The sequence below is a fragment of the Dipodomys spectabilis genome, unplaced genomic scaffold (assembly GCF_019054845.1).
Source record: "Dipodomys spectabilis isolate Male_0828 unplaced genomic scaffold, ASM1905484v1 ptg000611l, whole genome shotgun sequence".
Classification (NCBI taxonomy): Eukaryota; Metazoa; Chordata; class Mammalia; order Rodentia; family Heteromyidae; genus Dipodomys; species Dipodomys spectabilis.
The window spans coordinates 1,413,733-1,482,500 of NW_024871288.1; the positions used below are offsets into that span (position 1 = coordinate 1,413,733).

The 68,768-nt window shown below is 48.1% G+C and overlaps 2 protein-coding genes across 2 annotated transcripts; one reads left to right on the forward strand and one right to left on the reverse strand.

Moving 5' to 3' along the window:
- The first annotated feature begins 3,503 nt into the window (after nucleotides 1–3,503).
- Smim32 (small integral membrane protein 32) lies at nucleotides 3,504–3,811 on the forward strand. Its single transcript, XM_042671342.1, has one exon. It carries the CDS (start codon nucleotides 3,504–3,506, stop codon nucleotides 3,801–3,803), a length of 300 nt encoding a protein of 99 aa, XP_042527276.1. The 3' UTR covers nucleotides 3,804–3,811.
- A 7,631-nt stretch (nucleotides 3,812–11,442) lies between these two features.
- Smad5 (SMAD family member 5) lies at nucleotides 11,443–49,781 on the reverse strand. The gene is made up of 7 exons (XM_042671313.1): nucleotides 49,751–49,781; nucleotides 31,065–31,634; nucleotides 23,731–23,982; nucleotides 22,632–22,751; nucleotides 20,635–20,856; nucleotides 18,134–18,390; nucleotides 11,443–16,107 (listed from the first exon to the last, which is right to left on the reverse strand). Exons 2-7 carry the CDS (start codon nucleotides 31,465–31,467, stop codon nucleotides 15,964–15,966), a joined length of 1,398 nt encoding a protein of 465 aa, XP_042527247.1. The 5' UTR covers nucleotides 31,468–31,634; nucleotides 49,751–49,781; the 3' UTR covers nucleotides 11,443–15,963.
- Between the last annotated feature and the right edge of the window lie 18,987 nt (nucleotides 49,782–68,768).

A 68,768-nucleotide genomic window follows, 5' to 3' on the forward strand; every position in this document is an offset into this window, starting at 1 on the left:
GGAGGAAACCGCTTCACCAAGCACCGCAGGCTGCTGGGGCGCAGTTTACAGAAGCCCGGCTGCAGCGGTGCCGGTCTCCCGAGCTTCTGCTCCAGCTGCCCAAATGGCTCTGCCGGGGGAGCAAGAGGCCCCCGGGCCCTCGCCTCAATTCTGCACAGAGAGGCTGGCGTGGAAAGCGCACACACACACACGTGTCACTCAAGAAGCAGGAACTGGGAAAGAGGTCCCACCGAGGCCCCGGCCCTGCGCCCCCTGCCTGTCAAAGCTGACCTCTGCGCCCCCTTTTATCATCTTTCCAGAGACTTCAATGCGTGAGTACACAGAGCTGGCTTAATGGAAGGCCGCTCGCGCTGCTCTAAAAGGCTGTGTAAACTTCAGCTGTGCATCTGCTGGGCTCCAGCCTTGGTTCATTTCCTACCCCGAGGACGGGTGCGGAACGTGACTGCTCCCGGCCCTGGGAACAGCTTTCAAAAAAGGAAAAGTGTACCCTCCCCACCCAGGGACCGAAGAACCCCCTAAAAAGGAAGGAAAAGCAGTTGCAGCACACATTCCTTGTGGGGTTTCGTGGACAAGGCCGGCCTGGCCAGCTGCGTGTGACCTTGGAAAGTAACACACACACATATACACACCCCTGTCCTGGGGTCCCCTCCTGAGTGAAGTGGGGTGCTCATGGGTTGCCATGGGCAGGGGTTGAGGTGGGGGACGTAGGATCCCTGGAGCCAGGGCTAGCTCTGCTCAGCCCTGAACAGTAGCTACAGCACTGCTCTACCATGGAGCCGGTGGCTCACGCCTGTCATCTGAGCTACTCGGGAGGCTGAGATCTGAGGATCACGGTTCGATGCCAGCCCCAGGGGAAGAAAAGGCCAGGAGACTTCCATCTGCAACAAACTACTCAGAAAAAGCCAGGCATGGCGCTGTGGCTCAGGTGGTACAGGGCGAGCCTTGAGCAAAAAGAAGTTCAGGGGCAGCGGCCAGGACCTGAGTTCAAGCCCCGGGACCGGCACAAACACAGAAAATAAAAGCAGCAATGGGACAGGAGGGACCTCCCCACCCCCAGACCCAGAAAGCCCTGTACCCCCCCGACACCATGATGGATGAATGGAGATGCAAGACCCCTCCACTCACAGGACCCTGTGCTTAGAAAAAGTCATTGACCCATCACCCCCTTGTCCCCAACCCCAGAAGGGTATCACCAGGGAAGATATCCCAACCAAGCTGCCCACAACCTGGGCAGATCAAACATCCAACCAGGTCCCTCAAGCCCCGAGACCCAGGAAGTTACTGACCACAGAGGCCTCTCCAAACAGGCCACCCTTCGCCACGGATGACACAACCGCACGTCCTGCCGGCCCAGGAAAACACTGTCCACAAAATAGGTCAGGTCTGCAGAGAAAGGGACTCGTGCCCACTGCCGCCGCTGCCATGGTAGCAGACAAGGCCCGGCCCTGGCACCTCGGAGGGGCAGCTTTCTTGTCTGGTAAATAGTGTGGGTCCGAGGGAAAGCAAGGAGCCTAGCATCCCCGTACCCCTGAAGCGCAGCTCCCCGGGGCCAGGGCAGACTGTCTCTGGGGTGGCCACTAAGCAGGTGGCAGGCACGAGCCATTCCGGGCCTCTGCCTTCTCTCTACAGCCCCCTCCTAGCCCAGGGAGCTCCTGGGAGCCCCGTGCCGGGACTGAACCCCCAAAGGCTGCAGAGGTCTCTGGGAGCCCTGGTGTCCCTCGGTCCGGGCAGGGAGTTGATCAAAGCCAGTGGCAGGGCTCGGGCTGCGTGGTGGGCTGAGCAGGGTCAGCTTGCAGGGTGCACTGGGTGGTGGAAGGGTTCACCAGGCTCTGGCGGGCCCGGGCCCTTCTCAGGGGCTTGGTCTGCACCAGGGAAGGAGAGACACACACCCGACCTGGGCTGACTCTCTCAGAGGCTCTTTGGGGGAGGTCTCTGACAAGAGGCTGGGACCAAGATAAGGGCAGAGGCACCGACCCAGCCCTGGCAGGACCCCACGAGCCAGTCCCTCCTTCATTCCCTGCTGCCCACTGGTGTTGGGGAGAGAGAGGGTCAGGCTGGGCAATGGCTTGGGGGGGGGGGTGTTGGAGCTCTTGTTGAGAAGTACAGGGGCTGGGGGGGGGGTGTTTGGAAGACCTCTCAGGGGGAGGGGAGGGAGGAGAGGAGAGATAAGGGAGGGGAGGGGAGACAGGGGAGGGGAGGGGAGGGGAGGACAGGGGAGGACAGGGGAGGGGAGGGGAAGAGGGGAGGGGAGAGGAAGAGAGGGGAGGGGAGGGGAAGAGAGGGGAGGGGAGAGGAAGAGAGGGGAGGGGAGGGGAAGAGAGGGGAGGGGAGGGGAGAGAGGGGAGGGGAAGAGAGGGGAGGGGAGAGAGGGGAGGGGAAGAGAGGGGGAGGGGAGGGGAGAGGGGAGGGGAAGGAAGGGGAGGGAAGGGGAGGACAGGGAGACAGGGGAGGGGAGGACAGGGGAGGGGAGGACAGGGAGACAGGGGAGGGGAGGACAGGGGAGGAGAGGAGAGGAGAGGGGAGGGGAGGAAAGGAGAGGGGAGGAGAGGGGAGGAGAGGAGAGGGGAGGGGAGGAAAGGAGAGGGGAGGAGAGGAGAGGGGAGGAGAGGGGAGGGGAGGAAAGGAGAGGGGAGGAGAGGGGAGGAGAGGAGAGGGGAGGAGAGGAGAGGGGAGAAGAGGAGAGGGGAGGAGAGGGGAGGAGAGGAGAGGGGAGGAGAGGGGAGGAGAGGAGAGGGGAGGAGAGGGGAGGGGAGGAGAGGGGAGGAGAGGGGAGGGGAGGAGAGGAGAGGAGAGGAGAGGGGAGGGGAGGAGAGGGGAGGAGAGGGGAGGGGAGGAGAGGAGAGGAGAGGAGAGGGGAGGGGAGGAGAGGGGAGGGGAGGGGAGGACAGGGGAGGTCAGGGGAGGGGAGGGGAGGACAGGGGAGGTCAGGGGAGGGGAGGGGGGGCAGGGGAGGTCAGGGGAGGGGAGGGGGGCAGGGGAGGGGAGGGGAGGGGAGGACAGGGGAGGTCAGGGGAGGGGAGGGGAGGTCAGGGGAGGGGAGGGGAGGTCAGGGGAGGGGAGGACAGGGGAGGTCAGGGGAGGGGAGGACAGGGGAGGTCAGGGGAGGGGAGGGGGACGGGGGAGGGTGTTCAGGACCTTGGCCACCCTCCCTGGTGGGCCTGTGTTACCTGTGACTCTGTCCCTCGGTCTGTCACCGTGTCCGTCCCTCTGGGCGCCGCCCCTCTCCCTCCCCCCCCTCCCTCCCCGCCCCTTTCGGGATCCTCGGTCCTCATTGGTCGGCCGCGGCCCGGGCCGCCCGCTGGGGGCAGAGCTGCCCGCCGGGCTCGGGCTCGGGCTCCGACGGGGGCGCTCAGCCAGCCGCGGGCTGGGGACGGCCGAGGACGGGCGGCCGCGCTCCGAGCGTCTGGTGGAGATCGGGACCGGCGGCGGCGGCGGCTCCGGGCACCGGCGGGACCCCGGGCCGGCCGGAGGGCGCGCGCCATGGGGGCGCGGTGAAGGCGGCCATGTACGGGGACGTGTTCAACGCCACGGGCGGCCCCGAGCCCGCGGGCGGCGCGGCGGCCACGGGGAAGGCGGAGGGCGCGCTGCCGCTGGAGCTGGCCACGGCGCGCGGGGAGCGCGACGGCGCGGCGCCGCGGCCCGACCTGCCCACCTACCTGCTGCTCTTCTTCCTGCTGCTGCTGTCCGTGGCGCTGGTCGTGCTCTTCATCGGCTGCCAGCTGCGCCACTCGGCCTTCGCCGCGCTGCCCCACGACCGCTCGCTGCGCGACGCCCGCGCGCCCTGGAGGACGCGGCCGGCCTAGCCGCGGGGGCCGGCCGGGGAGGAGGACCGAGGCGCCCCGCGGGAGGCTGGTGACCCCGGCAGCGAGACCCCGGGCCGCGGGGTCCCCCGAAACCCGCCGCGGAGCCGCGCCCGACTTCCCCGGCCCCGTGCGCCCCGGGCGCGGGGTCCCCCGCAGCGCCCGCCCGCCCGCCCGCGGACGCACGCAGCCGCTTCCCGCGACGGAGGTGGTGGTGTGGGGAGGAGGGAAGACGCTGCGTCCGCACCACCGGGGACCCAGAGGAGGACAAGGGGTCCGGGTGGGGAGGGCGGAGGGGGGCCGCCCCCCTCCCCGGCCCGCGCCCCCCCACCCCACCCCGCGCTGCTGCAATAAGAACCCACGGAGCTGAGACGCGGCCCGGCCGACGCCACTCATTGCGGGACGAGGAGGTGGGTGGATGCGAACCTGCGCGTGGGGGGGAAGGAGGCGGCCTCCACCCCGGCCCGGGCCGGCGCTGGGGGGGCTCAGGTCAGTCTGGGGGGGGCACCTCTCCTTGGGGTCCAGAGGTCAACCCAGCCTTACCTGCTCCGGGAAGGTGGGGTTTTTTTGGGTGGGTGAACTGCCAAGTGCGCTCCTGGTGGAGAGCCTCTCTGCAGACATGGCCTCCGCTGGGGGTGGGGGTGGGGGTGGCCCCGGAGAACCTGCAGGAAAAGAAGGGATGACCAGTGGGCCCGGCTCCAGCGGAGTCTTCAAAGTGACCCCCTCCAGGTTAGCTCAGACACCCGGCCTCCGGGAGCTGAGCATCCTCCTGAGAGTCACCTGTCTTAACGTGGACGCGGCCCCTGAGCATCCAGAGTAAATGGGATGTGACCCATGATCCCACCCAGTGACTCACAGTGGGGTCACCCGGGGCTGGGAGACGCAAGAGAAAATGGAGGGGCTAGTCCCTGGCCAAATGTCCACAGACCAGTCAGAGCTAGTGACCGCTCTCCTCCCACCAGCTCCCCATGCTCTGCAGCACCCAGGGGCTCTCCTGGCCCCTTTGTAGGAAGCAGTGGAGATGAGCAACTGGGTTTCCTTCCAGAAGCCACACGGGCCAGGCTAATGGTGCCAATTCTATCCGACCTCCTCCACCCCGGGGATAAGGGCTCACAATGGGAGGGGGTCTGGCTGTCCACAGGCTGCTGGGATGGGGTCCCCCCAGCCTCGAGCTGGGGACAAGGAAGGGCAAGGGAGGAGGGCAGGTGCAGGTCATGCCTTTGCACAGAAGATGGCCACACCTGAAGGCACCACAGTGGTCATGGGCAGAGCACGTCTCTAGGTCTAATTGTTTGGCTTTAAATTGTCCAGCTCCGCCCCTCAATAGCTAAGGGACCCGGTGTCAAGTACTTGACCTGGACCTGTTTCCTCTTCCATGCAGCGGGCCCTACATCACCTAGTTCTATGGAGGCTGAGTGTTAAAAGAACACAACCAATGTAACACGGAGGCACGAAGCAAAGGCTCCCTCCAGGAAACACGGATGGACGGCTGGAAGTCCCAAGTAGTTCCCAAGGTGTCAGACGGAGACCAGTGACCCAAGACTTACAAGTTATTAGTGCGCCATCCCAAGGGGTTAACCAAGGGCTGTTAAGATGGGACAGGGTGTGGCCAAGTTCACGGCCGATTTCTAATCGGGCTCTGCGTGGGCTGCAGGGAGAGCTTACACATGCAGATGTTGGGCTGAATAAATACATCATGTTCCCCCACGACTCATCTACTTCCAGAATGGCTGTTTGGAGTGAGGAACTGGGGTTGAATCCTGAGGCGACGCCCGGATGCTGTAGGTTAGTGTCCTTAGGAACATTCTCCGAAAGCTCTCACATGCATGCTCTCCCTCCCTCTCCCTCCCTCTCCGTAAGACGAGGTGGGCACTAGTGGCTTCTTGCCCATTGCGACACCACAGGATGAGAGGTCTCACCTTGCCCAACAGTGAGGAAATTAATTTCTGTCACTGGATGGTTATGATGGCGGCCCAAGCAAAGACAGGAAGCTATGTGGCAAGATCTGTGTACGTACCAACCCCAACACGTGCTGGGAGACAGCACTGCAGACGAACATTAGACCTAGAGCCCACATGCTGTGCGCACTCCTCTGCTAGAAGCAGCCACAGAGTAGGTGAGCGGGAACACGTTGCAGATAGAGGTGAGGCGGCCGGGGAAGGGGGAAGAGAGGAGTGGGCAGTGGGGCCTAGATACGAGGAACCAGAGCCTGAGTTCTAGACGGATTCCTGACGCTCGGGTAGACTGGAGGCTCAGTGTGGAGTACAGGAGGCCTCCCAGGTGGAGTTGGCGCGTGTTGGATACACCGGAAGTGGGTGGTCTGAGCACGAGCTGCCATTGTTAACCAGGGTGCTTACCCCCAAAGGGATTCCTGGCAGTTGGGACTCAGCCCTGGGGCTGTCACTGCGAGCAGGTGTGCCTGGTGGAGTGGAGCTATTCTAGATCTTTCCACTCTCCAGGCTTCAGGCCCTTTTCAGACGATCCCTTCCTCACCACACTGAAGTTCAATCAATACCACCTATATTTGGTTGTCTCCCAGGAAACGTCAATGTCAAGTCTGAGCCTCGTCTTTCTGTCTAAATTAGAGGCTCATCCAGTATCTCAGTTCCAATACATTGACGGGTATGGGCCACACGGGCAAGTCACTCGATTGCAAACTCTTCCTCTCCCTCCCATACACAATCTAGCATCTCCGGGACCCCACCCTTCTCCATCAAAACCCTCCTCCGCCAGCCAGCACGGCTGAAGCCCTCCCTTTCCAATCCCTAATCGAAGCACATCGAATCCCAGCATCAGGTGACGTCCTGACAGCTTCTCCTTCCTCTCCTGATGAAAAACAAAGCCCTAGCCTTGGCTTCCGTGGAGTCCAGCATCATCAGCTCCACTGCCCATTCCCAGTGGTGGCGAGTGGCTTTTAATCCCTGTACCTATGCTGTTTCCTCTCTCTTCCTGTAGCTAATGGCTCATCTTTTCTCAAGAGACTGACCTGTGTCTTCAGTTAAGATCAAGTATACTTCACCCTCCCAAATCATCTCCCTGATCACAGCTATGAAGACGAGAGGAGGGAGACGTCATATTCATGGCTTTTTCTCCCTGCCCAGCATAGTTCTGAATATGTCAAATACTCTGTGTTTGTTAAATGAAATATGGTGGGAAATTGGGTCTTGAACTCAGGGCCCGGGGCATTGTCCCTTAAGTTTTTTTGTTTTGTTTTTCCCAAAGCTATTGCTCTACCATTTCAGCCACAGCTCCACTTCCAGCTCCTCGCATAATTGAAGTGTCCCACGGACTGTCCTGCTAGAGCTGATCTCCTGAATAGCTAGGATTGCAGGCGTGAGCCACAGGCTCCTGGATAAACACGTCTTTTGATTCCCCACCTTCAACTATACCGGGATCAGGTGACATACTGAGTTCAACTCTCCCTTATCGATGGATCTTTCAAACCACCAATTTTCTGGGGGTGCTGCCAAGCTGTTAGCATCTAACGTCTCCTATCTCCATCTTCGTAACACCTCTCTGATTACTGTCATCTCCTGCAGGGACTAAAGAACATTCTGGCTGTGTCCTGCCGGAAAGCTCGGATCTCAACAGTAGCATTCCTAGGTCTTCACACATACCTTGTAAGAAGCTGTGCAGCCTGTGTGGCACGCTCACTCCATCTTTCCCGGGAGTTTACATTCAGACACAGTGGCCAGGTTTATCTTTCAGTCTCACCCAGACTCTCTTCCTCTTTTCCCCTTCCAGAAGGGACAGGAATAGGACTTCATTTCTACTCCTTAGCACCAAGCGTAATTAGTAGGTGCTCCATGAAGATCTGGTGAGTATCTGAATAAACAAGCATTAGTTAGTAGTTGTAACAAAAGACTCCTCCCCTGCCTCTCCCCAACAGGTTTTCTCCCGACCCCTCCAGCGGGTGGCAGAGCTCTGAGATCACGGCCTTGGCAATCATGTTCACATCAAGGTGGTCAGCAGCAAGGGAAAGCATCAAGAACAGTCTCTTCGGGCATAATGCAGAGGGGCACATAGCGTTTTTGCCTATATGGGACGGGTCAGATTTAGCCACACGATCATACCTGGCTGAGAAGCTGGAAAGCATCCAGCTAATCATGGTGTTCTGTTATTAAAGGGGTGAACAGGGACCTAGAAACCCCCAGCAGTTTATTAAACAGACAATAATAAAAAGGACCTTTTCGTGTGAACACTGTCTCTGCAGGCTCTCTGTTTATCTATTATTAGATTGTGCTCGCATTTATTCTCTTCACGGACACCGACATCCCTAACTTGGCCTAAACAATTCCAAGTTAATGAAAAGCACGTTTCTCAGAAGTTTATGTAACGAAAAGGGAATGTTTACCATTCATTATGCTTCTGAACTAACCCTGGCAAAACTAGACACTCAGCAAGGTGTGCCAACACACTGTACCCCCCCCCCCACGCTCTTCTTTAAACTGAAATTTCTCCCCCTTCATCGCCTCCGCAAGCTCCTCAGCAAAATTAATCTCTTACTCCCAAGTGCACAATGTGGGTCACATTTTGTTCTGTCTCCCACTACAGTGGCCCATCCGAGGGCCAGAGAGGCCTTCCCACCGGTGGCTCACGCCCATCATCCTAGCTACTCAGGAGGCTGAGATCTAAGGATCGAGGTTCAAAGCCAGCCTGGGCAGGAAGTCTGTGAGACTTATCTCCAATGAACCACCAAAAAACTGGAAGTGGCGCCGTGGCTCAAGCGGTAGAGCGCTAGACTTGAGTAAAAGAAGCTGAGGGATAGCACCCAAGCCCAGAGTTCAAGCCCCAAGACCAGCCAAAAAAAAGCTGTGGGCTCTTGACACTCTCACCTCTCTAAACTCTAAGACAAATTGTATGTTCTTTGTGTTTATTTTCTGTTGCCAAATACACACCTGTCAAGCAAACTACATAGGAAGCTGAGATTGAAGATCAAGGCTTCAGGCCAGCCTGGACAAGGTTCATGACCCCAGCTCAATGGTAGATGCTGGGCGTGATGGTAGACATCTGTCATTCCAACTACCACAGGAAGCATAAAATAGGCAAGTCACCTTCCAGTCAGGGGCAGGGGTAAACGTGAGACCCTCTATTTCTAAAAAGATAACTGGAGATGTGTCTTAGCAGTACAGCACCTGCCTCGCAGGCACAAGGCCCTGAGTTCAAGTCCCAATATGACTAAAACTAAAAACAGGTTCATCTGTGCACTTGCCACTATTTCTGGGGAAAACAGCTCCAACCTAACTCGTAATTTTGTAGATTCCTAAGCAATACCAGGGAACTTGATTACTTCGAAGGCCAACGGCTCCAAGGGAAAGCATAAAGTGCTGCAATTGCTTATTTGAAATTCACTGTCTCTACCAAGACAATTTACAAAGTTGACCCATCTCCTCAGTCAACAGATTGCTGAGGACAGCCAACAAGCTAGGTGGTAAAGAAACACACTGTATATCTACTACGTGACACAGTTTGCTATGCAGAATGTGAAACTTTCTCGGGCCTACAAAGAAATGCTTTTGCACCAAACCAATCTCTCTGAGAACCCTTTCCAAAAAAACATTGGGAGCTCCACCCCTAAAGAGCTACAGGATTCCTGGAAGGACAGAGGCAGAATGAATACTCATAACAAGTTACAAGGTTACACAATGTCCAATGGTTAGCTACTGGCTCAGGAGTCTCAATCTCTGCCTTTCTAGAATGGTCAAATTCTTAGCATTTATCCCAGATAAAAGTAGTCTTTAAATTGAAATCATCGATGTGATTTCTTGGACAGGAAGGAGGTAAGAGATAAAGACAAGGTATAAGAAGCTTTCCAGATCTCAAGCACAAGCTCCCTGGGAGAGACACACAAGTATAGTGCAGGTGACAAATCTTAACCACCTAAAACCCCTTTCCCACTTCCCCCCTAGCGTGCATGGACAGAGACGGTAAAGCACCCTGCCACAGCAGCTCTTAAACTTTTCATATAGTTCCACTACCCTCATCTTGAAAACATAACAGATTGAAAAAACACTGCAGAGGTTTTGTTTTGGAGAAGAAAAAGTCTTATAAAGGATAAAATTACAAATCCAACAAAATACTAACATTTCAAATGGTAAATGGGGAAAGAACTTTTGAAAAAAAAGAAAACCACCTTTCTTTCACTTCATAGAAATGTTTATCAACACCGCCTGTGGAGAGGCACTGCCCGGTCCAGCCTCCTCTGCAGCTGTTTGGGCTGCAGCAATCTGAAAGCTAATCTGAAGACTGAAAGAGGCCAACGTCTCTCCGTGCTCAGCGAACTTCTTTGCCAGGAAAAGTCTTTTCCAAATAACAAGCTCCTGAGGAAGGAAGGGACAGTAGGTAGGGGAAAAATGAAGGAGGGGGTAACAATGCTCAATAGGAAATGTACTCATTACCTTGCTTGTGTAACTAACCCCTCTGTACAGTATCTTTACAATAAAAAATACATATTAAAAAAAAACAAGCTCCTGGAATTGCTAGACAAGTTACTATAACTCAGCAAATAACCTTCGAATACAACACCAGGGACTATTTGGAGAAACGGATTCTTTTGAGAAAGTCTTTTCACTAAAGGAAAGTGTGAAAACTGTTCAATTTCTTTCCCATTAAAATCCTTAATTTGGGGTTTGCCACTTCTCCATCCTGGATAAAGGACATTCTTGCCTAATGAGAATGGATTTCCATCTGCGGCTGGAAGCATCCATCAATGAGGGTACCAAACTCCGTGATTTCACAAAAAAAAGACCAAAAGAAATTAAAACTAAAGAACAGCAGAGGTCATTCACAGAGTGGATAATCAAGGTCTATCAACCAAGCACCAGAAATAGCACCAGAAATGATTGCTCTGAATCAGACAGTACAAAATGTAAAAGGGAAGTTTAAAATAAATTGTAGCTGGGATTAACAGGGGTGAGCCACCAGCACCCAACAAAAACAGTTCCACTGGAGAGAAGATTCTCATGGACTTTCCTTCCTGGGCTAGCTTTGAACCGTGATCCTAGGAGAACATGAGGCTCTTCTCTACAATTAATCAGCAGAAAGGCAGAAGTGGAGCTGTGACTCAAGGGACAGCACCCAGGTCCTGAGTTCAAGTCCCAAGACCAACACACACACACACACACACACATTGTTTTTGTCAGGTACTGTTTTTAAGTATTAAAACTAAATTGTATTATTGTACACCACACACTGTATTACTTGAATTTCTCTATGCAACAGACATTATATAGATGAGGGAAACCGAGACAGAATGATTAAGCAACCCGCACAAGGGCACACAGCTATGAGGCTAATTCTCAACCTCAGATAGACAGGCAAGTCTGCTAAGAGCCACCAGTCTGTTCTGCCCACCTAATCAAGCCCCTCACTCATAGACCAAGATCTAGAGAAGTCAAGTCAGTGGCTAAATTCAATCCCCAGATTATGGCCTGCTTCAAAACCCTTATAACACCCTTACAAACAGAAGGGACTGGGCACGCGTCATACGCAAGGGAAGGCCGCCACATTCCCATTTTCCATCTGTAGCACACAGGCAGACAATTCCGCAGGTGACAACAGCCGGTAATCCTAATGAAGCATAAATCTCATAAACTCAGTGAAGCATAAATCAGATCACAGTTCTAAGAAAAGACACATTAAATAGGTTTTGAAGTTTATTAAAATAAAGTATTAGCAAACAATACGCAAAAACAAGTTTCTTAAGAGTTATGGCTTTGATAAGCACATGAGAGTAAAACCTAATTAACACATTTTTATAAGTATCAAAAAAGATGAACAGGATCGAGGCATGGAGCTAGAATTGCATTTTCCACAGCATAACCTGAAGCGAAGCATGAGTCAGAGGCGGACAGGCCCACAGTACAGCCGTCAGGTTGGTCTTCAACGTGTGTAACGATTCCTTTCGAGAGAACAGGGCCAGGGGTGTGGGAACCATGTCTCCCACGGAGGCAACCCTAGCCGAACTTAAGTCCACTTCTCACTGCAGCTTGCAGCAGCCAGACTCGAAAGATCGCCACATGCCCAACCACTGCCCGGAGCCCCCACGGTGAAACCACTTCCAGAGTAAATCAAAGTGCCAGCATTCCGACGGCACTGCATGGGAAATCTGACACTAAACGCCTTCTTCATCTACAATGAGGCTGGCATTCTTGGGCCTAAGTGGGGTTTTGCTCTAGCTAATGCCAGCTAGTGTTAAGAAGGCATTACCTATTAAATGGGGGAGGGGTGTGTGCAGGGGATCTACCCCTACACAAAATTCTGAACTTTCTACAAACAGCAACTTCAAATGTACCCTTTTAGGATAATGGCTCGTGATAATTAAAAACAATTTAAGAACTGAGTTATTTAGACACAAAGCTTTTCCACTCCACCATGAATGATGAAAGAATTCTGTTCTAGATCTTTCTGACCAAAACACTAAGACTTAATGTACAGTAGTAGAAATTGCTACTAGCAAATATTATCACGTTTTTCTTTTAAAACAACAAAATGAATGCATAAAATCTCCTCCACTGCATCTAATTTTGGAGTGCTATGTAATAATGATCATACAGTTTTATTTGGGGAGAAAAGCTCTGTGTGTGTGTGTGCACGCGTGCGTGCTTCAAGCGTGGCAGGGCAAGTATTCTACACACAGTTTCAGCCACAGCTAAGGAGATGAGTTTCTTTCATGAATAATCCAATCAAATAAAGGCTTGATAAATACTGTTACCTTCTGTAAGGAGGTAAAACATCCACCTCAGAACATGCTAAACTACAACTTTTGTTTATGTAGAACAAATGGCTTGAATGCTTACTTTCCATACATGCACTTTTGTGGTAAGGAAAACATCCAAGAATCTCACTTTCATCCATGAATACTGTTGCTTTGGGAATGAGAGATACCCTCCAAAAAACCCACCCCTTTGAAAGTGACCACTTTGGAAGATTCTTGCATAAAAACCACGCAACACTTCTAAAACCACCAAGCCTAAAAGCTCATCTAGCCAATAGGTGTACTGAGGACATACTTTATGGTCAAATGCCAAACATCAAGAGATGATCCAACCAGTAAGACAGAGAAGGACTCAGCTCTTCAAAGCTAACGGGTTCACAATTTAAGTCATCATGAGAGGTTGCATTCAATAATTATCAAGATTCTGCCTTTCTCAGGAAGCAAGAAGGATATATGTGAGAAAAGTGACAATAACCTAGAATACTAGGAAGCAAATTACTAGAAGCAGAATTGCACTGCAACAGAAACTACCAAACTTTGTCTCTGCTACAGGTAGGGTATCATTTTTTCTAGAATCTTTCTCCTCCAAAAGGATACTGCGTGTAGGGAAGAAACTTCCCCCTCGGGTATTACAGGGTTTTTTTGTTTGTATTTTTTTTTTTAAGGCAAGCCTAATTGTTAACTTAAGGGTTGAATACTTACCAGTCATACCCAAATGGACGTTTTACTCTTCAAAGACACAAAGAGTATGAAACGGTACTCCCTGTCTGGACTAGCAGGTGTGGCATGCTGAATTGTCTATCTAGTGATCATTCCTGGAATACCCTCAGCCACCTGCTACCACCACCACCACCACCACTGTTGTCATGAAAGGGGAGGGGGGATATGCATAGACTTGATATATTTGACATGCTTACTGGTTATTTTCCCTTACATTTCCTAGAAAGTGCCCATTTTACTCATATGCTTTAGCTTGTATTCAATAGCTCCTCCCAACTCAGCCTCACACTCTCACTCAGCTTTTTTTGCCCACAGTTTGTATGCTACCACTTTGGATCACAATCCTCCTATCTGAGCCCGTGGAGCTAGGATTACGGGTATGAGCCATGAGCTCCCAGCGACGCTCCATCATGCTCGCCAGACGGTCTCAAGCGGACCAAGCGCTCTATAATGTAGAGCTGTACGTCCAATGCACCTCAAGTGCAATCAACATCACCTTGTTTGCTTCAGCTTGTTACTGAGATGCATTTTGAGTCTATTCTGCTTTCTGCATTTACCAAACTAGTTTCGAGTTTCTTATTCAGATACTTTTTGCTGGCACACATTAATTTCTATGCTGTAAAATATCCTTAGGGATTGCAAGAGCAGCTGAGTGAAGAACGTTTTGCATTAAAAGCCACAGGATGAAGCTGACAGCGCTCAGGAAGCAAAAACAGGCTTGTACTTCTCCACAAAACTCTTGGCAGTTAAAACTCCTTAGAGAAAACAGAAAAGGGCAATCACATAAAGCCCATCAGCCAACTCAACTTTACAGGCTGTAATATGGCAATGACAAGTAGAACAATTCTTAACGCAATGCTAAACCATCAATGAAGCAAGGTGGGAGATTGTACAGCTAGCCAGAGCCCACTAAAGTAGATTATATGCATCTGTAATTGGACTTGAGTGAATTTTTCCTACAAATCCGTTCCAAAGATGGTGCCGTGAGTCTGTTAAGTGAAGGATGATACAAAAACTAAATATAAAAATATGTAGGCTTGATCACTAAGTAAATAATTCTGTTTCATGTAGACGGCAGAAAGCTCTGGCGATCTAAGAATACTTGCCATGTAACCCTGACGTTTAAGGCTGTGATGCTGGCAAAGTTTTCCTTCTACTCAGCAAAGGACTGCGAGCTGAAACCCGAATGTACCTGTGGCCGCATTGGGAAACAGCAACACATAACGACACAGACAACAAAAGGAGTCCCGTAACCCTTGCCTGAAAAACAAACCTTTTTGTTTTTTTCCTTAAAGCAGGAAGGGCAAGTAGAAAGTCACACCAAAATTACATTTTCAACACAAGACGGTCATGGCTCCATATACTTTGAAAAGGCATCAGAAAAGAAAGTTTCTCCTGATTGGTGAAGTAGGTGGGCCGTGTTCCCATGTCTTGGCTAGGCGCCCACCTGATGCTCTCCAGAATAAGTGGTTAAAATGCCTAGACTCAAAGGCAAAGGCACAATTGGTTAAATGGGTATTTCAGACTTCCCTTAGCTTTCAGGAGGCTGCGTTGGGGGACACTGGCATGGGTATAGGTAGTAAGAGGCCAGGAAAAAACAAGACCACGCAAAGTCAGAGTCCATCTGCATTCTCTGCTTTGTGAATGTGTTCACAGCAGCTAGCCCAACCGTCCCTGCTAATTTATCTCATTCCTGGGGCCTAACCAGGGTCTCCCATGACACAGGAGGCTGATGTAAGGTGGTATGAAGTTAATAACATCCAAAACTAGGCACCTTAGCTGGAACTGTATGATAACGATTTTATAACCTAGGCTGAAAAGTTACTAGAAAAAGCAGAACTTCCTACAACTGCCGTGTAGGTCACTTGAGTGTATCTGAGCAAAGGTTACACTGAAAACTGTTGCCCATAAAAGTGCAAAATAAAAGGTTAATGCATGTCACAAGTAGAGTTCTTCCCACACAGGCCAAGAGCAGCAAACGCGGCTGCCAGCCGTGTACTGTCGCTTGCTACAAAGCAGTGTACTCAGGACAGACTGAGTACGTGGCATATATTACACATCAATTACTTGCAGGATTTTCTTTTTAAAAAAAAACAAACGAAATGCTTTACAAAAGATACATAGCATGAATCACAATACAGACCAACATTCAGTTAGGTTAGATGTATGATGCCACCTAGAAAACTATCACTTGGCTTTTACTGGACACTACTTGTTAGAAGCAGTGCATAGTGTTCCTTCAAATAAGATTTTTTTTTATATATATAGTTTCTTTTAAGCCCCTACCATACTCTTTTGCAAAACAAAGTACAATGTATTTTTATGAAGTTGGTGGGATACATTGTTAGAAGCACACAGGTTCCCGGAGACGGAGAGAAAAGGGAGGACAAATACACTTTTCCCCATGTATATACCCTCTTACACTATAATTTTTTTGTTACATTAAAAAAAAATTAGGAAATAAAAAACTGTTGGGACAATAAGCAAAAGCCTGTTCCAGTTCATGTTCAGAGTGGGCAGGACGCTTGCTCCATGTCTCCCCCACGCCTTCCAGTCCATTACGTGAACAGTGATACAAACAAATGCAGGATCGTCACAAAGTACAAATGTGTTGGTCACAAGTTTGTAGAAAAAAAATAAGCTGTAATATCTGTTTTTCCATGTCAGCTCACAGTATCTCTAAAATTAAAGTCCACAAGGAACCTAATTGAAAAGAAGGCTTCTGCACTATGAGACAGAGGATATGGGGTTCAGAGGGGAGCCCATCTGCGTGAGGACTTTATCCAGCCACTGAAGAGGCCCGTGAAGGTGGATCTCGATCCAACACGGAGTGCTGGTAACGTCCTGCCGGTGGTACTCGGCGCCCCAGCCCTGTGAAGAGGAAAGACACCACATTGCCAACTGGTCTGAACTAACTTGGACAATGCAAAGACAGTGCAACCATAATAAGATGCAGAACACAGGTAGATAGAGTAACTCTCACAACACTCAGCATTTACTATGCAATCAAAATCAAGACAAGCCCGGCCTGAGCGGTCCACGCCTGCCATCCTAGCTACTCAGGAGGATAAGAATTGAGGATCCTGGTTCAAAGCCAGCCTGGGCAGGACTGTGAGACTCTTATCTCCAATGAACCACCAGAAAACCAGAAGTGGCTCAAAGTAGGAGAGCATTAGACTTAAAAAGAGCTCAAGGACAGTGCTCAAGCCCTAATTTCAAGCCCCTGACCAACCAAGAGAGAGAGAGAGAAAAAGAGGGGGAGAGAGGGAAGGGAAGGGAAGGAAAAGGAAAAGGAAAGGAAAGGAAAGGAAGATAATGACATTCCTGATTGGGTTTTTTTTTTTGGCCAGTCCTGGGGCCTGAACTCAGGGCCTGGGCACTGCCCCTGAGCTTCTTTTTTTTTTTAAGGCTAGCGCTCTATCACTTGAGCCACAGCGTCACTTCCAGCTTTTTCTGTTTACGTGGTGCTGAAGAATCGAACCCAGGGCTTTATGCATGCAAGGCAAGCACTCTACCACTGAGCCACCTTCCCAGCCCTAAAATTTAAACAATCTAGTATTTACCTGATAGAAACCTGTGGGATTAGATATGTTTCTGACCTACTCTTTCAAGTTTAGAAAGGACATATACTATAATATTTAAAAAACATTCTCATTTACTAAGACACATAAAACTCACCATCACCAACAGTGATGTTATATAACTTCATGTAGATGTCGGTTTCTAGTGTTTTTTTGTTATTTGGCCTGCTTCTTATGTCTATCAGAGAAGCTACTGTACACCCTGACCAATGCGTGCACCAAAACTTTATTGTAACCACAGGCATTACCTTTAAAGGTAGGAAATCAATGAGACGAAATAATAAAAACGTTAGTGTAGGCCTCAGGTAAAAAACAGAAAGAGCCATTTTTTATGTTTGTTTTCTTAAGTTGTCTGTCTTACTGCCTATATGTCTGGGAAAATTAGAGGGTCAGGAAGGGAGGGAGAGAAATGGTCAAGATAGAGAAGGAGGGGTGGACGGTATGCTAAATATGGAAGCACCATAATTCTATAGACGTGTGAAACGCCCCCAGGGAAGCTGACACACTCATCTGCACAACAGACCCCACTGGACGGGCCGTACCTGAGAAGGATGGCATGCGACTGCTCAACAGTAAGAGCCGCAGTCATGGAATAATTTGCAAGTTTTGTTCATGAGCCATAGTCTTAGACATTTTCAATAAAATCAGGCCAAAAAAAAAAGCAAATTATAAAGCCGGGCGCTGGTGGCTCACGCCTGTCATCCTAACTACTCAGGAGGTTGAGATCTGAGGATCATGGTTCAAAGCCATCCTGGGTGGGAAAGTCCATGAGACTCTTATCTCCAATAAACCACTCAGAAAACCGGAAGTGGCGCTGTGGCTCAAGTGGTAGAGCGCTTGCCTTGAGCTGAAGAGCTCAGGGACAGCGCCCAGGCCCAGAGTTCAAGCCTCACGGCTGACAAAAAAAAAAAAAAGCAAATTATAGAGATGGCCTTTGAAAATTCTCCACAACAGAGCACTACAAGTAATTGTAGTACAAAGTAATTTTAGTATTCTAAGTAATTCTAATAACCAAAACTGTGGAAGCGAAGGGACTCAAAAAGCAATTATAATATTAGATGTCTTCTAAGTGAAATGCTATGTAAACTTAACCCTTATCCAATATAGAAACCTCAATCAATCATGTAATTTATGGATGACAAAATGAACAGATCTATTACATGACTTCAATGATCAATTCAAGAATTTCACTTGAAAAAAACTATTAAATCAGGCCAAAAGTCACGATCATCTTGCACTCAAAAGTTTTTAATTACAACCAGAGACGTACAAAGTTACAGAGACGGAGATGCCGTCTTGGGCCACAGCCCACTCACCTTGACAAAACTCATGCGGATGGTGCACATTTTGGTGAGCTCGTACACGGCCTCAAAGCCATGGTTGACGGACTGAGCCAGGAGCTGAGCGAACTCCTGGTTGTTGAAGATCTTGAGGCTGCAGCTGCTGGGGATCTTACAGACGGTGGTGGGGTGGAAGCCGTGGTGGAAGTTGCAGTTCCGACTCTGCACAAAGATGCTGCTGTCGCTCAGACACTCCGCGTACACCTCCCCGCCAACATAGTACAGATGGACGCCTGGAAGAGAAGAGCCAGCTCAGTCGGCCAGCCCAGCCAAGGACACCGCCCTCCCACAGCCAGATGGAAGATCCTGTGACATGTCCTTCCACTGAAACCCATCAGGAAGGAGTCAGTCTGAGCCCATCCTCAACCAGCCAGGAGGGAGCCTCGCCTCAAGGTGGCGGTTTATTAGGTTTGCCCACTCACTCTCAGGTGCCTTTCCTGTACCTCAGCACTTAGCTCAATCAAAGAGGTGGGGCGGGAATCAGGAGGCTCACGGCTGTCATCTTAGCTCCTCAGAAGGCTGAGATCTGAGGATCACGGTTCAAAGCCAGCCCAGGCAGGAAAGTCCATGAGACTCTAATGAGCCCCCAGAAAACCAGATGTGGCACTGTGGCTCAAGTGGTAGAGCACTCACCTTGAGCTGAAGAACTCCAGGACAGTGCCAGGCCCAGAGTTCAAGCCCCACCACTGGCCAAAAAAAGAAAACCCACCGATTGCCTTTTGCTGAGTCCTTTCAAAGCTATGCTCGGTGCTACACCCTATCTGGTTTTGGCATTCTGGTTTTGGTTTGCTTTTTGCGGTAGCAGGCTTTTACTCATGTCCCTGGGCTCTCACTTAGCTTTTTTTTGCTCAGGGCTGGCACTCTACAATTGAGTTATGTTTTCAGTCCAGCATTTTGCTGTTATGGTTTGGAAATGGAGTCTCAAGAACGCTTCTGCAGAGCTGGCCTCAAACTGTGGTCCTCCAGGTCTCAGCCTCCTGCGTAGCAAGGATGATAGGTGTGAACCACTAGCACAGGGCACAAACTGTTGTTTTACGGACTTCTCGCTAACAAAGAGGGCAGCAGAATTTCATACAAAAACAAGTGGTACAAATGTAGTTTCAGGCCACGGAAAAAAGCTTTTAAAATGCAGGCTTATCTTTCTTTAAAAGTCTTTTTAAATATTTAAAACATGGATATAAATATGTCAAAGCTGTGAGCATGTTGAAAGGGGTGACACTGATCAGGATGCATGCTATCCCCGCACTGCTCTGTTAATAACAACGCCTTTGTATCATTACCTAAAGATAATAAAATGTTAAGAAACATGTGAAAGCAGTTCCTACAGTAAAATTCAGACTGCGTGTGTGAAGGGGAAGTCACCTAGTATTTTCCCCACAAGAAAATAGCATTCCACAATCATTTCAAATCTTCCCACCTTGAAGGTAGAAATCCCGGACGATTTGGTGCATAACCCCTTTTAAATCCTTTCACTGAAATTTAATTGTACATACATGTATTCCTATAGAATATCTTTTGTGTAGTTTTGCATGGAGATGGGTGTTTTGCTTTATTTTTTTAACATAAATGACATCACAGTCTATTAACTAGAAACTTGTTCGGTCACCTTAAATCTTGCCGGAGTTTACAAAACTTCAAAATATAAATCTGCCACTGTACCTATATTCTGAGTGGTGCATATAATTCTGAAATGGTTGTGCATAATTTCTTTCCTATCTATTCATGAACAACCTTCCACTACAGTGACAAGCAGTGCTTGTCAACAGCATTCCAGTACACAGACCTCTGTGCCCATTGAAGTTGCAGAGTTAGTTCTACCAGGCTAGTCTGTCTGACATTGAAAAACTGCCTCTCTTCTAAATGAAAATGGGCCAGATCAAAAGGACCCTAGGATGGCAAATTGGGAAATAAGGCTGTCAAGTCACGCAAAAAGCAGCAAGGGGAAACCTAAAACTTCTGAAGAAAGAAGCAATATATTCTATGTGGGCAAGGTTTCCTCTGACACACGAGATTTGGCATGAATTGCAGTACAAAAAGGGTTGTTTCTTGCAGGAAGAATTACCACCGAACCTTGTGACCTGAATTTAAAAGACAAGAGGATGGTGGTGAAGCCCAAGATCTCTGTCATTCACACTGGATTTCCTACCTCCACTTCCTTCGTCCCATTCTACCCCTTCCACCTAGGGTAATTCTGACAAGTCACCCCAACCCCAAACACTTCACAAACACTGCAATGACAAACTTCTAATGCTTCACCAGCACCCACACGTTCCAGAGGTCTCTGTTGTATGTCTTATGAGCCAGGCACTATTCTAGCTCCTGACTGCTGCCAGCTTCAATTCCAGCAGGGACAACACTCAAAAATCAGCGGAGGCCAGGCCTTAAGATCCTTTGTATATTTCCAGCACCTTCCACAATGCCTGATAAAACGCAACCCATGACTAATTCAACTGGATGTAGAGAAACCACACGATTACCTTTCCCAATATGGCGCCTCGTGTTTTCAATGGTCGAATTACGATTGACATTTGACAACAATCCCAAGCAGAATCTGCTTTTGTTATTGGAGGGGTCTGTGAATCCATCTACCAGCACACTGGTAGAAGATGCGTGAAACGCTTCCCCGACGCGGTTGTTTAATTCATAGTAAACAATTGAACACCAATGTTTGGGTTCTTCATAAGCAACAGGCTGGACATCTGTGAAGAGACCAAAGAGAAAACAAGTTTAATCAATGGTTTATCAGGAACTCTGGGTTCATTGTGTATTTACCCTTTAGCCTAACCAAAACACTATGTGAAACAGGATATAGACATTTCTACTGACTGTCTTAGAAACAAGCTTAAATTATGACAACTTATGACAGCTATAGAAATTCAAGGCGACTGTCCTAGCCGGCTCGGAGTTTGACATTGAGTGGCTTAAATTTTTAAATTATTTCTCAAAATTCTAGAGGTGGTGATGTCAACATGAAGTTCAGCAGATCTCAGGGCTAGTGAGTTCACTCTCATGCGCTCAGCCAAAGCTGCCAGCCTTTCCAACACCAGATCACCACCCACTGTCACACTGGGGTGAGGGCTTCGGCACGAAGTTCAGGAGGCGCAATGTGGTCCATTGGCATTTCACTTTGGCCTCCCAATATTCAAGTCCTTAGCACACACAAACTTATGTACATTCCACCCCTAAAGTCTTAACTCATTCCAGTGAAAGCTATCAAGTTTGAAATCTAGAACTATCCACCCAGCAACAGGTGAGCTGAAGACAAAAATCCCAAGGGCAATTCTTCTACAGTCACAAGTTGTGAAACTCTGTAAGTGACGCACAGTGGGGAGCTGCAAACTCCAGGCTCCCGGCACCCCCACCTCCATGGCAGTATCCGGCTTGCTGAAACCCGGACATGCACCCCAATGAGCTCGGAATCCCTTCACACCAGATAGGCTCACTGTCCTGTCTTACGGAATTGAGGACGTCTAGCAGCCTTGACCCTGCCCTGTCCTTTCGGGGGAAATCAGCCATGCCCGCTGGAGTGACGAGCCGGCTCATGGCCAAGCCCACGCTACCCTCACTTGCACATGGCAGGCAAGCAAAGCCCACACTCCATCCCTCGACACCACTCAGCTTTCACAGTGAGGTGAACCTTCCCAAGCTTTAACGTTCTGATTCTGTTTTGCTTGAATGGTTCCTTCTTCCATTCGTTTCTCTCCTTAGTGTACCAGGAGCAGTCAAGAGGCAGCGGGCTGCACCATCAATATCACGTAAGAACCTGCTGGGTACAACAGCCAATTCCATGGCCCCAGAGTTCTAGCTCACACAAAGTGCTGAACATGAACAGAACTCAGCCAAGTTTTTGTTTGTTTGTTTTGCTTTCTAAAAAAGATACCTTTTTTGTTGTTTTCCTAGAACATGCTACTCATTTAACTCTGAAACCCCAAAATAAAAAATACATAAACCTTAATATCCATCCTTATTTCCATTCACAATTACATAATACTTCACAGAAAATTTCTTTACCAGTCTCCTCTTACTTCTGGGCCCTCAACAGAATCACAGCAATTCTGCCTTTTTCTAGTATAAACCTCAAACTTCCTTCAGGCCCTACTCATTACTTAGTTTCCAAGCTATGTAAGAGCAGCATCCCATTTTTAGGTACCAATTTCTAAGTTGGTACAGGTTGCTGAAACAATAGAAATTTTCTTTCTCACAGTTCTGAAGTGTTTAAGAGCCAGCAATCAATCCCTACACCCAGAAACAGACTGAAAAATCCACAGAGATGGGGACGGGGCTGCTGAAGTTCTGAGAAGCTACTGCAGTACAGGTGAATACTTCATTAAAGACGTCTTTTTCAAGTGGCCAAGGCTGGAGGTGGAGCTGAGTAGGAGAGCCCGTGGGAAGCTCGGGATCCAATCCCTAGCACTACAAAAAAGTAAAGCAGGCAAGAAGGTGGAAGAAATGCAAGCAGAGTCAAAACCAGTACCTCGGCTGGATATGCTGGGCATGATCTGAGGAATCATGTTGCTGCTTGTGTCCATAGGCTGCGAGCTGTCCTGACTCAGCTGCTCATCGGGTGGCATGTAGGCAGGAGGCGGCGTATCAGCTAAAAGGAAGAAAATGACACAAGTTCAAGTCTCCAAAGAGCCCAGTCTTCAACTGCTCAAAGTGATTACTCTAATAGCATTATAAAAAAAACAGTAACTCAAGTATCACCAGCAGGGCTTGTTGATGAACATTGGACACACACACATTGGACACAGTCCTAGGGCAAAACAGACAGCATACAGACAGCTCCTGAAATTTACAAGCGTATTTATTTTGCCCAGATACCTCCTACTACATAGTGTAATAGGATCAGTACTAAAGCGCACTAATATTGGATTCAAGGTCAAGAATTCTGCCTTTGTGTTCAGAGAAACTGTAGCTACTGTAAAAGAGATTATCTTTGTGTACCTACAAATTATACAGGCCTTTTAAATCATCAAGATCACCCCATACTATAGAATCATTTTAAACCGAAGATAAAACAATGTCCCTTCAAAATCTGCCATCACACTAACGTTAACTGTGTAATTCTTTCACACTGACTCAAAATGGCGGCCGGGTTCCATTAAACAGCTAGGTAATTAGCTCAGGAAACTGAGCTAAACATGAAATCTTTTGAGCTCCAACACTCTTTGCAAATTTTTGCAAAAGCACCTCTAGACTTCTTCCTGCCTCAGTAACGAGAAAACCAAATATAAAATGTCTTTCACAGAAGAGTTCCAGGCTATATTTTGAGACGAGACGGTGCTATGACCAGCACTGAATTTAAAGCAGGACGAACATTTATGTTTGGGCAATTTCCATGAGCAAATTAAGCAGTTGGTATTTAATTTCCCCACTACCTCCAGATTGTAAACATATGTTACTTGGCAAAACAGGTCTGAACTCTTCTGGAAATCAAACAATTATGGAAAGGATACATAGTTGCACCTAATTACCTCCTGTTGTACAATGGCTCACCCAGGAGGATACAAGAATAACGGCTGACTCCCAGAGGTTCCTTTTAATTTACCTTTTCTTACTGGTTAAAGTCTTACCTGGGAGTTGAAATGGACTTCCGGGCCCAGAACTCGCAGGGGAGCTGGGATACGTGCTGCCAGCAGGGGAGGGAGGGTAGGGGCTATTCGGAGATAAGGGAAAAGGAGTGTTGTTGGGCTGGTGGAAAGAATCTGGAAACGTGGCATTCTGTGGCATGTGCGGTTCATTGTGGCTCAGATTCCTAAACTGAACCAGAAGGCTGTGTTGTGGATTGAATTCATTATGACGAGGCACTAGCACTGGAGGTAAGACTGAAAGAAAAAGAAAGCAGAAGTCATCCGTCAGGAGTGACCACAGTACACATCCCACCCACCAATAAGAGACTGGTACGGCCAGGCATGGTGGCTCACCTTTGTAATCCTAGCTACTCAAGAGGCCGAGATCAGGAGGATTATGATTTCAGACCAGCCCAGGTAAAAAGTTCACAAGACCCCATCTTAACAGAAAAGGCTGGGTGTGATAGGGTATGTCAGGAAACATCAACAGAAAGATCGTGGTCACTGCCAGCCAGGGCAAAAGCAAGACCCAATCTCAAAAAAAAACAACCAAAGCGCGGGCACCAGTGGCTCACGCCTATAATCCTAGCTACTCAGGAGGCTGAGATCTGAGGAGCATGGTTCAAAGCCAGCCTGGGCAGGCTGAGACTCTTATCTCCAAGTGACACTGTGGCTCAAGTGGTAGAGTACTCGCCTTGAGCTGAAGAGCTCAGGACAGCACCCAGGCCCAGAGTTCAAGTCCCATAACTGACCAAAAAAAGAAACAACCAAAGCAAAAGAGGCTTGAGTGGTACAGTACTGGCTTCATAAAGGTTAACAGCCCAAGTTCAAACCCCCGTACTACCAAAGAAAAAAAAAAGTTCATACAAAGGATTTATGTAAGACTACCCAACTAATAAAATAGGTTACTTTTAGGAAGGGTTGTTTTGTACAAACTTGAATCTGTATTTACATAACTAAACAAAATTTTATAAGCATTTAGCCTATATGTGGAACTCTGAAAGACAGAAAAGCCAGAGAAGATCCTATTCCTGTTCGATGGCTCATAAAGCCGTATGAGGGGAAAAAAAAAAAAAAATCACCAAGAATCAGATGTGGAGGCTCACACTTGTAATTCCAGAAGACATCAGAAGAATCATGGCCCAAGATCAGCTAGAGTGAAAAGATCGATGAGATCCCATCTAAAAACCAAGCCATGTACTAGGCACATTAGCTTAAAACGTAGAATCTTAGCTACTCAGGAGAAAAAGAACGAGGCATCACAGCTGGAAGGCAGCCAGCCGTGGCATAAAACTGTGCGAGCCTCTATCTCAGGCACTGGCTGGGCGCAGTGGAATCCATCCTAGCCGCACCGGTTGTCCCCAGCAACACAGCAAGTACAGCCCAGGCCTGCCCCGGCATAAAAGCAAGGCCCTACCTCAAAATAACCAGGGTATAAAAGGGCCTGGATGTGTGGCTCAAGTGGTAAAAAACCTGCCTTGAAAGCCTGAGCCCTTGAGTCCGATCCCTTCCTCTCCCCACAAAATAAGGTGGGCGTGACTATGCACACCTGTCACTCCAGCTACACTGGAGGCCCCAGGGAAGAGGATCACAGAGAATTTCATATGTTTGGGAATTAAGGAGCAAGCACTGAGGCTGGGAATGTGGCTCCCGTGGCCGTGTGCCTGCCTAACAAGTGTGAAAAAGCCCAGTTAGTTACCCCTTCACCCCCCAATATGTTAAGTATTCCTGCTAACAGGGAATCACAGAGTCACTGACATGTGGCTGCATCACCTTAAAGAACCAGGGCTTCCCATGACAGTGTAGGGGTGGGGAGCAGAAGGAGACAAAAAAGATCTGGCGCTGGCCTAGGCAGTGATCGAGAGAGGGCGTCGGGACTGGTTGTGTGGGCGCTCTCGTAAAGCCACATTTCCAACCTTGAACGCATCCAGCATTCTTAGTAAGAATTTTTTAGTTAGGTCTGCCCCACTGAAAACAGTAATTATTTCCCATTCAAAATCAATCTTCTGAATATGATCAAAATGAAAATGCGTACAACAATGTCTGCATATCTAAACAAGAACACTGCAGAAAATCGATTTTAACCATAATCAAATATTCACTTTCGCCTACAGACGCAAGCAACATTCAGATCTCCAGAATTTTCAAACTCTTAATTTACCAATTATATTCCTTACAACTTCGCTGTATTTGTTAAAGCAATTGCATTTCAGAGAAAGGAAAAGAATCCCGCTTTGATCCTGATGCCATCTGCACCAACAAAATCAGATTGTTCATCAGATTTTTCATCAACCAGGTCACGCTCCCTCTCCCAGAAGTAGAGGTAGCCACAACAAACCGAGACCGTTCAGTTCGTACTGTACTGTTCACTTCATCTTACGGAGGTATATGGTTAACACCAACTACACGTTTTGTTCTGTGCTTTAGCCACTGCTCTTCCTCTTATGGAAAGAAAGGTGGAAGGACGCCACTGGAGAGGATTTGTTAGCTAGCTAGTAATCAGGAAACACTGAATGAAGTACACTAAAGATTTCTTCTCCTTTTAAAAAAAAATACAGTTAGGGCTGGGAAGGTGGCTCAGTGGTAGAGCACTTGCCTTGCATGCCTGAGGCCCTGGGTTCGATTCCTCAGCACCACATAAGAAAAAAGAAAAAAGCCGGAAGTGACGCTGTGGCTCAAGTGGTAGAGCGCTAGCCTTGAGCTGAAGAGCTGAGGGACAGGGCCCAGGCCCAGAGTTCAGGCCCATAACCGGACCCCAAAAAAAAAAAAAATACAGTTAGCCTACTGGCTGCTTGTATATTAAAAATATTACCTTTGTACATTTTAAGAAATTATTTTATTTTCATTCAAAATAATGAGGGCTAAGAGACAGGCAAGAGATAAATTCCCAAGCAAATTTAAATCTGTAGCCATTTCCTTTCAGATTTACTTTGCGCATAGCTAAATAATACATTTGCATTGCTATTACTCATTCAGCAAGATGTTATTTGTACACTTGCTCTTTGGGGAAATGAAGCAGCTTTTTAAATATTTTATCTCATTTTCCACAATAAAGTCACATTAAAATTTATTAAATTAATACCCAGAGCTTATTACATATACACAAGTCTGTGTACACACACACACACACACACACACACACACACTCATTGCTCAGCCATCTACTCTGTGACACTCATTTCCTTAAGCAGTGCTTTTCTAAAGCTATGTCCCTGTTCATTCATTGAGTACATACCACTTATATTTCTGATATTTCAGGAGTTGTGTCAAACACTAGGCCTATCAACACTACTTTAGAGATGCCCTAAGACGTCAAATAATGAATGAATGGATTTGTGCTTTCCCTGAACCTTCCCTCTTTTTGACTGGGTGATTCCCACAAAGCTGAAGCCCTTGAATCTCTCTTCCATTCTCTACTTAGATCTATTTCTTTGGCCTTGTCCCCTACTTGCTTTCTAAGAAAGGGCAGGACGGTGTTTGTATGCAGGCGGAATTCATACCCTTCTCTCTGAATACTGATGGTGCGGCTCCATTTTCCTGTACAACCCAGAAGTGCACTGAGAAATCCAAGATTCCTTACTCCCAGACTTTCCTTTGTGTCCTGTACTTCCTCTCTGGACGCTTTCGGAAGAACCAGGAGGTGACCCAGTAGTGTCACCATTTCTTGGTCAAGGGAGAATGAACGCAAGTTTATTTAGCTGGGTCAAGCTGTCCCCTGCTCCAAGATGAGTGGACTTGTGTCCAAAAATGAGGGTTCTATACTCTCCTTCCTGCAGTTGAACTGGCAAAGTATGAGACCTGCAATCACTTTAGAAGTATCAGTTATGTGCTGTCCTTTCTACAGCGTGATCAATGATAAAAAAAAAAAAAAAAAAGAGAGAGAAGTAAGATATACTTCTACTGGCTGGTTACCATCACACTATGGCAATGGGGTAACATACAGAATTCTCATTTCCCACAATAAAGTCACATTAAAATTTATTAAACTAATACTCAGGGCTTATTACATGTACACACGTCTATGTACAAACACACACACACTCATTGATCAGCCATCTACTCTGTGACACTCACTTCCTTGAGCAGTGCTTTTTTAAAGCTATGTCCCTGTTCATTCATTTAGTACATGCCACTTATACTTGCGGTATTTCAAGCGTTGTGTCAAACACTAGGCCTGTCAACATTACTTTAGAGATGCCCTCAGTTGTCAAATAACGAATAATGGACTTACTCGGAACAAACACCTAGCTTGTGAATTTTTCAGACATTTCTCCACTACTCAATCTTGCCATCCTCCTGTCTTCAGCAACTCATTCAGGCAGAACAGTGTTCCAGGGACTCAACAAAAGCTCAAGAAGCACTTCAAATATCAACCGGCAGCACTAAAATTCATAAGCTGAACTTCCCCGATAGCACCACCGCTGCTCTGCGCTTTTGCTAGTCTTCACGCCCACTGTTAGCTTCCTATTTTTACCACATTCGTCTTACCTCCAGGGTGGAAGACAGACTGCTGCCACAATTCCCATCTCTGGGGATTACGTCCCCCTGAATATGAGGATTTGTGACAGGATGTATGACAGCATTCCATAAGCACAGGATGCCAAATTGCGAACACTTCCTCCTTCCTTACTGGCTTTGAGGAAGCTGCAGTGCCGTGACAGGTTTGTGTGCTGTTAGAAACAGTCTGCAGAGAGGGAAAATGCAATGCTGGGGAAGGGATGGTACTGCATGAACAAACCTGAATGAGAACTACCTACAGAGAAGGACGAGTAGTAAACAACCAAAGGCAGTCTTCAGCTGACACCAGAGAGAATTCAGTGACCCGGAAGGTGCAGAATTCTGTAATAATCACGAGGCAGTAGCTCCTCCGCATCTCAGTTTCTGATTAAGACCTGGGCCCTCACCAACACCCCAGTTTGAGGACTGCAAAAGACCCAACTAAATTGTGGCAGGACAACTGACCCACAAAAACTGTGAGGTAGTCGGGTGCTGGTGGCTCAGGCCTGTCATCCTTGCTGCTCAGGAGGCTGAGATCTGAGGCATGCAGATCAAAGCCAGCCCAGGCAGGAAAGTCCTTGAGACTCTGATCTCCAATTAACTACCAGAAAAACCATAAGTGGCTCAGTGGCTCAAGTGGTGGAGCTGAGGGACAGCGCCCAGGCCCAGAGTTCAAGCCCCATGACTGACAAAAAAAAAAAAAAAGAAACTGTGAGGCAATAGAGAGGGTAGAGTCTCTGCCTGGACAAGCCAAAGCCCTCAGTTCAAATCCCAGTCGTCCCCATCCCTATCTATCTCTCTACATATAAGTTTATCCTCACTGAAGTAATAAGGGAACTGGTTGGACAGCAGTAGACAGGTGAAGAATCAGTGCGCCTCTCAGCTGCTATGTTCATGTGATAGAACAGTGCTGGGAGGCGGGGCGCAGTGAGAGGCCACTGGGCGAATCACCACTGCGGGTCTGGGTTACTCAGTGGGAATGAGTTCGTTAAGTAAGCTTGGTCCCTGCTTACAGTGCTTCGCACTCTCGCCCACCTGCCATTCTGCCGCGTGATGCTGTACTTAACCACTCTTACCAGATGCATTCCCTCCATCTTGGATGTTCCAGCCTCCAAACCAGGTGTGGAATAAATTTTGTTGCTTATAATTTGCCTCATCTGACGTGTTCTGTTACCACAGTCATAAATTAACTACGACATCTGCTTAGCAAGTACAAAAAAAAAAAAATGCTTCCTGAGCACCACCTACTAAGAGCCGAGGAACAATACATTCTAGACACTGAGGATACAGTAATGACTGAGACTCAGGAAGGCCTTGCTCATACCGGACAACAGTAAAACGAAGGGCTATCCCATCAAAGACTGAATGGAGGGAGAAAGGAAGGTGCAAGGTGGAGAGTCATCTTAGAGGAAACAGCAACGTGAGCCTGGACGCAGAAGCCTGGCAAGGGCAAGGAACAGAGAGACTCTTAGAGGACAAGTCATGTCGGGCCTTAGAGAAACCTGTCATCCGTGGGGCAGAAGGTCTGTAAAGCATTCTTAGTAGGGAATGGTATGATCTGATGTACATTATTTTAAAGATCACTAGGTGTAGAAAACACAATAATGAGACCGCTTGGGGTGAAAGGAGTTAAGTAGTGAGGTATATTTTAAAGATACAGCAAGCGGTATTTTCGAAGCGCAAATGCAGATTAAGAATAAAAGATGACCTCTAAGTTTATGGCAATAGTAACTACATGAATACTGGTGCCATATACCTTACAGAGGAAAATGAAAAAGGAGGAAAAACAGACTTGTTGGGATGACAATTCAGGAAGTTCTATTCAGCCATATTACATCCAATGTTTACACTCATATAGATATGTCGAGTAAGTAACTTGAAACTCATGAGACAAACTAACTCTGGAGTTCAACATCTGACCATTAATGTGTGGATGATTTTCAGACATGTGAGGCAGCTCCAGAATGCACAGCGGCACTTAAGAAAGGTCCAAGAGACTGAGCCAAACCAGACTCTGAGTCAGCCAGAGCAGGAGCTGTGAGAAATCAAAGGCACAGCACTGCTAAGAGGTCACGTAGAGGAACACTGAGAAACAACACCTGGATTCCTAAGAAGCCAGTCACTAGTGATTTTGACAGGATAACTGGGAGGAAAGAAGTACGAACTGGAAAGATACCAACAAAGAATGTGAAAAAAAGATGTAGAGGTAATAAAAATAAGACTATCCTACAAAAGGACCTGAAGAAACAGTACAATGGACTGGGGAGAGGAGTTGGTGAATGAGTCAGAAAAGGAATTCTTTTCGAATTTTTATTTTAGGATGAGCAGTATCGAGAAATGCTTGTGTGCTGTTGGAAAACAGAAAAGGGGGAATTAATGCTGGGAAGAAGGCTGGCACTGTTAGTTCTTTTCTCTTCTTATTCCCCTAGACCAAGACTCAAGTTCAGTATGTGATGCTTGCTTCCGCTCATTAGCTGGCACTCTACACCTGAGCCATGTCTCCAACCCAAGAAAAAGGTTCCTGAACACACAAAAACAGAATCTATTGTACGTACAGAGCTTAAGCTGTAGAAACAAGGAACAGGTGATCCACACCAAGGGTAGAGTACATAAACGAGTGCTTACAGGAAATATCGAATTAGGGAAAGCCACTTGGAATGTTTACCACATATATATATTTTTTTAAAGACCAAATGCAAATTCGGTATTCCTTCCAAGATAGAAATACAAGGCTCCTATAAGCTTAGAAACAAATCTAAACCGACATACTTGCACATCAGGCAGAGACCTGTTTAGTTTTTGTTGCTGTTTAAAGTTCTTCTCAGTAGAGCAGTACCCACCTGGACTCTCCACTCTCTTATAGTGGTACGGGTTGATACAAACTTCTTTCTGCTTAGACCCAAAAGGAAATTCACAAGTATCCAAGGGCTTCAGCTCGTGGTGGCTCTGCAGATCGGGCCAGCGCCACACCCGGCAGTATATGACGTGGGGTAAGCCCTTTCTGTGAGACACTTGGAGGCGTCCGTCCAGAGACCGAGGGATGGTGACGCACTTGCTCGGCTGTCCCGGGCTGCTCAAGGCTTTCTCCAGCTCCTCCATGGCACCCTTTTTCTTCTTCAGCTTCTTCACCAAAGCGTCGACTGCTTTTTCTGCCCATTTCTCCTCCTCATCACCTTGCTTCCAGCCCAACAACCGCTTCACTGCTGGACTAGTAAAAGAAAACAAGCTGGCCATTGACGTCATTTGATATGAATCTTCAGAGACCTGCCTGTAATCAAAGTCAGCAGCCACTAAAAGGACAAACCACGGGCTGAGCGTCGCATACGCGTCCTAAGAGAAAGTTCCAATTAATGAGGGAAGCTGACATTTATCTTCACAAGGGCCACAGGCTTCTCTCATGGGTTCAAGTCCTGAAAGAGAAATTAAGCCAATTACATTCACATACATTTAAATCAATGCAACTGAAACTCTACTATTCACGGATAAGAGCAGAAAAATCAGTTCGAAGTAAAAAAAAAAAAAAAAAAAGAATGTTCTCTACAAGTTCCGTGACCCCTAACTTCCTTCTTAACACAAAAGAATTCACTGGCAACGCCAAATGGTAACCAAAACCAGTGTTCTAGAATTTGATTCTGAAATCCTTTCTTTCGTTGAGATTCATGTAGCATGCTACATCAGTTCTGAACATAGTATATCCTCCTCACAGGATCAAAGCTTTTTCCTAAAGTCATTATTCTTGTTGTTGTTGTTGATTTTGGTCTGTCATGGGGCTTGAACTCTGGGCCTGGGCACTGTCCCTCAGCTCTTCAGCTCAAGGCCAGCGCTCTACCACTTGAGCCACAGCGCCACTTCTAAAGTCATTATTCTTATAAAAATGTTTCATAGCCGGGCGCCGGTAGCTCACGCCTGTCACCCTAGCTACTCAGGAGGCTGAGATCTGAGGATCACGGTTCAAAGCCAACCCAGGCAGGAAAGTCCATGAGACTCTTATCTCCAATAAACCACTAGAAAACCGGAAGTGGCACTGTGGCTTGAGCGGTAGAGCGCTCACCTTGAGCGGAAGAGCTGAGGGACAGTGCCCAGGCCCAGAGTTCAAGCCCCATGACTGACAAAAAAAAAAAAAGTTTCATAGACTTACATGGTTTGAGCAAGTCATGACACTATTCAAATCACATTATTGCAATTATATTAAAACTGACATATGACAGAAAAAAATCTTAATTTTGTTAAAAGAATGCTGAATAGATTTTAAAAGAATTAGTATAAAATTCAACCTCCAAAAGGTTAGCTTATATTTTCTACTGTCTATCGGATTCTGTGCATTTCCACAGAGTGCTTCATGAAGACACTCCAGACAGAGAGACAGATGGCCATTCTATAGCACGGCACACGAGGCAGCCACGAGGGAATATGCATGTCTTGGCCTCCATTGCCCAGAGATGGAGCAATCCCTGCAGTTTCTTCCCCAGCCAACTACACACACCAAGCACCTAGACAGCAGGAACAGTGTCTAGAAAGGCAGTGTCCAGAACAAAAGATGAATTATTTTACCAAGACATTTTGTCTCTGACAAATTCTGGCAAATTCTAAACCATGACTATTGTAGATTGGGGGGACAGAGTTCCAGGAGAGAATAAATATGCTCTGGTAGAACCCGGGTAGAAATAGTTACTCAAGACATTATTAACTTATTCTAGGCCACAGACTGCGCACAGCCATGGCGGGGCTTTCAAAAATGATACACCAAAGAGGCTTCGTCTCCAGCGCTCACAGCTCTACGCACTCGGCATATGCCTGAGATCCTACAGCGGGCAGTGCAGGCCACGGACTGCTCTGGATGCTGACCGGTGACTGGCTCTCCGGTCTCTATGCTGGGACGATGGAGGAAAGACGCAGGAAAGTGGGAACCTACTCCCCGTCCATTTGGATGGAGACCACTCTGGTTTACCCAGTCCCTACACAGCACGACTTTTGCCAAGCAAGCAAATGTTAAGCAAGCAAGCTATGTTAAACTAGAAACACAACAAGAGAACCAACAGGTCAAAGGGTATAAGGTGTTTTGTGCTAAAGGAACTGTAGGCTGACCTCAGCTGAAGCTACATCAAGGAGGTAGAAAAAAAAAAAAAAATCGACCTTGTTTCAGATGAGAAGGGAAATTTCAAAGGCAAATGATAGGAGTAAAAATACATGCTCAGCAAAGCAAACAATTACCAGAGCAGAGAGACAGCCTCAAGAAGGGGAGCAAATCTGCGCTAGCATCCATCCAACAGGGGATTCATACCCAGAATGAGTAATGAACTCAAAGAAACTAAACACCAAATGAACAAACGGCATCGTCAATAAATGAAATCATAAACTGGAAAATTTTCAAACCAAGAAGCACAAATGGCCAATAAAAACATTTTAGAAATATCCGACGTCTTCAGTCATCAGGAAATGAAAATGACCATCATGCTGGGCTCCCATCTCCTCTCCGTCACGACGGCCAACACCAAGCACAAAAGCAACAGATGGTGGTGAGAACGGTGGTGGAGAGAGAACCTTGCACACTGGTGGTGCGCACGTGTGCAGATGCTACAGGTGTGTGTGGAGGTTCTCCAAATTCAGAAACAGAACTACCTTATGATCCACTCATACCACTCCTGGGCCTATACACACCCCAAAGGAGTCAAAGGCAGATACACTGAACACACCTGAACACCCAGGTTTATCAGCCAAGTTAGAGAATCAGCCCAGGTGGTCCATCAACAGGTGAATAGAGAAAATGCAGTATGTATATAGAATGGAACCATAAAAGGAAAATGAAATTAACCTGGGTGCCAGGGACTCATGCCTGTCAATCTTAGCTAATTGGGGGAAAGAATGAGGATGGTTGTTCTAGACTAGCCTGGACAAATGAAGTTCTCACGCCCCCTCTCCCCAACAGCTGGGGCTGTGGTACATACCTGTCACCCCAGGTACACAGGACACTAAGATGAAAAGCTAAGGCTATCAAACTAGGCATGGCGACTGCACACTGTCAGCCCAGCTGTGTGAGGATCACATTCAAACCTGCCTGAGTGGAAAAAGTGAGACCCTATCTCAAAGCCAAAAGGGCCGGGACATAGCTTCACCACTAGAGCACCTGCTTAGCAAGCACAAAGCGAGTTCTAACCACCATACTGCCAAAAAGTAAAATAAAATAAAATAGAGATGAAATTATGTAGTGTGCAAGAAAATGGGTAGAACTAGAGATGGTTAAGAAAAAGAAACTAGACTCACAAGGACAATTATCTTGTCTCATACGCAGAATCTAGATTTAATGGGAAGGGCGGGGAGAGACATGCAAGTAGAGAGAGGGAAGAACAGAAAATGGGGACCCGTAGGATGAAAGAGAAAAAAATGGGTGGAGGTGAACGTAATTATAATGAAATCCACTGTTTTATACAATACAGATGAGGGTAGAATGCCTCAGAGGCAATCCCTTCGTATGCTTTGACCATCCTTCCACAGAAACTACCTGCCCATCTATCCTTTCTACAGGATAGCTAGATTGTATTACTGTATCTTCAAGATTTCTCCGCATCAATATACAACAAAGACCTTGCACATTTAACTAATCCAACTTTTTTTAAAAAGTCACATTATATTATTCCTGCTTAACAATCACCTATTTAGTAGTTTCTCAAAAATCCAGTCTTTACATTTTTTTGCACTCAAATCCAGAGTCTTTACATTACTTCATAGGATCTACTTGCCTGGCTTCTTCATCTAAACTCGTAATTTTTCTAGCTAACTGCATTTAACTACACTTGGCCTTTTCCTGTTTCTCAAGTACTCTAAGATTAATTCTACTTCCTGGCCTTTTCTTTTAGAGTGTGTGTGTGTGTTACATCAGTCAGGTAATCAGTACATGTGTGTGTAACTGTATAGGTGGTGTACGCAGGGGTGACAGTGTGTGTGTGTGTAACTGTATAGGTGATGTACGCAGGGGTGACAGTGTGTGTGTGTGTGTGTAGCTGTAAAGGTGATGTACGCAGGGGTGACAGTGTGTGTGTGTGTGTGTGTGTGTGTGTGTGTAGCTGTAAAGGTGAAGTACGCAGCAGGGGTGACGTTACATCCGTCAGGTAATCAGTACATGTGTGTGTAACTGTAAAGGTGGTGTTCGCAGGGGTGACAGTGTGTGTGTGTGTGTGTGTGTGTGTGTGTGTAGCTGTAAAGGTGAAGTACGCAGCAGGGGTGACGGTTACATCCGTCAGGTAATCAGTACATGTGTGTGTAACTGTAAAGGTGATGTACGCAGGGGTGACAGTGTGTGTGTGTGTGTGTGTAGCTGTAAAGGTGAAGTACGCAGCAGGGGTGACGGTTACATCCGTCAGGTAATCAGTACATGTGTGTGTAGCTGTAAAAGTGATGTACGCAGCAGGGGTGACAGTGTGTGTGTGTGTGTGTGACTGTAAAGGTGATGTACGCAGCAGGGGTGACAGTGTGTGTGTGTGTGTGACTGTAAAGGTGGTGTACGCAGCAGGGGTGACAGTGTGTGTGTGTGTGTGTGTGTAGCTGTAAAGGTGGTGTACGCAGCAGGGGTGACAGTGTGTGTGTGTGTGTGTAGCTGTAAAGGTGATGTACGCAGGGGTGACTGTGTATGTGTGTGTGTGTGTGTGTGTGTGTAGCTGTAAAGGTGGTGTACGCAGCAGGGGTGACGGTTACATCCGTCAGGTAATCAGTACATGTGTGTGTAACTGTAAAGGTGGTGTACGCAGGGGTGACAGTGTGTGTGTGTGTGTGTGTAGCTGTAAAGGTGATCTACGCAGGGGTGACGTGTGTGTGTGTGTGTGTGTGTGTAACTGTAAAGGTGGTGTACGCAGGGGTGACAGTGTGTGTGTGTGTGTGTAACTGTAAAGGTGGTGTATGCAGCAGGGGTGACGTGTGTGTGTGTGTGTAGCTGTAAAGGTGGTGTACGCAGGGGTGACAGTGTGTGTGTGTGTGTGTGTGTGTAGCTGTAAAGGTGAAGTACGCAGCAGGGGTGACGGTTACATCCGTCAGGTAATCAGTACATGTGTGTGTAACTGTAAAGGTGGTGTACGCAGGGGTGACAGTGTGTGTGTGTGTGTGTGTGTAGCTGTAAAGGTGAAGTACGCAGCAGGGGTGACGGTTACATCCGTCAGGTAATCAGTACATGTGTGTGTAACTGTAAAGGTGATGTACGCAGGGGTGACAGTGTGTGTGTGTGTGTGTGTAGCTGTAAAGGTGAAGTATGCAGCAGGGGTGACGGTTACATCTGTCAGGTAATCAGTACATGTGTGTGTAGCTGTAAAGGTGGTGTACGCAGGGGTGACAGTGTGTGTGTGTGTGTGTGTGTGTGTGTAACTGTAAAGGTGGTGTACGCAGCAGGGGTGACAGTGTGTGTGTGTGTGTGTGTGACTGTAAAGGTGGTGTACGCAGGGGTGACAGTGTGTGTGTGTGTGTGTAGCTGTAAAGGTGGTGTACGCAGGGGTGACAGTGTGTGTGTGTGTGTGTGTGTGTGTGTAACTGTAAAGGTGGTGTACGCAGCAGGGGTGACGGTGGTTACATCCGTCAGGTAATCAGTGCACTTCTTTCTGAACAGTGCCCCCTTCCCTCGCTCTCTCCCAGTTTCCCCCTCCTGTCCCCACCCACAAGTTGTGTACTTCCATGTTCAACACAGTGTATCGTATCACTGCCGCACCTGTTCACCCTTTGTCCCTCCATTTCTGTGCTCACCCTTACCCTCCTTTAAAAACAAGACAAAAGGTACAGAAAACAACAAAGGGTGAAAAACATCTTGCTTCCATTTCTTGGAGTTCACGTCAACAAATACTATTTTATATGATTATATGCACACAGTATTGAGCCTTTGTGATCCTCGCCTACAAACATCCTCCTTTGGTCTCCCTGTGTGCCTAGAGACCTTACCATTTATCATGTCCCAGTGTATTTTTTGCCCTTTATCATCCAGTTGTTTACTTGTAGATTTATAGGAAACTATACAACCTATGTTTCTTTGGGTCTGGCTTACTAAGCTTAATATAATTTCTTCCCGGTCTTTCTAATGACCCAGTAATTCCACTCGTGGGCAATAGACCACAAACCAGGCCACACTAAAGCTACCAGCATAATCATGTTCATTGCAGCCCTGTTTACATAGCCAAGACATGGAATCAACCAGATGCCCCTCAGTGGACGAATGGATCAAGAAAATGTGATACATACACAGAGTGGAATTCTACTCCTCCATCAGAAAGAATGATAATGTCCCGTTTCTAAGGAAATGGAAAGACATGGCCTTTGTTCCTGATCTTAACACAGCTACCTTTAACTACACAGGCTACACAGTGAGACCCCACCTCAAAAAAACATAATAATTCACCATAAACAGATAGTATCTGGATGGAAACGTTTCACAAAAGATACCAAAGTAGCTATTAAATGAGAAAATGGACTCCACGGGGAGGAAAACTGAGCCAGTTCGATCTACTTCTTTCTTAGTAAGCAGCAAGCACACTGTTCTTTTTCCCCACATGCCAACACAGGCAGCACCATACACACAGTCTCAGTGCGATCAATCAGCTGAGCAACCAGGTAGAGGCCACAGGTGTAGATGAGCCAGTCAGTCAACAAACGGCCGAATGGTGTGGCTCTGCGGCTTCTCTGATGGTGACAGGCCAGGGCAGGGCAGGCCTGGCGGCCCGCAGGCTTGCCCCAGGGCCTGTGTGGAGCAGCACAGAAATGCAGGGGTATTCTTGTCATCACACAGCCACAGAAGGTGCAGCAGCAGCTATTCCAATGAACTCGGAGACACCTGTGGAGAATGGGGTGCCTGTGCTGACTTCCTTCTGAAGCTGCTCCCAGGGACAAGGTTCCAGTTTCTTGCTGAGAGGAGCATCACAGGAAGATGGGCCTCTGAATTTACACCAGCCCCGGTCAGGGCTGCGGCCCAGCATGCTTACCACTCCTCCAGAGCAAGCTATTTTTTATGGTAGTCAAAACCAAGGCTTAACAGAAATCCTTTTTATGTTTTTTGCAGAGGTTAGGGAGGGGGAAAACCTTAGATACAAACGCTGTGTCAAACAGAAGCACGTCACACTATCAAATTATTTCATAAAAAAATTAAGTCTAGCCAGGCACTGGTGGCTCACGCCTGTCATCCTAGCTACTCAGGGGGCTGAGATCTGAGGATCACAGTTCAAAGCCAGCCGCCAAGTCCGTGAGACTCTTATCTCCAATTTTAAAAAAGGCACTAGAAAACCAGAAGTGGTGCTGTGGCTCAAGCAGTAGAGTGCTGGCCTTGAGCTGAAGAGCGCAGGGACAGTGCCCAAGTCCAGAGTTCAAGGTCCACAACTGACAAAAAAAAAATTGTCTACCCATTCATATAGGATTCCCTCATTCTGAATTAGGAGGGACCTCACATTTAGTGAGAAGGAGATGGGGTAAGAGATAGAAAAGACAGACAGGCAGACAGACAGACAGGCAGGCAGGCAGGCAGGCAGGCAGGCAGGCAGGCAGGCAGGCAGAAGCAAGTGAGCTAGGAATTAAGCGAGTCTCAGTAGTCCAACTCCTGAACTCACACTCCTATCCCAAGTTTCCTACCAAGAAATGTTCTTTCCCTTAAATACCCTCTCTTAAAAATATACAGCTACCATACTACGACAGACATATAATTGTATTCTTCAACAGTAAAGAACAAAGTGTGGTGTCACGCCACGGGTGAGATCTACAGTGGATACCACCTACATGACTTCCAACTCCCTTCTGCCTCTCCCTGGAGAGAGCCGGCTCTCACAGGCTGAAGGCTCAGGCCCACAAGACGCCCCCCACCACCCCCTGCTCTCCCCCTCCCACCCACCCCCCTCCAGACTTCTCTCCTCCTGCCAACTGCAAACCCACTGGTCTTTTTGTTCCTGTGTTTCCAGAGTTTAACTAATTTGCTAGAGGGATTCACAAAACTTAAGATTTCATTATAAAGACTATGTTAAATGATATACATGAACACATATAGGCCTGAGTCTGCAAAGGTTCCAAGAGCAGGGCTTCCCGTCCCCTTGGAGATAAGAATGTGCGGCTACCATTCCAGCAGACAGATGTATTCGTGTCCACTTCCCTGGAAGGCCCAAGTGTGTGGCTACTGCAAGCTGACAAAACCACCAAGGACCTCATTATACCCCTCCCAGGAGCGAGCACAGGTCCAGCTCTCCAATCAGTGAACCTTCCCCTACCTCCCCACCCACTCCACCAAGTGATTACCTAACTTCGGTTAGGGAAGGTTCAAAGAGTGTGTTTATTAGAGCACTGTGTTACCAACAACAAAAGACTGTCTCACACCTTTATCTCCAGAAGAAACCTGGAATGGAACAAAACCAAAAAACAGCTCCCAAAGTCAGTAGGGAACGCACGCACGCGCGCACACACACACACACAGCCCACCACCACCAACAATAAAAACACAAGATTTAAAGTCTAATGTATTTGGGTTAAAATGTGAATTAAACACTCTGTAACCTAAAATGTTCACTCTTCCTATGTTAAGTCTGAGATTTAAATGAGAAAACCTACTTCAGTGCATCGTTCCTGCTCAGTAAAGGACAACTACAGGTACAATTGTTGTATTAATCCTGAAATTTTAGCAGACTTTAAATATATAGCTGCAGTACTTCAACAAATCCACAAACCAACTACCTGCTTTAAGAACCATATCACTAAGCCAGGCGTCAGTGGCTCACGCCTGTCATCCTAACTACTCAGGTGGCTGAGATCTAAGGATCACAGTTCAAAGCCAGCCAGGGCAGGAAAGCCAATGAGACTCTTCTCTCCAATAAATTACCAGAAAACCAGAAGTGGCGCTGTGGCTCAAGTGGTAGAACGCTGGCCTTGAGCTGAAGAGTTGAGGGACAGAGCCCGGGCCCAGAGTTCAAGCCCCACGACCACCACCAACAACAAAAAAGAACCATGTCACTTAATGAACCTTGATCGAAGAATATACTACAAATTAAATTACCATCTAATGCTTTTTTATCCTATTAATTTTTCACCACAGTGTCCTTCTCCCAAAAAGACCGTAGAGGTCTCCAGAATGTTCCAATGTAACTCAGGGCTTTCAGGCCACTGACACCCAAACTGAACCTTTCGATACTGATGCTTTCTTAATTATTTCTCAGAGCATATGAGAAACTATAAATCTGCAAGATTTTGAGTGGTAAATACTCAGCATGAGTAGTTTTAGTGAACATAAAGAGACTCAGATGACAGTAACAGTACAGATGTATGTGTGTACAATGACAATTATATCAAACTGCCACCCAGAACAAGGGCAACTCCAAAGTCACTGACTCTTAGGGATAGGGCGTCCGGATCTGAACGCACTTGTGAGGGGAAAGATGGAGCAGCTGTTTCTTCTTTCCCCAGCGCAGCTCCTTCCGGATGCTCCCCACAGCTTCCCGCTCCCTGCTGTCCTCTTCTTTTGTTCTTCCTTGACTCTTCTTTGTTTTTGCATTCCTCACAGCTTTGCCAACTCCTGGCTTTTGGTTTTGGGGACACTTGGCTATCACCTAGTAAGTCCTTAGCCTGGTATCAAAAAGAGGACCATTCAAGCCAGGCACCAGTGGCTCACGCCCCATAACGCTAGCTACTCAGGAGGCTGACACCTGAAGTTTTACGAATCAAAATGCAGGGCTAAAGGCCAGACCCAAACAGAAGAGCCCGGGTCATGAGCAAGAAAACAAGTTCAAGGCCCAGGTCCAGCACGCAAAGTCTTTTTTTAAATTTTATTTTACTGTAAAGATGCCGAACAAGGGGTTCGCATGACCTGAGTAATGCGCACATGTCTTGGAGCATCGGCCCCCCTTTGCTGCTCTCCCACTATCCTTTCCCTCCCTCCTCTCACTCCTCCCCCTCCCCCATGTTGTAAAGTTCATTTCCAATATAGTGTCTTGTGGGAATCAACAAAATCTTTTAAAAAGCTTAGAGGTATAATTTGCAGGAAGCCTTGACTTTCACAGACAATGCCCTAAACCGAAGCAAACAAACCCCTAAAAAACAGGCTTCAAGGGGTTCTATCTGCACCCGGGCGGGCGGCAGCACACCAGATCACCTAGCATAAGCTCCACTGGGCGCGCTGTATTTGTTATGCTTAAGAGGTGATATATTTAGCTATTAAGAAAACCCAAAGACAGTAGGCTTCAAAGAACTTAAGTCCTCAAGTTATTTTCTTTTGTAATACATCTCCAAAAAAAGCTATTGTGAAAGTCATTTATAGATGTTAAAATTTCCTTTCAACTGCATAATCCAGAATCCATTACAAGTTCTGGTGGGTTTTTTTGTTTTGTTTTGTTTGCTCTGAAGCCCTATTAAACCAATTTTTTAGACCAGTGTCAAACTGATCCCTTTTCTTTACAGCCAAGTCTTATTACACTGGTTTCATAAAGGACTAACCAAGAACTTAATACAACAAAAAGCACAGGGCCTAAGAAAGACACTCTACAGCTTAAAACCCACAGAATTTCCCAAATCTAAACTCATTAGGAAAAAAACACAGGACAGTCAGGTAAGTCAGTTCCCATCGGTAGTGCAGCACAGTTACAGGGGAGCGATGAAACTCTTGCAAACTCAGAACCACTTGGGAGGCCATAAACGGAAGGAGGAAAAGGAATTATGCCATTGTAATTTTAAAGTGGGAAAGGAAAAATGAAAGTATTATATTCTTGTGAATATGGCTGAGCAAGTAACAAGAATATCTAGCTCAGATAAACTCTTATGTTCTGTCCCACCTCCCAACACAAACACACTGCATGGAATTAAAAGCCTTACTGATGAGGCTCGGATGAGTGCTGGTCATACCAGCACAAACTCTGAGAGTAATACCAAACAGCAATATAACAATCTACAACCCTCAGTTCACTTTGTAAGAAAGGACTGGATAAAGCAAGAATCAGTAAGCCAAAAGGCGGTCGGGAAGAGACACTCAGCCAGCTGGATTGTGAAACCAAGAAAGATAGCACAGAGTAAGTAAGGGAATACGTAGTACTGAAGACAGAGCTAAGGACTCCGAATACTTGAAGGAGTTCTGTGTGTAGTACAGAGTTCTAGCTCAACAGAAAGTTATGTTCTAAGACTTACTTAGAGAAGACAAGAATGGCAACAAAACAGGACCAAATAATAGGCTAATTAGGTGGGCAGAGAGGGTAAATGGGAAGTATGGTTGCAAGCACACAGTAAGAATATCCTTAGCATGCTGCGAACATGTGGCTCATGCCTGTCACCTTACAACGCAGGAGACTGAGATCTGCAGATTGCAATTCAAAGCTAGTCTGGTCAAGAAAGTCTGTGTGACTCTGATCTACAATTAACCACCAAAAAGCTGGAAGTGGATCTGTGGCTCAAGTGATAGAGCACTAGACTTGGGTATAAAAGCTAAGGGACAGTACCCAGGCCTGAGTTCAAGCCCCAGAATTTGTGTGTGCATGCACACACCATACACCAGGACTTTGGCACACTGAATAGGTAAAGACAGAAAAGAGACATATGGAACATTTTGATTAAAATTGATTGAGAGCCTACTATTCATCAAACACTCCATGGTAGCCACAAGCTAGATTTACGAGACACTACCCACACTCTCAGATTTTGGAAAATAATAGGGAAAGGAAGGAAACAGAAAGTGCTATAAAAAGGTTCACAAGCCATTTGGCATATTATCTAATTTCACCCTAAATGTATTTCCATATGATACGCCAGAAAGACAAGGCAGGAAGGATGGGTGGGGAGAGAATGAACCGCAGTAGAAGACCAATAACTGGACAGACAGGAACATGGGTTAATTTTACACCCAGTGTTAAGAAGGCTTTAGAAATTAGGTTTATAGTTTGATTCTGGCTTACAAAGACCTGCTTAATGCCCCTTTAACTGATGTCTTTTGTGATTTCCTAGAGAAATGAAGTCAGTGCTGGAAAGAAAACCAGAGCAATAAAATTTAGAAATCTGTCAGGTTTCTGAAATTCTGAAAGCTGCCATCTGCAGACAACAAGAACCCAAACATCACGTAGGCATTCCTTGGTCTTCGATGAAAACCTTGCCAAATGAAGACCCCGTGGGAGGGACCTGGTGATGTAGTGTAGATGTGCACTGCTTGCCTTGCATGCATGAGACCCCAGATTTAATCCCTGGCACGGCAAAAAGCTAAATTTTTAAAGAGACAACCCCTCCCTGCAACACACACACACACACACACACACACACACACACACACACACACACACACACACAGGCTCACTCAGCTTCTCAGTTCAAGCATCTCCTCTTCAGGAAATCTTCCCAGGCCATGCTGGTTCGGGAAGTTCCCCTATTAAACGCATACTGTGCCCCGTGTCTCTATCTGTACTCCTACATTTATCTATCCAGTCTCCCCCAAAAGGATGTAAGCATAAAAGATGAGTCCTGTATGTTTTCCCTCTTTACTTTATACTCAATAGCACAAATGCTCAAGAAATACTTGTTTAGGAACTGAAAAAAAGCCATGTATAAAAACAACACTTGTGGGGCTGGGAAGGTGGCTCTGTGATAGAGCGTTTGCCTTGCCTGTATGAGGCCCTGGATTTGAATCCTCAGCACCACATAAGCAGAAAAAGCTGGAAGTGGCGCTGTGGCTCAAGTGGTAGAGCGCTAGCCTTGAGCTGAAGAGCTGAGGGACAGCGCCCAGGCCCAGAGTTCAAGCCCCATGACTCACCAAAACAAAAACAAAACAAAAACAAAAACAACTTGTGAAAGGAGCTCTGGGAATGGAATCAGGAATACTTTTCTCTTTGTACTTCACTAATTCCGCACTCCCAAAATGAACCTACCTCTGGGTGCAGGCGGAAGCACAGCACTTGCCTGACTCCTGCAGGGAGCTGCGGCCGCGGACGCATGACTGACAGCCGAGGATAAAGAGAGTACCGACAAGCAAGGAATGGGGCCAAGATGTAAGACAGCCAGGCTGACGTGAAGGGTCTCAGCCTTTACAGCAGGTAAAATATGGCCTCACTGCAGAAGCCAGTGAAGAAACATTTGCTGATTTACATGATTAGCGAATCACCCTGGCAGGTGTGCTGAGAATAATGGAGGTTTGGCGCAGGGGAGGAGGCGGTGGGGGAGGGCAAGGGTGAAGCTCCTTCGGAGCTGAAGGACTCTAGGTGAGAGGGAGGGCTGGCTGGGGTGGGAAGCAGCAGGTCTGACAGCCTTTGGGATTCGTGATGGGAGAGATACGGGTGCCAGAGCAGAGGAGTGGATGATCCCGAGGTGTCAGCCTGAGCAGCTGGAAGAGTGCATTTGTCAGGATGGCTGACAGGCGGCTAAAGGAAGACCAGGAGTTGACTTTGATATATGGCAGACATAAGAATAAAGTACTGTTGTGCATCATAAGGCTCTGATTTCAAGTAAGGCCATGCTAACATCAACAACCCAAACTCAAATCTTAAGGAGGACATTCTGACTGCACAGACACACACGAACCACCCTCCAACATCCTCCCCTCGACACAGCTCATACCCAGACTTCCAAGTAAACCCACAAAAACAATCCCTTCACTTTCTGATCTGACTGCTTCAACCCAAAATAAAAGACATCTCCCAAATCTCCCCCAAAGCCCTCAGTCAGCCACAACGAGATCTCCCGGGCGTCTGCCCTGGCGAGGGGCTGCCTCCACTCTCCATCTCCTGAGCCCGGGCAGATCCCTCAGGAACATCTCTGAAGCTTCCGCTCCATGAAGGGTGGAAGCTGGCCAACCTCCCACACCTCCAACCAGAGCCCCAGGTTATGCCACAGGTTTGGGAACCAAGAGGCTGCGTGAGGCCCCGCCTGCAAGGGAAGCAAGCCACTGCCTGCACACACATCCAGGGCCCTGACCCGTGTGGTTCTACCACCCAGAGCAGTCACCACCCCTGGGCAGGAACAGATGCCCACCACCCTAAATGCAGGGATCAAACAGCTTCCAACTTGCAAACCACAGCAGTACTGCAGAAGGGTGGCAGAGACGGAAAGCATGTTTGCACACAGCAATTCTTGAGTCAGAGATCCTATTTTCTGTAGGAACAGGAGACACCATCACATCAGCATTCCAACTACCATTCGGAGAAACAAGTCCTATTTCCTCAACTGTTACTCCCAGTTGCCAAAGGCACCGTAAGTTCTCAGGGCTAAGACCACAGCATAACCTTCTTGCCAGCCTTCTCTTTCTGTCCACACAAGCCTCTACACTTTATCTCCCACATCCAGACTCCTGCTTCCCAGTTTCTGATGTCTCTCTAGGCTTCTCCTGCTCATCTAAGTCCTCTAATTAAGCAGACATGGATCTAGATGTAGCACTCACTCCCACAGAGGCTGCGAGATTTCCTACGCTGCTACCACAAGTATGTGCGCGTGTGTGCGTGCACAGGCTTGTAGGCCCAGGAGCAGACACTATGCTGGTCAGTCCTCAGAGTTCTGTCCACTGTGAAGTGTGTCTCCAAGCAGGAAAGGCTAACCTGTGTGCAGTGTGCGCCCCATCCTCCCTCATGCTCCACCTCACGCGCACCTGCCTCAGAGGTCAGAGTTCGAGTCCCCCACGGAGAAGACCAGAGTAGAGTGCAGATCTGGGTACCTCCACTCCAAAGAGTGGGAAATGGCCAGTGAGACACGTAAGTGGACAGAAAATGTGAACAAGGGAGGAAAACCAGAGGCCTGGCCTTGAAAGCCTTCTGCAGCACCCCTCATCCAGGGAGCACACCAACCGCAGCAACAAGCTCTCAGGTAACGCGGCGCCCATGGAGGACACACGGCAGATCTCACCGCACCACGGAAACACAAGTGAACAAAGCTTGCCTGGAAAGCACCAGGCATGCTGTGAGATCAGACCTGAGAAGTGTGAGCCTCCACCCAAACACCAGCTGTTAGGCTCTGAGAACATGGTAAGGACACAGGAAGGTTTTCCATGTTATTCATTTCTTTTACTTTTTTTTTTTTTTGTCCATTACTTTCAGTATAACCAAAAGGGGGAAAAAATCTGTTACAATCTCACCATCACAGATCAATCCATTTCCACATTAGGAATCAAAAGCAAAACCTATGTAAATTAACAACTGAATTCCCATCATAGTATGAACTCAACAAGAGCTGCCTCAGTAAGGAATTTCTCCTTCCAATAGATCACCCCAACCAAGGTAAAACACAGGAAAGGCGAGGGGAAAAGCCACTGAAAACACCTGTTAGAACTGAATCACAACTTTCCCACCTAGCTACCTATGACAAAACACACAGACATAGCAAAGCTAGGTAAGGAAAACCTAAAAACCTCTTAATTACATCCTTCAAAGTTGTGAAACAGTAAGCCTATCAAAATAGGTAACCTTGAGCTGGTCCAAACAAAAATCTAATTAAAAGTTCTAAATCTTGACCCTCCATGTGGTGAAAATACCTTCAGATTCACAGGTCCAGTTAGAGGTACAGAGCATACACCGGCGGTAAATAGCTAGAAAACCCAGCGCTGAGCCTTCCAAGTACTATTACTCTACTAACTTTGGAAGTAGAAAGAGAAGAAACATGTCGTCAATAATGGGTCAGCGGGAGGGTAGGCGAGAGGAAAGCACTTTATACCGGGACACCTCAGCCTTTTTGTGTCCGACCTTCCTAGATATTCTTTTCTTCAGAGTATCTAGATGGACAGAGGTAATCATTCCTAACAAAGGAAAAGCTCTAAAGTCTCTTACCCCCTGATATCAACTGATATGAAGTGCCTTAAACACCTTAAGTGCAAGGTGCTTATCAAAAAGCACAGAGACCAGGAACACAGGTCCTCTAAAAGAAAACACCAGAGACTGATTAGCCAAGGAAATAAAGATCCTATACATCCTAATGTATAGTCACACTGGTTCTGAAATTCACCCAGTAGTGAGCTCACTGCCTGAACCAATATTGCTATATAAATACAGATCTACCTATCTATCTGTCTGGTAGCAATAAATACTGATAAGTAATTAAAGCAAGGGAGACTTTTCTTAATTCAAAGAGTATATAAGCTACTTGGAATATTAAAATATGTATAAAACACAATCAGAGACCATGTATGAAATGGATTCTTACATAGCATTTCAATGTATGTTACTAAGATGTACTTAAAAATTGGTACATTACTTTCTAGTCTTCAAAACACTAAAGTCTCTGATTTGATATGTTCCAAATCTGTTTTCGTCAGGGAGGGAAAACACATTGCCTCTGCTGAATGCAAAGGACAAAAAGAGCATCACTGCAAATCATAATGTTTGGGTTCATGATGAACACAGGAAACAGACAGGCTGCCCAGGTATAATTATGGTTGCAGTCTAACGTGCCTGCAGGTTCAGCCAAGAATTAAAACCCAGGAGAGAGGGTAAGCAGAATTCTCTTACCTTTCTACCTTGCTACAGAATGCAACTTTTAATAATACTCCTAGCAACAAGTTACATAACCAACAGTAAACAACAAACTGATTTCCAACCTCATTAGGAGCAACATTCTGCCACTGTCTCCCACTGAAATTAATAGCTGACTTTGCCAGAGGGGAAAGGCAACACACGGCCATCTACCCATTTCTGTGGCACCTACTGCCCTAAACCAGACAAGCAGATAATACTAACATAACAGACCTGTACAGGGCCTATGAATGTATCTTGTGCTGTTTTCCTACTGTGCTGCCCACTCTCTCTCTCTCAACTACATGCGGTCACATGGATGCATTACTAATGTCACAAGGGGCTAGGCCTGCAGGTCAGTCGGCAGCAGCACAGCGCTATCCAAGTCTAAGCCCTGCACAAGGGGAAAAAAAATTAAAAAGCTGGGGAAGCCCTTCTAGACTTTACTGCCTGTTTCAGCTAAGATCCACGAGGAATGCAATCACCAATGAGAAGTGTCTTTGTAACAAAGACTTACTAGCAGCTGCAGAGGTAAGAGGAATCAAGTGAAAAGGACTGAGGAGGAGGACGGCCCTGGGGATAATCAGAAGCAGAAATTCAATGTAAAAAATATGTCATCATACTCATTAGGAAGGTTCGGTTTTGGTTGCCACTGAGATGTTTTGTACTTTTATTACCCCCAAAGGTTGTCTTTAGAGGAAAAACAAGGTTATCAAAAGGATAAAAGAACGCAAAATGATTTGTCACAAATCCACAGGTAACTCCTCACAGGATCTGGAATAGAATAACTTCCTAACAATACTCATACCAGTACGTGTGAACCTGTCACAGTAAGTGCACACTAAGCGTTTTCCCACAACAGACACTAACTACCACACTGGCACCTGACCAGAAATGTTGGGGAAAAAAAAAAAAGGGTATTTGGAGTGTTACCAAATCTACTCAGCGTGTTCAGCCTTTCAGCTTTCAAAAGCAATAAATACAAAAACTAATTCCTTTGGGGGGGGGGGGGGTCAATCAGACACTCCAAGGAAACTCAAGCACTGCTCTTCTTCAAAAACAAAGACCCTGGCCACCCTTTTCTCTCACTGGCTGAAGCCAAGCAAACCCATCTCCACCACCTAACCCCAGCCCAGCTCGGTGGCTGGGTGAGAGCACCCGTCAGGCCCCCGCCGGGCAGCAGGAGGACTTCAGAACTAACTCGGCGGAGAAGATCGGGTAAACAAGATTGACTTTGCACCCCACCCATTTACACGCCAAAGCAGCCAGCAGTGCGTGCACACACACACACACACACACACACACACACACACACACGCCCCTCCAGCTGGTCAGGAAACACCATCAAGATAAGGAGCTGGCCCAGGGTGTTTCCAGGGTGGCCAGGGGCTCCTCCACTCCCAACGCCAGCCATCTCGGGTGATAGGAAGCAGGCAAACCACACGACACCCCCCCCCGCCCCCCTGCACCCCTGGACTTCCCGGTCCCCCAGGACTTTCTCTATTTTTACACCCAAATTTTGTCTTTAATGCTGTTTTCCTACTGAGCATGCTCAGACTCCAGGCGCCCACAGGGAAGTTTTCAAAGCTTCGCCTCCCCAACTCCGGGACACTTTTTTTTTTTTTGGAAGTCGGAAGGAGCTGAAAAAAGACGAGAGGGGGGGACGGAGAAGGCGGGAAGAGTGACCTCAGGCTTGCGCCTGGACGCAACAACAACAATAACAACAACAGTAACAGTAACAGTGAGAAGGGCGGGCTGGCGCGTTCTCAGCGGCCGAGGAGGAGGAGATCGAGGCCGGGCTGGGAGCCCACCCCCACCGCCCCCGATCCCCCCCGGGGCGAGGCAGGGCGGCGCGGCCGGCCCCGGGGTGTCCCGCGCACCGCGGGGTCCGTCTGTCCGGCCACACAAAGCCGGGCGGGCCCCGGGGCGGCCGGGCTGGGAGGCGCGGGGTGCGGGGAGGCCGGGCCGCTCCCGCCCCGCGGGCCCCGCGCCGCCCCCCGTGCCGGACGCAGGCCTCACGCCCGCCCGCAGGCCCCGGGGCCGCCTCCGCCCCGCCCGGGCCGGCCGCACCCCCGGGCCCTCCTCCTCCGCCCCGGCCCCCGGCGGCGGCGCCCACCTCAGCCGCGGTCACTCACCCCGTCGCCGGCCGGGCGCGCTCGCCCCCCCCGCCCGCCCGCCCGCCCGCCCGCCCCTCCAGCGCCGTCGCCGCCGCCGCCGCTCCCCGCGCGCGCCAACTTGATGAGCAGCTCGGACGCGGGACACGCGCACGGCGCCCGCTCGCGCAGGACCCGGATGACGGGGCGGGGGAGAAAGAGAGAGAGAGAGAGGAGGAGGGAAGAGCTGCGCATGCGCGGCGCGAGGAGGCCTCGCAGCCCCCCCCTCCCCGCGCGCTGCCTGGGCTCCCCCGACTTCCGGTCAGCCGGGTGTCCGGGCCTGGGCGCGGGAGGCGGAAACGGAAGGCATCGCCGCCGGCCGCTGGGTTGCTTTTCCCCCTCCTGGTTGTCTAACTCGAACCCGGAGGGCTGAAATGGCGTCCGCGTTTTCTCTTGCTTTTCCCCCTCTGGTGTGGTGTGGTTCTGTTTTTCTGAGCCCGCCGCCTGTCAGGCTGCGACCTGCGGACCGCGGTTCGAAGCCAGCCCCCCGGCGCGCTGGGGCAAGGGGGCGGGGACAAAGTCCCGGAGAGTCTGACCGCCAATCAGCCGCCGGCAAACCGGAAGTGGCGCTGTGGCTCAGCGGGTAGAGCGCCAGCCTTGAGCTGAAGAGCTGCGGGACGGCGCCCAGGCCCCGGGTTCAAGCCCCACCGCCGACCCAAACAGAAAAAACGCTTCAAGTGTCCGCCTTGTCTTGGCAGATGGTCCCTGGAACTCCAGGAGAGGCCTGCCCAGGCCCAGGGACCCCTGGCACATTCTCAGGCCTGGGACAGGTAGGTCCTAGAGGGGCCCATCCACAAATGCCCATCAGATCCCAACCCCCCTGCGGACAATGTGGGCCCCTCTCCATACCTTACCCCTCCCTCAGAGAGTCAGCCTTTTTTTCCAGAACATTATTCTGGTGCCACTTGGGACGTCTCCATGGGAAGGGCTGCACGGAGGACGAGCCCTTACAACGTGATTCTGGTTTAATTTTAAACCATCAGAACTGGTTTTCCAGGGGTCCACCCTGCATAGTCAGTGATCATCAGAACTGAAACCGTCTTTGGATCTTTTACAGCAGATTCAATCCACCAGTCCCATTATAAATCTATCCTAACTCTGATCATTTCTCATCGCCATCATCTTTGTGGCCTAAACCAGCCAGGGTCAGCTTGCGTGACACATTAACGGGGCATCTGCTATTGTCCTCCAAGCTCCAGCCCTATGTCTCTTCACACACACACACACACAAAAAACAAAAAAGTTGCCAGGCGCCAGTGGCTCACATCTGTCATCCTACCTACTCAGGAGGCTGAGATCTGAGGATCGAGGTTCAAAGCCAGCCCAGGCAGGAAACTGTGAGACTCTTATTTCCAATAAATCACTAGAAAACCAGAAGTGGTGCTGTGGCTCAAGCAGTGCTCACCTTGAGCTGAAGAGCTCAGGAACGGCGCCCAGGCCCAGAGCTCAAACCCCACAACCAACAACAACAAAGTCACAGAAGGTTCTGCACTCAAGTGGCCACAGAAATCTGATTTGGAGAGGGAGTGAGCCAGAGAGAGCCAGACGGTACCCATGCCCACCAAAGCGGGCAGCTGCTGTTGACCGTGTATCAGCAGGGGAAAGAGGAGGAAGAGGACCCAGTATTGCCAGATCTGACATTTCAAATTTGGACTTCTGTACCCCCCCCCAAAAAATCTCATTTTATTCATTCAGCAGCCATCCCCTCTCCCTTTCACCCCCCTCCTCCACTCCATGGTCCCCCTCTCTCTCTTTCTCTCTCCCCCCCCTTTAGACATTCAGGAGGCCAAACAAAACAAACCCATGGTCCCAATTTAGCCTGCTGGCCATTAGTTCACAATCGCCAGCCTACATCTTAAACTTCTTTACTACATCATAAATTCTGTGAAAGTAAAGTCTGTGCACTCACTTGGTTATTTGTTGTTAATTCAGGAGTTTCCAACCCTTGGAAGGCACATATTTCTGGAGCCTGTGTGGGTTTACAGCTCCCAGAAGTACCCATAACCTCTACCTCAGAGGATGTCATTTTTTTTTCCAGCATTGGTGTTTGCAGAAGGATTTGTTGGTTATTATAGGACGCAACAACGATTTGGCTTAAGATGTTTGTACACTATAGTCTCTCCTTACTTCAAACGGCGAGTAAAATCCTTCCCCCAAACAAATGGTTTTCATAGATGCAAGGATGATTTGTGGTTGCGACAGTTTTTTCATCATCGTATTTGTGATCTTTGTAAGGCCAATGGGTTTTGCGTCCTGAATTATGAGCCCAGACACTGATCACATCAACCAACCAGAGACTCCAGTCTCTCCTGGTTCCTTTGTGGACACAGTGTTGGTCTTTAGTTGGAAGAGATAATAATAGAGAGGAAAGGCATAGAGATTCAAACCGTCAACAGAAGCAACCAAGGAACTGAGAAATCGCCCAGACCTCAAAAGACATAGAAATCACCAGGCGCTGGCGGCGACTTACCATTGTGATCCTAGCTACTCAGGAGGCTGAGATCTGAGGATTAAGGTTCAAAGCCAGTCTGGGCAGCAAAGTCCAATCAACCTCTAATTAACAGGCAAAAAAAAACCAGGAGTGGAGCTGTAGTTCAAGTGGTAAAGCACCATCCTGGAATGAAAAAGTGAAGGGATACCACCTAGTCCTGAGTTCAAGCCCCAGTACCAGCATGCACACACACTCACACACACACACACACACACACACACACACAGAGCTTAGAAATCAAAAGCTTCTTATGTTTAGGATAGTCAAACTTATCAAACAGCTAATGATCAGGCTTCAAAAGTCATAGAATGAAATAACATACCTCTGTTTTTGGCAATCAACTGGATCTCAGGTAGGACAGACCAGATCTGGTTAGTCATATACCTGCTTGAGAAGTTCAGCTTATCAACTAAAAGCTTCAGTACTCCATATTTCTTTGCTTGTAGAGAAACCTATTCTGGATAACTTGGGCCCGTGGTTCCCAGGCAGAGATGACTGTGCCCCAGGAATCATTGTCATCTTAAAACATTCTTGCTGGGCACCAGTGGCTCATACCTGTAATCCTAAACTACTCAGGAGGCTGAGATCTGAGGATTGCGGTTTTGAGGATCATGGTTTTTTTAAAGCCAGACGGGCAGAAAAGTCCCTATGAAACTCTTATCGCCAGTGAACCACTCAAAAGCCAGAAGTGGAGCTGTGGCTCAAAGTGGTAGAGAGCTAGCCTTGAGCAACAGAGCTCAGAGACAGTGCCCAGGCCCTGAGTTCAAGCCCCACAACCACCACCACCAACAGCAACAAAAGACTCTTTCTTGGCTATCACAAGTCAGATAGCAACGCTACTGGTATGTAATGGATAGAGTCGGGTATAAAGCGAAACATTCTATAATGCACGCACACACACACACACACAGAGTGAGGGAGAGAGAGAGATCATATAAAAGGAGATTTTCTAGGGGGCTGGGAAGGTGGCTCAGTGGTAGAGCGCTTGCCTTGCATGCATGAGGCCCTGGGTTCGAGTCCTCAGCACCACATAAGCAAAAAGAAAAAAGCCAAGTGGCTCTGTGGCTCAAGTGGTAGAGCGCTCACCTTGAGCTGAAGAGCTGAGGGACAGCGCCCAGGCCCAGAGTTCAGGCCCCACGACCGGATCCAAAAAACAAAAAAGGAGATTTTCTAGTGCATTTTGGGTGTCCCAGTATGAAATACGGCCTTAATAGTGAACAGATAAATCTCGATTTTTCACAAACTAGAACTTGAAATCATGTCACCTGCACACACAGAGAGAGAGAGGAAAACAGAGACTCTGACAGACAGAGAGAAAAAAAACGACTGTTCCCTCTATTTAGCACATGGATCTGGTGACTCCCAGAAGCTTTCTGGAAGGAATGACAGCTGAGAACCCACAGCCCGTGCTCAAGTGGATACCTCTGGACCAATTCTCTACAAAAGCCCTGGTAAGCTCTTGATGGCTTCTTGCAAATGGTCCTCCTCTCCAGATGTCTGCAGACGCTCAACAGACAGCGTGGTGTCTGTACATGGTATGCGTGTAACATGAAGTTATCCTCTCTCTCTCTCTCTCTCTCTTTCCTGAGCAACATAATTAGGAGCCTCCTCCCTGGGGAAAGGCAGCTTAATGCCTAGTGCAGGAGCCCGGCTCCCGCGTCTCCAGCCATCTGCTACATTAAAGAAGGCCTTCTGTGGCCGGAATCCAAAACAGAAAATTAAAAGGGTTGCTTGCACCCAGAGTCGTAAAACAAAGAGGCTTTCTCAAGCAGGCTGGAAGGGAAACCCCCCCCCCACTCTTTCTTCCTGACTTAAACAGCATCTGTTTCTCCTGTTGGAAGGCACCCCATCCGCTAGTTAAACCGTGAATGCTTCTCCTCCATCCTCTGCCATACAGTCCCAGAGGAGCCTCACCCCAGGGGAGTACCCCACTACAACTCCAGGGCAGCAGGTGAACATGTTGGGAGGGTTATGATCTGGGAGTGGGGTGGAATGGGGGAGCAGGGAGGGACCAGAGCTCTGCATTTTCCAGGAAACACTTGGTCTGCACAGCATCTTAACCCTGGGAACTCCAGAAGCCACACTTCTTGGTTTGAACGTGAATTTATGACCTCCGTGACCTTGAACCTCCCTCTCCTCATCCTCCAAATGGAGACAGTAGAACCATTCTGAGACAAAAATATACAGGTGCTTGTTTGGAGAGAAAAAAAAAAAAATCATGCCTGACCTCTTACGGGCTAGAAACTTCTAAAACATCCTTAGCAAATCTCTTGGTTCCATAAAACATATAAGCCAAATACGGTGGCTCACACCTGTAATCCCAGCTACTTGGGAGGCTGAGAGCCAATTGGAGGCCAGCTGGCAAAAAAGTAAAACAAAATAAAATAAAAATAGCAAGGTCTCGTCTCAATCAATCAGGCAGGTCTGGTGTCAAAGACCTGGGATCCCAGCTACTCAGGAGGCTGTAGATAGTAGGATTGTAGTCTGAGGCTGGCCTCAGGCAAAAATGTAACATACTCACTGAAAAATAAGACCAAAAAACCCCCCCAAAAACCAGCACTGGAGATGTGGCTCAAGTGGGAGAATAGCTGCTTAATGACTAGAAGGCCACAAGTTCAAGACTGAGTACTACCCCCCACCCCAAAGTGTGCTCATTTTACAGGGCAATAGACTTGCCCCAGTTTTTACTCCCACAGGTAATCTTGTGTATGCCCAAGACCCTGGTATCTTCTACCACAGAGAGATCTTACATTTGTGTTTCCATCTGAAACTCGGCTAAGGCCCTGGATCCGACTCTCCTCATAACCTCTCTGCTGGACGGTCAAGGCGGCTGACTTTCTCTTCCCCTGCCCCTCTGTGGTACCTTTCTTACGCCAACCACGGTCTAGATCATCTGCCACAGAGATAGATGGGCATAGCACCCAAGCTCACAGATGATTGGCTCATGGATGGCCATGTGATGTCAGCAAAATCCCTTAGGTTGATTGAAGGAGAGAGAGAGAAAGAGAGAATTTCCTCTGTACTGTGACTACTGCTATTACTACTAAGCTAAGAGGGACTCCAGAGACTGCCAGGTACCCATCTTACCACCGTAGGAGAAAGTCTCTTTGGAAATAAAGCCAAAAAGAGAGGGGCAGAAGCTGAATTCCCAATCCCTGACACAAATCTTTTGAGTCCCTGGATCCAGCTTTACCTGAAGCCCTAAAATACATCCTCCTTTGACATTCCAGTTACATTAGCTGCTCCACTCTGCGTTTGTTTGTGCTAGTTACATATCTACTGCCACTGGACAGGTGTTATCTGATCGCTGTCATCTTTTCTCCCCAAGCTGGTTCTACTCCAGCCTTCCCTGGTTCAATACATGGCAGTTCCTACCACTGGATTGCTCGATCTATGCCTAGCCATCAGTCATCTTGGCAGATTGGAGAATGGGTCCTAAGCCTTTACTCCTCTCTGGGTTGGGAAGTGACACCTATGTACCCTTGTCTGTGTGTTCTTGCCACCACAGAAGGTGAGATACGTTCCTCTGCCCCTTTGAAGTTGGCCGTGACAACCTTGCGCAGTAGATAGAATGTGAATCGCATGGAGATAGTCTTTAATATGCTGGGTAGTTTTAGCTTGATTTTTTTGTTTGTTTGTTTGTGTGTGTGTGTGTGTGTGTGTGTGGCAGTACCAAGGTTTAAATTTAGAACCAATGCATGTCTCAGCCCATTTTTGCAATGGTTATTATTATTGTTGCTGGTTTTTTGTTTTTTTTTTTTTCTATTGTGGGGCTTGAACTGCTGTCCCTGAGTTTTTTCCCTCAAGGCTAGCACTCTACCGCTTTGAGCCACAGCGCCACTTCCAGTTTTTTGGGTTTTTTTTAGTGGTTAATTGGAGATAAGAGTCTCACAGGTATGACAGTGCCCCTGAGGTTCTGATTTATTATGTAGCAGTACCCACCGTCTCTAACCTGCATTTATTTATTTACTTCTTAATTCGGTAAGGTGATCAATATTTGTTGAGCACTTACTATTAGATCTTTTTCTTTCCCCCATCGGTGGGGCTTGAACTCAGGGCCTGAGCACTGCTGTCCCTGAGCTTTGTTTTTGTTTTTGTCCCCCCCCCCCCCACCTCAATACTGCTGCTCTACCACATTGAGCCACAGATCCATTTCTGGTTTTTTTGATGGTTACTTGGAGTCTCGTGGACTTTCCTCCCTAGGCTGGCTTTGAACCGCAATCCTCGGATCTCAGCCTCCTGAGTACCTGGGATGACAGGCGTGGGCCCCCAGCATCTTGGAGCATCACTAGTATTTTCTGCCTGTGCCTGGCTTCCTTGGGCTTTCTGTCTGCATTTCAGAGGCCACTCCTTGAACTCAAGATCACGTGGTTGTGGTTTCTTCACCGGCTCTCTCCTTCTTTTTGTCCCTCTCTTTCTCTCTCCGTCTTGGAGACTTGTGAAAAGCGATGCCCAGCATGCTCGACCCACCTCTCCCTCCACCCATCAACCTGTCCTCTCCGCCTCACTCAGTGCCTGGCTTCCAAGGCCTTTCCCGGCCATGTCTGCCCTCCCTCTCTTCACCACCTAGATTGGGTCTCCCTATTCCATTCCATACCTCCTCCTGAGCCTCCAGCCCTCTCCCTGCTGGGATCCACTTCTCACAAGTCACGACTTGATCAAAGTCCATACTCGCCACTGTAATTAAGCGTCTCTTCCCCACAGAGTCCGATTAGGCCCTCGCAGACAGCCCTACCTACTTGAATGACTACATACCAGAAAACGACCCACCACCACCACCACCACCGATTCCTCTCCCCCCTCCCCCCAGCAGAACTGAGCCATTCGATTTAGCCCTCATGCCTTCACTTACCAATTCAGCAGGAAGTGTGGACATGCGCAGGACTTGCTGTGTGCTGGGCACCGTATCACTCAGTGGGAATTCAAAGGTGCTCGCTCTTCTGGCCCTGTACAGGTTGCAGTCTCCTAGAGATGTGTGGCTGGATTTTGTCTTCAAGATCTTTGAAGGGGGCTGGGAAGGTGGCTCAGTGGTAGAGCGCTTGCCTTGCATGCATGAGGCCCTGGGTTCGATTCCTCAGCACCACATAAGCAAAAAAGAAAAAAAGCCAGAAGTGGCCTGTGGCTCAAGTGGTAGAGCGCTAGCCTTGAGCTGAAGAGCTGAGGGTCAGCGCCCAGGCCCAGAGTTCAAGCCCCACGACTGGACCCCGCCCCCCCCTCCCAAAAAAAAAAGATCTTTGAAGGCTTGAGGAAAGATCTAGGGACCAGAAAGTCAGTCATCTATCATTTTAAAGCTATAACCTGAAGTGTTCACAGCACAGCAGACTGAACTTACCAATAAAGAACTCCTTGTTTTATTAAAAAAAAAAAAAACCTCCCAGGAATAATAGGCCATTTGATTTATAAAAATATCAAGTAAGAACCAGGTGCCGGTGGCTCACGCCTGTCATCCTAGCTACTCAGGAGCTGAGGATCACAGTTCAAAGCTAACCTGGGCAGAAAAGTCCAAGAGACCCTTGTCTCTACTAAACCACTCAAAAAAGCAGGAAGTGTCACTGTGGCTCAGGTAGTACAGCACTAACATTGAGCACAAAGAGGTTCAGTGACAGTGCCCAGGCCCTGAGTTCAAACCCCGGGGCGTGTATGTGTGTGTGTGTGTGTGTGTGTGTGTGCGCGCGTGTGCATGTGCAACACACATGCCTATCCTGGAGCTTGAACTCAGGGCCCGGGTGTTGCGCTTGAGCTTTTTTTTTTTTTTTTTTTTGCATGCTATCACTTGAGCCACAGCTCCATTTCTACCTTTTATTGTTCATTAATTGAAGAAAAGAATCTCAGACTTTCCTGCCTAGGCTGGCTTTTGAGGTTCTCAGATCTCAGCATCCTGAGCAGCTAGAATTACAGGTGTGAAGCATTGGCAACCTGATTAGCTTTAAAAATAAAAATTTCCCTTCAGGGTCGGATATCATGTAATTACACCTGTAATCCGAGAGCTTTGGAGACCAAAGCAAGAAGATGGAGCATTTAAAGCCAGTCCGGCTACATAATAAAATCATCCAGGCACTGGTAGCTCACACCTGTAATCCTAGCTACTCAGGATGCTGATAGCTGAGGATTGTGGTTCAAAGCCAGCCTGGGCAGGAAAGGCTGTGAGACTCTGATCTCCAATAAACCACACCGGAAGTGGCGCTGTGGCTCAAGTGGTAGAGCGCTCGCCTTGAGCTGAAGAGCTGAGGGACAGCGCCCAGGCCCAGAGTTCAAGCCCCACGACCAACAAAAAAAAAAAAGCCTGTCTCAAAAAAACAAAAGGAAAGAAGAAGGAAGGAAAGAGCCATTATAGTTTTCATTAAAAATGAGACACACTTATGGAAATTAAAAATAAATAAATAAGGTAAAAATGTCTTGAAAGCCAATGAACCAGGGGTGACTGGTTAATAAGTTAGTGCAGCATCTTGCTAGACATACCTCCACGCGTAGGCACACTGATATGAATCAGTGACTTACTTTACGCCAACCACAGGACTATGCATCTTCCATGTTCTATGGAAGGCCACGCTAACCTTACAATGCAGCCACCATTACTGACTTTATAATCATCCTCTGTTGTTGTTTGTTTTTTTTTTTGGGTCCGGTCGTGGGGCCTGAACTCTGGGCCTGGGCGCTGTCCCTCAGCTCTTCAGCTCAAGGCGAGCGCTCTACCACTTGAGCCACAGCGCCACTTCTGGCTTTTTTCTTTTTGCTTATGTGGTGCTGGGGAATCGAACCCAGGGCCTCAGGCATGCAAGGCAAGCACTCTACCACTGCGCCACCTTCCCAGCCCCCTCTGTTGTTTTTTAGTAAGAAAAATCTATGCAACTAGTTCACAGCTGGCTGTTGTGAATGCACGTATTTCTACAGCTTGTATCTACGACTCCTTGAACTAACCCCACCCATGTTAGCAAGCGTCGATCGTCACCTCAGATAGAACACCGTTTGTGTGAAGCAAGTCACAGGCAAGACTCAACACTCACTTCCCACTTTCTATCACTCGAGTCTTAACTGGGTGCCGGTGGCTCACATCCATAATCCTGGCTACTCAGGAGGCTGAGTCCCGAGGACCCCGGTTTGAAGCCAACCCAGGGCAGACAAATCCAAGAGACTCTCATCTCCAATTAACCAGCAAGAAGCCAGAAGTGGAGGTACGGCTCAAGCAGAGCACCAGCTTTGAGCAGAAAAGGCCAAGCAAGAGTGTAAGGTTCAAGTGTCAGTAGTTCAAGTGTCACACACACACACACACACACACCATCGAATCCTGCATGCTCTGATTCCTGCAACCCAGGCCCCTTCGGCCTCTCCCCTCACCCCCACGCCCTCTTTATCCTTCTCAATCGGGTCCCTTTGATGTCCACGGCTCCCCCAACTCCCAACCGGCCATCACATTTCCCACTACACCCCCCGATTTTTGTTTCTTTGTTGGACCTGGGGCTTGAACTCCCTGAGCTCTTCAGCTCATTGAACCACAGCAACTACTTCTGGTTTTCTGGTGGTTCATTGGAGATCAGAGTCTCACAGACTTTCCCTGCCCGGGCTGGCTTTGAACCACGATCCTCAGCTCTCAGCCTCCTGAGTAGCTAGGATGACAGACGTAATTACCAGCACCTGGCTCATGCGCCTTTCTTTCACAATAACTCTCCTGCAGGATGTGTTCTCCCTCCCAAAGTCATATTACGTTCCTCCTTCTCCTCCTCCTCCACGAAGCCTGGCTGGCCCCAGATGATTCTTTTCTTCTTCATATCTGGCATTCTGTCTGGGAGGCTCATAAGAAGGAAAAGAGGCAGGTAGTGTAAGGTGGTAAGGGGTGTGTCACAGCCGTTTTACAGATAAGGAAATGGAGGTTCAGAGAAGAGAAGCCCTTTCATGAGTTGATAGACAGTTAGTGCTAAGAATTCACAACCCAGTGAGAGCCTATCTTCTGAAGTCCTGCTCTAACCACTCCGCAATACACCATCTGCCCTCATTGTTTTTTTTTGGCCAGTCGTGGGGCTTGAACTCTGGGCCTGGGCGCTGTCCCTCAGCTCTTCAGCTCAAGGCGAACACTCTACCACTCCAGCCTGTTTTCTAGTGGTTCATTGGAAATAACAAGTCTCACGGACTTTCCTACCCAAGCTGGCTTCGAACAGTGATCCTCAGCTCTCAGCCTCCCGAGTAACCAGGATGACAGGCGTGAGCCACTGGTACCCAGTTTTGCCCTCCTGACTCACAGAATGAATGCAAAACTGTTGTGCCCCCAACAAAACAGGTTTGATCAATCCTATAGCCAATGTCAGGGAACCACAGATATCTCTGTAAACTGAGCTGGGAAGATAGGACATGACTGAGCCAAAAAATAAATAATGTGTCGACGCACACCATTGGGATCTGTAACCTGAATCCGGGTCATTGGGGTGCCAGCCAAGTCACAAAGAACAAGCAGGCCATAAAACTTGGTGTTTATTCTAACGGCCAGGTAAAAGCCTTGGACAAGCTCAAAAGGCCCTGAGTTTGAATGGGGTTAGTGTTCTAGCACGTTTATCTGGAGGGATAGGGAAACCCATTCATTCTCTTTGCAGTGACTAGACGCTTCTGTGGCTGTCTCTGTGACAATGCAGGCGCGTTACTAATGGGCCCTATTAGACACGATTTGCACTGATGAATCAAATCTGTTAAGCTCCTGAAAGTCAACGCGGCTTTCCAAGTCACGTGATGCGCTGTTTCCACCACGAAGAGTAGCCAGCCGGCCGGAAGCACAGGAGCCTGAGCTCTGACGTCACCATTGCAGCTCTCTAGCCTGATCTCCGGGGTCATAATTACAACTTCCTTTCGGATTCCTTTATTCACTGAACAAACATTTGTTGGCCACCTGTTAGTGGCCAGACTCTTAAGTTTGACCTTAGAGAACGGGTTATACAGCATAAATATATACAGAGACCCTGTTTGCGTGCGGAATGCAATCAGGTCAGAGAGGCAAATTCAAATTGCTCCATCTGTAGTGTAATGACGCCGTCTCCTTATTCTTCTAATCATCATTAGCTGGGCTAACACCTTGTTGTTGTTGTTTTGGGTCATTGTGGGGCTTGAACTCCAAGGCCCTTTGCTCAAAGCTAGCCCTCTACCATTTTGAGCCACAGCGCCACTGCTGGTTTTCTGGTGGTTCATTGGAGATAAGAGCTTCACAGACTTTCCTGCCCGGGCTGGCTTTGAACCGCGATCCTCAGATCTCAGCCTCCTGGGTAGCTAGGATGACAGGCGTGAGCCACTAGCACCTGAGAAATGACAGTTTTTGAAAGCTACCCTCACTGCGTCTGCTTTTACTGGTAGTCAACAATGTGGTAAGTTGGAGAGAATAGACATTAGCCACAAAGGGAAGCAATACCAGAGCTGCCCACACAGACCTTATAACCCAGGAGGAGAAATGGCCAATAACCACGTAGCTACACTGAACAAGAGAGACCATCGGCCGTTAGGGAGTGCAGAGAGCCAAGATAGGCAGGCTGCTCTCCTCACCAATGGGTGATTAAGAAGGGGCCTGAGCCGGGCGCCGGTGGCTACTCAGGAGGCTGAGATCAGAGGATGGAGGTTCAAAGCCAGCCTGGGCAGGAAAATCCGTGAGACTCTTTATCTCCACCAGAAAACCGAATTTGAAGCTGTGGGTAGAGTGGTAGAGTGATAGACTTGAGCAAGAAAAAAAACAAAAAAAAGCTCAGGGATAGCACTCAGGCCCTGAGTTCAAGCCTTGGGACTGGCACAAAAAAAAAAAAAAAAAGGAAAAAAGAGAAAGGAGAGGAAGGAAGGAAGGAAGGAAGGAGGGAAGGAGGGAGGGAGGGTGGGAGGGAAGGAAAGAAGGAGGGAAGGAAGGGAGAGACGAAGGGAGGGAGGGAAAGAAGGAGGGAAGGAAGGAAGGAGAGAGGGAGGGAGGGAGGAAGGAGAGAGAGAGAGAACTGGTGACCTCTGTTTGTCACAAGGAGCTAAGGTTTGGACCTCTACAGAGAGGAGACCCGGGACTACATGCAGTTTTTCTGGTGAGAGGATCCCAGGGTCCTTCATAGGTTCTAAGCGTTTATTATCTCTCCCTGACCCCTAAAAAGCAAAGAATGTCCTATCTTCATAAAGGGAATTCTTTGCATTTCATCCCATCTTCCTGAATGAACCTGAGCCTGGCCCCTTCTCCCTGTCTGTTAATTTTGGGTGTCAGCGGCTCACGCCTGTCATCCTAGCTACTCAGGAGGCTGAGATCTGAGGATTGCAATTTGAAGCCAGCTCAGGCAGGAAAGTCCGTGAGACTCTCATCTCCAATAAACCACTCAGAAAACAGGAAGTGGTGCTGTGGCTCAAGGAGTAGAGCGCTCGCCTTGAGCTGAAGAGCTGAGGGACAGCGCCCAGGCCCAGAGTTCAAGCCCCACGACCGACCGACCGACAGACAGACAGACACACACACACACACACAAATGACAAAGAGTAAACTAGATGAAGCTCATTTTGATGATTCTTCTCTTGATTCCCTTCATCTTCATTTCTCATTGTTTCTCACGAAGCAAATATGAGCATACTCAACTCTATTTCTCTCTCCATGGAGGCATGAAGTGCCGGGATTACAGGCGTGAGCCACCAGCACATAGTTAATACGTCGGTTTTAAAGAAAGGAATCAATCCATGCCTGGAGTAGTGATGTCAAGTCTGCTCAGCCATCTGCTTCCCGGAGTGAACAGATCCCAGGCAGCACAGCCCGAATCAGAACTTGAAGAAGGTCATAAGGTTCTAGAAACTCAGGGAGGAAGGGAAGAAAGGAATAGCCACAGTTTGGAGTTCCCAATGGAACTGGATGAAGGAAGAGGATCCTTCAGAAGACGCCTTTCCTCCTCTGATTTGTCTCCAAAGCGAGCCAGGCTTGGATGACAGCCTTGTCTGTGTTCTAACTCCATGGGAAGAGAACAGAAGGGATTCAAACAGCCACCGCTTTGCTCTGAAACACAGAGTTGCCCAATAATGAACGCTACAGAGCTGGGTGCCAGTGGCTCACACCTGTCATCCTAGCTACTCAGGAGGCTGAGATCTGAGGATCATGGTTCGAAACTCAACCCAGGCAGGAAAGTCTGTGAGACTCTTATCTCGAATTATCCACCAAGAAAGCCCAAAGTGGAGCTAGAAATCAAGTGGTAGAGCACTATCCTTGAGTGAAAGAACTAAGGGACAGTTACCCAGGCCATGAGTTCAAGACCTTCCACCCCCCCCCCCCCAACACAGAACATACCAGTGGCTGGTATTTGTCGCACTTATTGAGAAGTAGATACTTCAGTTGCCTGCATCCCAGGGTTCAGCAAACCAACGGCCATCACACACCAAAGATCCTATGAAAGCAAATAAATCAAACTGCGTTTCCAGATCTTTAAAACTGTGCTTTCACACAGCTATATGTCCCGGAAGCCACACACTTACCCACATCGTTCCAGTCCTCGAGTTTATTTATCCTCAGTCTATTCATGTGCATTTCCTTCATCACCCTTACTGTTTTAGAAAATGGTTGTTTTTCTTCTTCTTCAAGATTTACATGTCCTCTTCAGAAGCAGTCGAGCACTGCAGAAATAAATAACGCTGAAGGGAAACAGTTCTATAGCTTCCCCTGGCTCTTCCAACATCCTAATAGCTGTGTCTATTCATCCAGAACTTGTCTCAGAAAGGATTTCACAGCTCGACACTAGTGCCTCATTGGGTCATCCTGGTTCTTCAGGAGGCTGAGATCTGAGGATCACAGGAGGCTGAGATCTGAAGATCACAGTTCAAAGCCAGCCCAGGTAGGAAAGTCCATGAGACTCTGATCTCCAATGAACCTTCCAAAAAGGCAGAAGTAGAGCCTGTGGCTCCATTGCTAGAGCCAAAGCCTTGAGTGGAAAAAGCTTAGGGACAGCGGCCAGGCCCAGAGTCCAAGCCCCAATGCCAGTACACAGACACACACACACACACACACACACACACACACACACACACACACACACACATGGAGATTTCAGATTTCACTGCACTTAACATTTTACAATATGCTTTTCCCACTTAACATGTCCTTGGAGCCTTTCTAGGCCACTGTAGATTACATGCTAAATCACATCGATGCTGAAACGGCTCCACAAATGGGTTTTGCGTTGTCTTGCTGGTTTTGTTTTTGTTTTTTGGTTTTGGGTTGTTGGTTTTTTTTTTCTTCTTGCCTCACAGAGCTGACACGGTGAGCATTCGTGCATCTGCTGAGCGTTCGTGCAACTGCATGAGCTCGGGATGAGCCCTGGGGTGATTGCCAGTTCTGCCCTATTTCTGGCATGCTGAGAAGGACAGGCTGGGGCCTGTGCCCCGGGCCTGCGTGTGCACATCTCTGCCGGACAGAGTTGAGGCAGCAGCAGAAGCCGCGTGAAAGGGTAGCGGCCTCCTCGGTTTTGAGAGATGCTGCCAAGTGCATTCTAAAAAGGCGGTGCCAATTCTCACTCCCACTGGCAGTGTGTGAACCGCCCAGTTGCGCTTTCATGTTGTCCTTGGCTTTTATGGAAGGGCAAGCAGAGACACAGCCGCTCGGGCTCCGCGTCTGCGCTCACCGTGGGCTGCGCGCTCGGCAGAGAGCTCGCAGTCTTTCAGCACCTGCCGTGAAGTTCTCCACCAGGCCCTGTGGGAGCAGTGAGGGAATCTAAGACTGTTTCTGAGAAGGGCTTTCTGAGAATCCCTGAGAGACAGGCAGAGACAGGGTACAGGAGGGGGGCAGAAGGTGGCCAGAAGGCCACCGTGCAAGGTACCTCTCACAAAGGAGCATGGTGCCACACCCATGGATACCTCTTAGCCCTTCTCCAACACACACACACACACACACACACACACACACACACACTTTCCAGTTTTCTGTGCCAAGGACAGCATGAGTTGTGCATGTAAAAGGCACCTGTAGCCAGGCACTGGTGGCTCACACCTGTAATCTTAGCTACTCAGGAGGCTGAGATCTGAGGATCACAGTTCAAAGCCAGCCCAGGCAGGAAAGTCCATGAGACTCTTATCTCTAATGAACCACCAGAGAACCAGAAGTGGTACTGGGGCTCAAAGTGGTAGGGTATTATCCTTGAGTGATAAAGCTCAGGAACCTGTGCCCAGGCCCCGGGTTCAAGCCCCAGGACTGACCAAAAAAAAAAAAAAAAAAGCCTGTATAATCCTAGCTACTCAGGAGATTGAGGATCACAATTCCAAGACAGCCTGGATAGGAAAGTCTGAGAAACTCTTATCTCCAATTAAGTACCAAAAAGCTGGAAGTAGAGGTATGGCTCAAGTGGTAGAGTGCCAGTCTTCAGCAAAAATAAAAACATAGAAACAACAATAACAAAAAAAAAATCCTACTGGACAGAGCCAAGAGCCTAAGTCCCTGAGTTCAAGCCCCAGTACTGGCATAAAGTTAAAAATTAATTAATCAATGTAGTAAAATAAAAAGCTCGCTGATGGTGCCATGATATCCTCTTGGTCCTGCGTGTAGAGAAGAATGCAAGGGCAGTGTGATTTTCTGGCCATCGACAATGGTATCCCAGTGGGTTAGATCCCAGCTCTGTGTTGCCAATCACTTTGTCTTTAAAATTCTCCATTGCTCTCTCTGCTCAACCTACTCCTCTTTGTATGACTAAAGGCTGCTATGGGCAAAATGGGTGTTCCATCCATGTGACCAGAAATAATGAGAGAAAGGAGCCAAGTACAAGCCCCAACTGGGCCTCTGGTCAGAAGCTTCGATTAGTCACCGTAAGACAAGAGAAAAACAGCCCCAATTCTGGGGCTCACCATTTGTATACACTTGCAGGGCGAGAGCCCTTCCAACGCATGTATCTTAGGTACCCGGTGGTGTTTAATTCTCTTCTTCCTTGTTCTCTCCCACTGTGCATAGTTCACAACACTTCCCTGATTTTACAGAGCATTCAAAAAACAACAACAACAAAAGAACCATCTCAAATGATGCTCACCCAAAGCATGCTGGGAGCTGGGAAGGAGAGACGTTCGGGGGGAGCAAGGGGCTGAATCCAAAGGACTAGAGTCCCTCTACCCCCACAGCCGTGATGTGGCTTGCCTATGAAGCAAGTCCTTTGTCTCTGGGCTGTCACGGGACACCCCAGCCTGTCTGGAGGGGAATCTTTAGGTCTCAAAGCACAACCTTTCCTCAAGGCTTGGGGTGTCCCGGGTAACCAGGCCATACAGGGAGCTCTCAGCCTGGCTTCTGATCTGCAGAGGGACTGAGCTCTTGTCTGCGACTTCATCTCTGTATACATATATATATATAGTTAACGTTCAGTTAAACTCATTGTTCTGAGCCCAAAGCTTGCTACAGAATACCACTCTTTCCCTTTAGGATTCATTTACCTTAAGTTTGGGATCCTGGATATATATTCTCTCTCTGTCTCTGTCTCTCTCCGTTTTCTTTATTTAGAAGAAAAATTGGCGTGTGTGTGTGTGTGTACAATCAGAAGCATCAGGGCTGGAGCCCCCAGGTTGTGGGCGTGGGAGAGCTGGGCACACAGTTCCCACGGCGAACCTCCCGGGATGTATGGGTCCACTCTACCTGACTTTTGAATGGGAAGAGGTTTGCTTATCTCCATTTTAGAGGTTGAAAGTCCAAGATTCGGGGACCCTATTGGTCCAGTTTCTGATGAGGGCCTAATGGCAGGTGGCATCAGCAAATGGAGTTTTTTTGGGGGGGAGGGAAGGGGGAGAAGGACGCATGGACAAGCAAGAAGCCAGGGAGCAATTCAGAGGTCAGGCTCATTTTTGTAAGAACTCGCTCTGAACAAGAGCTTTGGGGGTCCCAGGAGAATGACCTCAATCTACTCGAAAGTCCCGTCCCATAGGTGTATGGTCGGGCAGGGGCCAAGCTTGAGCCATTCTAGAGGTAAGGGTCTATGAAGAAGGCCTTGTCCACTGCTTCCAGGACACACAGAGAGAACTAGATGAGAGCTAAGGTTTATTAAACAGGTACGGAACACTACGTGTGATCACTCTCATTCCACATCAGCTTCAGAGCAACTACATCAGGAAAGAACTAGAAGAAATGGAGGCACACAAACGGGATCGGCTTGATCAAAGACACACATAGAGAATTGACAGAATGGGGATTGACAGCTTCTAGAGAGTTGGGAGGTGAGGAGGAATGCAATGGGGGGAGTGGAGTACTGGACTTGGTGAGGTCGAGTGACCATTCCTTAGAACTATGGGAAAGGCTTCTTGTGACAAGCCATCTGCTTCTCCCGCTCTTCGTCTGTTTCTTATGACCCATGGACAGACTCAGTGCTGACTTGAAGATGGGTGTGGTGGAACATACCTGTCATCTCAGCCCTCCGGAGGCTGAGGCAAGAGGATTGTTAAGTTCCAGGTCAGCCTAGATCCGTTAGTTGGTTAGCACAGGGGAGAAAATTCCCGTGGTGGCTGGTGCTTTATGGTGGGCTTCGGTAGACCAGAGCAAGAAGGACCCAACTGACATCTCAAGAGGAGGCAGGTCAAGCTCTCAGGCCCGTGGCCATGTGGCAGAGCCAAGAGTGGGCCCCTGAGTCAGGACCTGGGCTAGCCTTTCCTGCTTCATTAGAGCCTCTGTTTCCCCTCCTAGAAGGAGCAGCTGAGCTCCTTTTCCCAAGTCAGCAGGGACCTGGGCATCTCAGGACTCCTCAGGCTGAGATAAACCCCCTTAGCTATTTTCTTTTTACTCAAAATACTTGAATAGCTTAGTACCAGTGGCTCACATCTGATCCAGCTCAGGAGGCTGAGATCTGAGGATCTCGGTTCAAAGCCAGCCCAGGCAGGAGAGTCTGTGAGACTCTTATCTCCAAAAAAAACACCGGAAAACCGGAAGTGGTGCTATGGCTCGAGTGGTAGAGCGCTAGCCTTGAGCTGAAGAGCTGAGGGGCAGTGCCCAGGTCCTGAGTTCAAGCCCTACAACCGACAAACAAACAACACATTAATAATGACAGTTTCTGTATATATCTTCTTTGAGTATTCTTTAAAGCTGTAAAGGTATTTAATTATTTCTGTGTTTGACCCAAGCCTCTGGCCTTCATCAGATCTGAATTTAGTGTTACATTAGAAGGATTCTGTGTGTGTGTGTGTGTGTGTGTGTGTATGTGTATGTGTGTGTGCATGCATGCATGTGTGCATACTTAGGCTTGAACTCAGGGCCTGGCCGCTGTCCCTTAGCCCTTACCTCCTCTTCCAGCGTTGTGTTGGTTAATTTGGAGATTCGAGTCTCACAGACCTATCTTCCCAGTCTGGTTTTGAGCCTCCATCCTCAGATCTCGGCCTCTTGAGTAGCTCAGATTACAGGTGTCAGCCACTGATGCCCTGGCTACCAAATAGATCTTCAAGAGTTGAGCCACTACCCCCTCCCTGCTCCCCGCCTCCCAGTCTGCCGCAGATTTGTAGCCCCTTCGACGTCCATCTTTTGTTTCTCCTCCAGAGACTGTTCTTGGGTCTGAGCAGGAGACAGGAGTACATGAAGCAGCTGAAAGATCT

Coding starts and splice junctions, on each gene's coding strand:
- Smim32 (XM_042671342.1), top strand. CDS start 3,504: ATGTACGGGGACGTGTTCAACGCCACGGGCGGCCCCGAGCCCGCGGGC.
- Smad5 (XM_042671313.1), bottom strand. CDS start 31,467: ATGACGTCAATGGCCAGCTTGTTTTCTTTTACTAGTCCAGCAGTGAAG. Junction 23,983..31,064: donor TAAGAGAGTGGAGAGTCCAG/GTGGGTACTGCT, acceptor TTTTTCTTTCAG/TCTTACCTCCAGTGCTAGTG. Junction 22,752..23,730: donor AAGTCCATTTCAACTCCCAG/GTAAGACTTTAA, acceptor TCTTCCTTTTAG/CTGATACGCCGCCTCCTGCC.